General features: G+C 36.4%; 1 protein-coding gene across 1 annotated transcript; it reads left to right on the forward strand.

Annotated features, from left to right (window-relative positions):
• The first annotated feature begins 30,396 nt into the window (after positions 1-30,396).
• LOC131667732 (jerky protein homolog-like) lies at positions 30,397-31,869 on the forward strand. Its single transcript, XM_058941386.1, has one exon. The coding sequence runs from the start codon at positions 30,397-30,399 to the stop codon at positions 31,867-31,869; it is 1,473 nt and encodes a 490-aa protein (XP_058797369.1).
• The last annotated feature ends 40,220 nt before the right edge of the window (positions 31,870-72,089 follow it).

Below are 72,089 nucleotides of genomic sequence, written 5' to 3' on the forward strand. Positions count from 1 at the left end.
GGCCTTGGGATACGTCCAATACTACGATGCAGCTGACGCTAACAGGGCAATAGAAAGGTGTGATCCAATATATGGCGCAGAATTCGCACAGGTACGGAAACGACGTTGGAATCGGGGTCATGAAACCAAACACCACTGATTATGTGATGAACAAATAGAGCTCACGATTTACGAAGACCATGATAGGACTTGCATGTGGAAGCATCAGAAAAGGATAAGGGAGAAAAAGGCTAACGAACGTTATCCAAAATCAAAAGTTAGAAGACCACCGTCACACCTTATAGTCGTAAGCACACCTAAAACCACAATTGACCCTGAACCCAAGGTAAATACACAATTGATCTCTTCAACCAATACCAAACAATTAACCACCTTGATTCAGCAGCTCGCGACAAACGCGAAGTCCATGGACCAAGCTGATACTCCACCTGAAGATGAAATAAGCACAAACATTGACCAAGAGCGAGAATATTTAGAAACTTATGTATAAAACGGGGCAAAAGGGAGAAAGTTGATTACACTAAAACGTTATCTAAAAATAAATATTTTATAGCTTAAGGGGAATTCTTTGAAACTAAGTATGATCATCTTTGTCACTTTTGTTAATCTTAGTTATATTCACGCGCCGACGAATAGATAATATCTTGAATAACTGCATGATTGTAGATACTACCCGTGAAATAATTGTAATACCCCGTCTAACGCTTCTCGTAGTACATTTCGCTTCCGATTTATCTATACTTTATCATTCATCTTTCTAAAGGACCATACTTAAAATTTACAGATGATCTTTAACATGGACCCACGGTTCAGATATGACGTTCAGCCGATGCTTAATGAGAACTATGGGCTTACAATGGTATACATGGACCCAAACAGGATAGCGGAAGCAATGTGGCTCGCTCGCCAATATGGGCCTCTAGAGAAGATGATTGACGTGGCGATTCCCGAGAAATTCAGAGAAAGCCTAGGATGCACGGTCTTCTACTTTGTGAACCCCATTCATGCCCTGGAGGCAATCGAGCAGTTATTCATCGATCGAAAACCGTTTTCCAAGGAAGTTCTAGGACTGGAAGAGGAATTGCCGACTTATTATCAGCTTGAGAAGGCAATATTTGACGACTACGACCTCTCGAAAACCGCCAATGTACCAGACTCATCTGATGACGAGGATGGGCAAAACACCGGCCTGAGTAGTGCCGCTCTGGTCCCCCAAACAAAAAACCTTGGTCCTAAACACGATCGCTTAAATAGGACAAACTTCTTACTACCCTATAATTGGACCGAAGTAATGGCAAATAAGGCCTTACTAAAATTTGGCCCTATGGACTACATAAATTACGTACCAATGCGGAATGGAAAAGGTTCAATGGGATTCGCCGCATTTATTTATACCTCCGACGCAGAAAGGGTGGTCGCGAATAAGCTTGGCCAGTATTTAAAAGCCAGACTTATTCGCCCCATGATCGTAAGGTACGGCGAAAACGCGTTGGACCTCTACGAAAAACACGATCTCTGCGGCCACTGGATCACCTCTAATGAAAGTAGCAAGCACGTGTTACTCTGCGATATGCAGATCGGAGGTAATTTAAGAAAGAATTACTTCTGCGGCAAACATTAATCGACCTCGCTGGACCTACAGAATCAGCGGCAAGGACCAACAACACGGCGCAGGCCATCACGAATGATTTAGCGCAGATAGCAATCTAGGACCGGGTTATTCCCTTATTAAATATATGTACACACCCCCTTCTTTATACGCTATCATCAATGATAATAATGGACTAGGAATAAAGGACCTATATATTTACTAATTTAGTCACTAATTTATTCCTTACCGACCCATTGCAAACCGTGTGGCTCTTGATACATTGCCAAGGACGGCAACGATTCTAAGGGGGGAGGGATGTTACGTGACACTTCATTGTGTTATAATTGTATTTTGTCGAATAATATTTCGGACCCGAGATTTCCGTTCGGACATAGTATAGCTAGCAGTATTCGTGTGCGCGACTCGGTAAGAATGTGCGGCAGAGGCTGATTCACGCTGCGTCAGCATGCTGGGACAGCATGCTGCAGTCAGCGTGCTTAGCTAGGTAAGACGAGCTGCTACGAGAAGCGTAAACGTCTAAAGCATATGCGCGAGAGAGAGAGACGGTATGCAAGGGACAAAGGCTATATAATAAACCGGCGAAAACAGATAGAGAGAATTAGTCAGATAGGAGTGAGCGCTCAACTAAGAAGCCTGCATTTTTTCTACTGAAGTTAAATCCATAATAAGAGTTTGAGAATATAATTGTTCGAGTTGCGATTAAGTATTAGAAGTGTCGAATACAATTGTTTTAATAATTTTGTGTAAACGAAAATCATAGGAATTATCATTTTCTTGGGTGTTGCTACACTATTGGATAAAGAATATATTGGACAACGAAAATCATAGGAATTATCATTTTCTTGCGTGTTGCTAAAGTATTGTATAAAAAATATATTGGACTAGTTGATCTGATTAGATTCAAGGAAAAAGTGATTGGCCACATCACGAAGCGAATAATATTTTGGACCAATTTATATTTACAATATTAATACAAAGTGAGTAATACTTTTTATGTAACCAAAAATAATAGACATCGCGAGGCGAAAATTACGCGTCTGTGAATTTATATATATATATATCTCTATTTTGCTTAACTTATTTATGTTGTGAAAGAGACTAGAATAAATATTATAAATATAAACGCCTATAAGTGTATCCATATGCTTCCCCACTATATTAAAGAAAGTCGCTATTACATTTTTCCTTTTAATAAATAAGCGAAAAACGTTATAAACGTTCAATTATTTATTTTACAAGAACGATATCGAGTGTCGAATTATAATTAACAGGGATTTCATTATTGACGCGCGAACGGGCCGGGGTACCCGAAAGCCTGACTGCCCCCCGAGTCTAAGGCCGCTCGGCTGTTAAAAAGGCCTTTGTACGGGACAAACTCGCCTCACGCGAGTTGTCACCTATCAGGGTCTTAGACACCAACATTTTTTAAATTCGAGTAAGAATTTAAACATTTTCTCTCTTTACTCTCTCACTATCTATTAAAACTTAGTAATTTCTGCGACGCGAATATTTTAGAACAGCACCCTATCGACTTAAGGTTCGAATTGGTATTACTGTTTAACTGGCTCTGAACCAAAGATCTTGGATCAAGTTAAACAAAGAAAATGCATTAACCGAAAAGTCTGTTTTCGATAGAACATCCCAGTAAGTTCTTGGATGGTACTATCTCGCTGCAACTCCCAAAAACGAATCCTATGATCACGACTTAGCTAGTTGTCCTGAGAAAAGTCGAGGTTGAAAGTAAAGTTGTCTCAGCCAAAAGATCTTGGGGCAACGATACGCTAAGACGTGACATAATACAAACTAGCTATTTTGAAATTTTAATTCAATTATCACTTTTAAATATGAGACTTTAATTTTTTTCATTCTGAAGCAAAACAACTTTTAAAGTCCTTACCGATGAATCCATAAATAGATGGCAGTCATTAGTAATATATTCAGTACATTTATATTCATTGCTCAGTTCTAAAACATTATTGCAATAAAACAACAATTTTTTTTCTTTTAATTTTGAAGGTAAGAGTTCGAACATATCTTTTGAAAGACAAAGTTCCTTAGTTCATCATGATTAAAATCATGAGCATTTTTGTGTTGACAATCTTCAAATTTTTTAAGACTTATTCTATTAAACGCTTTACTGATATTCTAATCCTTTAACTAATACTTGGATACCTATGTGATAAGTTTTTATCTTATAAATTTCGTGAACCACCATCTGACTATTTTTTAATTTTATAAAAATAACTAAAACAGATGTATAACATATTGAAAAATCATTTTTTATTTTATCCAGGTGTATTGGTGAAGCAGAAATAGCAGTAAGTAATTTAATCTTCTGACTTACCACATAATAGAAAAAGCAAATATACATATATTCCTACTTTCTATTGATTCACAAAAAGCAAGCAATACGTAATATTTCCGAGGTTTAACAATCATTCACTCCTGAAGTGTCTACAGTAAAACATTTTTTGTATATTTTTTTAATTAATTAATGAACTTTTGCTTTTGATTTTTGAAGATATTATTAAATCTTGTTATTATCTTATTATATCGATATTATAATAGATAGAGAGAATCTACACAGAGAAAAAAATATAACAGATAAATAATTTTACTAAATTCACTCTCCGACATTGAGGCTTAGTATACTACGTATATATCGCTTGTAACTATAACTTTTACAAGATTAGCAATAACATCATAACAATAATACGGTTAGCAAGAAACGTGTGGACAATGAATTAGTGTTAAAATCTAAGTGTACGAGGTGTGTTCAAGAAGTAAGGTGACTTTTCAAATTTCACGGGCAACGTACTTTCGATTATCGATTTTTTTGCTTTGTTATGTTGGTACACTCTTCCCGAATATCTGTACCAAGTTTCAAGTGTATAGCATTTTTTATTTGGTTGTGAGAGGCGTAAAGGTTATAAGTGTTTTGCGTGCTCGGCGATTTCTTGCTATCGAAAAATATGGATCAAAGGATTTGCATCAAATTTTGTGTAAAAAATAAAATAAAGTGCTCCGAAACACTTGAAATGTTGACGGTGGTATACGGTGAAGCTGTTCTGAGTAAAAAAAATATTTACAAGTGGTACAAACTCTTCCAAGATGGCCGGGAAGATGCCAATGACGAGCCTCGCTCTGGACGCCCAAGCACGTCAACAACTAATGAAAGCGTTCAAGCAGTGAAGATAATTGTTCTGGAAAATCGTCGGATCACTATCAGAGAAGTTGCTGAGAATGTTGGTATATCGCTTAGCTCGTGCCATGAAATTTTTTTTAACGTTTTGGGCATGAGACGTGTTGAGAACGCAAAAAAAAAAAAAAAAAAATATCGGGAAACGCGCGCGCTTGTAAATCGATAATAGAAAACCCGATACCGAGGTTAGAGCCTGATGCCGAGACCAGAGTCGTAGCCTATTACAGATGTATACTTCGGAAAATCACGTGTGCGAAAGATTCGGGACATATGTGCGAAATATTCAAAACATATGAGCTAAAAACGCGGCTGTTCTCAAGGACCACCCGTGGACCCGTCCGTAATGCGAGCGAAAATAATTTTAAGGAAACAAGAGAAAGTTGTTATGGTCGAACGATCGATAATGCGAAACTTATGTAAATTGCGTGCGTTCTAGAAATTTAAGTTAATCTACCTCAATTAACCACTGGAATGTGCGCGTTTCCCGAATCTAGAAAAAGGAAAGCGGGACGACGGGACTTGGCGATGAACGTGATGGTGTGTGCCGACTCGAATTTTACTCTTTCTCGTAACTCTATCTCTGCGCATGGACGTGCACGAGCGCATTATAGCGTCATCGTGGCCGTGATACCTATCTTTAGCTTCGAGGAGTCGAATCTTCGAAGGCTTTAGACCTCACGAGGGAGATAATCTCCCGGGCATTGCAGGTAACAAGGAACGGAAGGGTTAGCACATGGCTAACCTGTGGTTCGGTCGGGCAGCAGAGAGGGAGAGAAATGGAGAGAGAGAGAGTGAGAATCGGTCATGGCAAAGAGGGAAAAACCCATCGAAAAGAAAATGGGGACGGGCGAGAGTGCGTCTTATCGGGGTCCGAAGCGGGGCGGGACCTAATAACGATTGGCAGCCGGGGCGCTCGGAAGACCCTTACGTAGTTCCTGCGTAAAGACTTCAAGTCAGTTCTGTTACAGACTGCGACCTGACTGGAGCGACAATAGGGAAGGCAGGTCCGTCTAGCGTAGTGATTAAGTTTTGTGTAAAGATTTGTTCGGCGTCTTTCTCTGTATAAAACGAAATAAAAGAAAAATTTATCTCGAACAAAGTTCAGTTCGTTATTTGAGATCTCACCCTGCTCAACCTCACCCTTAACAAGACGTGTGTCAGCGAAGTTTGTTCCGAAATTGTTAAATTTTGACCAAAAGAACCGTCGCATGAGCATCGCTCAAGAACTGTTGAATGACGTCAACAACGACCCAGATTTACTCAAAAGGGTCATAACTGGTGACGAATCATGGGTATATGGTTATGATATCGAAACCAAAGTCCAATCGTCCCAATGGATGAGCGCAGATGAGCCAAGACCGAAAAAAGCACGCCAAGTTCGATCAAATGTCAAAGTTTTGCTCACTGTTTTCTTCGATTACCATGGCATGGTGCATCAGGAGTTCTTACCATATGGACGTACGGTCAATAAACAGTATTATCTTGAAGTTATGCGCCGTTTGCGAGAAGCAATACGAAGAAAACGCCCAGAATTCTGGAAAAACAATTCATGGCTTTTGCATCATGATAATGCCCCTGCTCACTCATCTTTGCTTGTGGGAGATTTTTTAGCCAAAAACAACACCACAATCACCCCTCAGCCACCATATTCACCGGATTTGGCCTCATGTGACTTTTTCTTGTTCCCAAAACTAAAGAGACCTAAGAATGGACGGAGATTTGCAACGATTGAAGAGATAATGACTGCATCGCTGGAAGAGCTCAAGGCTATACCGAAAAGTGCTTATGAGAAGTGCTTTGAGGATTGGAAAAACCGTTGGCATAAGTGTATTGTATCTGAGGGGGATTACTTTGAAGGGGACAACATAAATATTGATAAATAAATAAATATTTTTTCTTAAAAATTCAAAGTCACCTTACTTTTTGAACACACCTCGTATACCCTCTTCTGCTTGAAGGAAACCAAATTTCCTCTAAGGCGCAAAGCTTTGAAGAAAAGGTAAATGCGTACTTGAATGTGATATTTTCTGTTCTTTCTGAATCTGTGTTCAAAAATACTCATAAGAATCGTTTTTAATGGTCTGAACTTACCTTGAACTAGACGTGCTGCGTTAAATTAGATCCGGGATCGTAATTAGTGACCCCGAAATCATAAAGATCAGAAATGCTCTGCCCTGATTTCTTTTTGTAATTCTGTGTGATGTATTGCAAAATTTATTAGAAATTTGTTGTTTAATCTTAGATTTCATAGAAATAAACATTTATATATCAATTATGTTAGTATTATATTATTATATCTATTCCGTACAACTAAATTAATTTAATTAAACTCAACATTTACAATTGCAGAAAAATTTTGCTCGCAACGAGAATCGAACCCTGAATGCAGGGAATAGCTTGCTTATACTTAACCAAGTAGAAACGCAATATGTGAAATTAGTGGGCACCTTCTAATATTTAAGCTCTAATAAAAATTTATAACGTTGTAGAAGAATTATTTTTTTAAGAATCTTGTGTTATTATTTTTCTTTTTCTTATCATATTTTTTAAGAATTGTCTTGTACTTTATTGCTGTGTTTCGTTCAGAATTTTCTCGAAAATCGCTTTGTTTGGCTTCAACAATTTATATTTGCATCTGAATGTTTCACGAGCTTGAGCTATTTGAACGAATATATTTTTTCTTCTTGAAATTTGTCCACCTTAATAGTTGAATATATCCATTTTTGACTTTATCGTCAAACGAGAAGGAACGTGTGCCCAAATATTTTCAGAATCCGAGTTGGAAAGAAAAATCGAAGGCCACCAGGAAACCCTATATAAAAAAACTTAGCACAAATTTTTCAAACCCTAACTCTCGCCCATTCATCTCTAAATCTGCCGATTTTGTTTGCTGTTTTGGTTCCTTACCCGCAAAAGTTACATCGACCGCCAATACCTCATCTGTTCTATTTGTCACGCTTACTCGCCACACTCCTTCCATTTCTCACTGACTATAAAATACATGGATTCACCTCCACAGCCATCAGTCTTACCGGTTGCGAAGTAACTTTTCACGCTACCTCCCGATTTGTCGCCGGATTTTTCGAGTGCTGCTGAGAGGCCGATCTCTACAAGCTTTCCCCATTGTAGCGCTTGATTTCCCCTACTGCCAATGGTAACCCTCACTTCACGCGTACAGAAAATCCACCCTCACCCTCACTTTGTTTTCAGTCTACCCACAGAACGACCTGTCATTATCTTAAAAACCGACAATCATCAACACCTACCATAGATACTCGAGCCCTCTCCATTGCGCATATAAATATCAACAGTCTCAATGTGCCATCGCACTTCTTGCTACTAGAAGATGAAGTGCACTTAAACAAATACGACCTGATTGCAACCTCTGAGACAAAGCTGAATAACTTGGTCTCAGATAGCAACCTCTCCCTTACAAATTACAATTTTTATAAGCTTGATCATTCTGGCAGGGAGGGTGATGGTATCGGCTTTTATTTTCATTTCAGTTTGAAAATTCAAATATTTATACTGATCTGATTTTTGACAACACTCCGGAATGCATTATAACCGAAGTGCCATCCAAGAATTATGCTAAATTATTATTCGCAGTAGTTTACCTTCGCTCATCTGCCTCGATCCCCTCATTCTTCTTCAACTCCCTTTCTCCTTTACTCCCGCTTTTTAATGATGTAGTTATTATCGACGACTTCAATTTCGACCTTCTGTCTGATCTGTCTCATGTCCTTGTTCTCCGAGATTTATTCGACTTTTTATCTCTTACAGTAGTTCCTTATAAGCCAACATATCATTCTATATCAATAAATGGGAAAATCGCCCATATCACACTCAACCTGTTCATTACAAATCAGTACTTAATTTCACACAGTCTTCCTCTTCCTTCGTTTCATCCCATGAACTAATTTGCTTCTCGATCTCATCTTCATCGCCAAATAATTCAATTAAAACTTTCACCTTTCGGTCTCTTCATCACATGGATTCCACTGCCCTTAATACCCTAAATGGTAACGACCTCTCTGACCGCTTATGCAATCTTCCACAATTCACCCCTCCTTCAGTTTATTTGCTAGAGAGTGCATTGTTGCGACGTATGATGAACTCACTTCCTTACGCAAAATTACTATTCCGGCTGAAAAGAAATCTTGGATTTCTTTTGAACTGCAAGGTAAAATGAGCACTCGTGATGCACTGTTCAAGCGTTTGAAAAAGACTGGCTCCCTCCAAGTATTAAACCAATATCATACCTTAACACCCTTGATACGGCAAAGAACTCTTACAACCATGACAATATCAAACCTACTAAATCGCTCAAACTTAAATGCCGAATGCTTCATGATATTGGAATCTCTGGCCGAACTTTCCCCTCTCACTTACTATTATTCTCTCCTGATGCCTTTAATAATCACTACGCTTTCGTAACAAACCGTCTCCCTGCTTTGACTCAGCAACGATTTGAGTCAATCCTTAGCCTTCTACAGTATGACCTCACGACATCTAAATCCTCCTCTCTCTTTTTTATCTCTAAAGTTTCCCAGCCTGATGCTGAAACTGAGGTAATAGCTCTCTCCTTTAAATGCAAGGGTTGCAACGGTCTGACTGCTGAGATGCTCAGACTCGGACTAAGCTTTCTTGTTTCTCAACTTACGCGCATTATAAATCATTCCATCAATACATCTATTTTCCCCTCATCCTGGAATTTCACTCTCATTCGTCCACTAGCTAGAATCAAAACCTCTCGGTCACTGTCTGACACACGACCGATTGCTCAGCTTTCTGAGCCCTCCAAGGTCATGGAGCGTTTGCTTCATAGACAGTTTCCGGCTTACTTGGAGGGCAATAGTTTTTTGAATGCGAGACAAACTGGTTTCCGCCGAAGTCATTCGATTGAGACCACGTTGGTCGGTTTTCTGGACGATGTCAGGCATGTTATCGAGTTGTGTCAAGTAACCATCCTTGTTATTTTCGATTTCTCGAAGACCTTCAACAACATCCCTCACGACTTGCTCATTTCTATGATTAAAGCCTGTAATGTGGCTGAATTCTCTTTACAATGGTTCTTCAGTTATTTAACTAAGAAAACACAGGCTGAGTTCGACCAGGATGGTTCGGTATCACGTTGGTTACTAGCCCGTGCAGGTGTTCGCCAGGGAAGTGACCTTGGTCCCTTTTTATTTGCGATTTTTGTCAATGATCTTCCTAAAGTATTGTATTTCTGTCGATACGTGATTTATGCTGATGATACACAAATCTACAAGGGTGGGTAAATAAGTCCTTAGAAAATCCAAGAGATGGCGCTTAAAGCATCCCAACTTATATTGCACCAGCAAGCGCCACACTTAAATAGAATGTTGCCGAAGATGCAGCCAGATCCATGAAGTAGTTCCGTTTTTATCGTCGATCAAAGTGAACAACTTTTGTTTCTTGTTAACAATGGAAAAAAGTGAGTTTCGAGCGGTAATAAAACATTTCTATTTAAAAGGCCTTACACTGAAAGAAATCAAAGCTGAGTTAGGTGCAGTTCATAGTGCACCTAATAAAATAAAAATATACATTTGCTCCTATGCTTACAACTATTGACAATTGGGTAAATGAATTTAAACGTGGCCGTACATCGACTGCAGATGAACATCGTTCAGGCTGTCCTGTAGACGTGAGCACTCCGGAAATGATCAATAAAATCCACGACATGATGTTGAGTGTCCAAGGAATAAAATTGCGCGGAATAGTTGAGGCCACAGGGGTTTCACGAGGTACAATAATTTTGATTTTGCATGAGAGATTGGACGTGAGAAAAATTTCGGCGAGATGGGTGCCGCGTTTGCTCTCAGTCAAGATTAGACGCAGTCGAGTGGTGGCTGGTAAGGCCCTCTTGGCGCGCATCTACCGAAATCCGAACGATTTTCTGTGTCTTATAACTGTAGACGAAACGTGGGTACACCACTACACTTATGAGACAAAGGAACAGTTAAAATAGTAGATTGTGAAATATCAACCAGCTCCAAGGAAGGCGAAGACAGTGAAATCGGCCGGCAAGGTTATGGCCACTGTTTTTTGAGATGCACATAGAATTATTTTCGTCGACTATTTAGAAATTGGACAAACAATCACCGGAGAGTATTATGCCTCGTTGATTAACCGGTTAAGCGAGAAAATAAAGAAAACAGTTTTTATTTGAACAAAACGAAAATTCTGTTTCATTAAGACAATGCACGAGTGCACACTTGCTTTGTTTCAATGGCTAAGATTAAGAAATTGAAGTTAGAATTAGTAGACCATCCATCTTATTCACCAGACTCGACTCCTAGGGACTTTTTTTATTCCCAAACCTAAAAAAGTGGCTTGCCAGACGATTCATCTCGAATGAGGAGGTCATAACACAAACAAATGGCTATTTTGAGGAACTTCCAAAGTTTGTTTTTTCTGATGGCTTGAAAAAACTTGAAAGATACCTGGAAAAGTGTATCGAGCTAAAAAGAGATTATGTTGAAAAATGAAAAAAAAGTCTACCAAAAAAAATTGTTTTTCGATCTTCTTCTAAGGACTTATTGACTCACCCTTGTACTATCGTTGCTTTCCTTTGAAAATCTTTACAAGATTCAGCTTGATGCTCAAGCGGTTGCGAACTGGGCCAGAGAAAGAGGCCTGCAGCTCAATCTGGCCAAAACGAAAGTAATCATCCTCGGCAGCGAATCATACATTTTTCTCCTAAATCCTGATCTACTCCCTCAAATCATCATAGATAACACTAACATCCCTTTCTCCGCCGCAGTCAAAAGTCTTGGCCTCACTATTTTATCTATTGTGAACTGGCAGATTCACATTTGAAATACCCCAAAAGAGGTTAATATAAACTTAAATTCTCTCAAATTTTATAGAAAATCCCTAGCCATCTCCACCAGAAAATATCTCGTCCAAACTCTCATATTCCCTTCAAATATAAATATTTGAATAAAATTATATATGATAAGTGACATAAATACTTACGTAGTAGACAAAAACTTTTCTTCTTGTTATGTACTATATTTTCGTGTTCGGGAAATTTGTATGTAAATATAGAAATAATGTTATTTATAAATTCAGCACTATAAAATAACTATAACTTTTTAAATACTTGACTTTTCTTCAACTACTATGAATAATGAAATATGTATTGAATGTCTTATTATCGTAAGGGGCGAAGATTTGATATAACTTATCTTCTTCGAGCCATTGATAAGATAAAATTGTAAATATGATAATGTTAAGTCAATGTTGATTGTTTTTTTCGATTGTGAAGGTGTTGTACATCACGAATATGCACCAACAGATCAGACAATCAATAAAGAATACTACGTTAAAATTTTGAAACGTTTCCGTGATGCAGTAAGAATAAAACGGCCGCACTTTTGGGAAAGTGGTGACTGGCTTCTCCATCACGATAATGCGCCAGCACATTCATTCAATCTTGTGCAGCAGTTTTTGAGCAAACACAATATGGCATTGCTTCGACAACCTCCATACAGTCCCGACATAGCCCCTTGTGACTTGGCTATTTCCAAAACTAAAAAAACCACTCAAAGGACACCGATTCGATGACAAAACAACGGTTGAAAACAATGCGACGAGTATACTTAAGGCTATCCCTAAAAGTGAGTTCCAGGACTGTTTTGAAAAGTGGAAACATCGATGGAACCGTGTTATGCAATCAAGTGGGGATTACATTGAAGGATGCCACCCATCAGATGATAAAGAATAACGCTAGCACAAAAATATAAAGGTAGGCCCGATACTTTCTGGACAGACCTTGTATTCTGGAACGTGGCGGGGATTAGGAGCATGGAGGAAGACGACTGGGAATATGTTAGGGAATTTGATATAATAGGTAGAGAGACTGTAGAAGAGAAGGAAAAAGGGGGAGAGAAATAGAGGGGGAAATAATGGCGGTAAGAGAGAGTAAACGGATGAGTAAGATTGAATGGAAGAAAGAAAAGACAAGTGACGTAATAGCAGGAGAAATAAAGATCGGAGGAGGAAATACGTTATACCGACGGTGTATATGCAACATGAGAAAAAAGAAAACTATGAATACCTAAGGGAAGAGATAGAGGAGAACAGAGGAAAAACAATAATTATAGGAGGTGACTTCAACGCAAGAACAGGAAATGAAGGGAGAGAATGGGAGATGGTTAAAGAGTACAACTACTTGGGATATGTGATGAGCAGAAATAACGGAAATTGAAAGCAGATAAAGAAGGTAGAAGGGAAAATAAATATGGGACTCGTAAGACTAGAGGGGCTAGGAGAAAAGCTATTTAGAGAAAATTGGGAGTTAAGGATGAACCTGTTCGACGCACTGGTGAAAAGCGTGATTATATATGCAGCAGAAATCTGGGAATGGATGAGATATGAAGAAATAGAGAGATTACAACTAAAATACATAAAATGGGTATTGGGATTAGATAGAAACACGCCAAGTTACTTAATACGATGGGAAATAGGAAGACAAGAAATGAAAGAAACAGCATTAGAAAGAGCAATGAGGTATGAAAACAAAATAAGAGAAGAAAGAGATGGCTCAATAAAAAAAGAAGCATGGATAGAACTAATAAAAAGGGAAAGAAATGAAAAAGATAAAAAGGGTAAGAAGGAGGAGAGAGAGGAAAGGCTAGAAAAAAGTAAAATATACATTGAGAGGGAAGAGGGAGACTTTCGAGCAACCTGTTCCAGATAGTGCATCTTCCACGGGGCTAACAAGTGTACGCTGTTTCATGCATAATTATTTGCATTTTGCCTTGGAATTTGCATTGCTTGTGCAACCAGCATCACTTGATCTCTTTCACCTGAATCAAAACCACATACGTCACTCTACTAACTGGATCAATTGCCGTACCACAACTGCATCAGGACATCTCATCATCAACCTGGCCGTCTTAGCTCTACCAACGGCGAATATCATCGCTAGAACAACTATTTTTTCTTGTCGGTTGAGTGAGGAATATTTTGTTTTGCCTACATCTTGTCACTACTTTGTATTGTTCATTTTCTCTATTATTTGTTATTACTGTTGCGAACCTGTAATCGATCATCTTTAATTTTAAGCCTACATCTCACTTCAATTCATGTAACGTAATTCACATTTTCATCTTTATTATCATTTTCATAATTATTCATTTTAATTTTAAGTTGTAACGTACATTTAAGTCAGGTTACGTCATCTTGTGAATTTTCCGCGCCAAATTTCCCCTTAATCTCTATTTTGCGTTCCTCATTATTGCGAGCACCACTTTCGCGCGCATTTTGATCTTGCCGCCACATCCTCTATGATAATTCGCTTTTTCTCGGTAGAAGTCACTTTATCAAGTTTATCATAGCTGGTAAGTTGCGTGCGCCACTGCATCATTTGAATTTGCGTGCGTTCCTGGGTCACTTGAATTTGCGCGCGAACATTCAAATTATTATAGGCATTTCTATTCTTTTCTAAACTTATCTTGCCTATTTATGTCAAGTCGCTAGTGTGCCAAGTGCGGATTAATCGTGCGACGACCTGATCAACTCCTCCTCTGCAACTCCTGTAATTGCCTTTACCATAACCTCTGTATTTCACCTAACTCAAGATCAGTCAATCACAATTCTGCCGAATTTAACTGCTGCATCAATCGCTCGCCGAACGACGATACACCTCTAGCCAATACTGCCTTGGATATTTCGCTGCGCCCACAGAACACTCCCCCTCTATTATTGCATCACTGCTGCCGATCACCAAGGTTTATAGATCTGAGCTGCCTCCAACTACAGGTTGGAACACCGATTACTCGGCAATGTCTGACGCACCTGAGCGGTTCCACAGGGAGTCGCAGCTTGACGCTGAACAGCATGCGAAGGAAGCGCAACTCGATTCTGAGCGCTTTGAGAAGCTTTGTGGACTCTGGACTAAAACGCAGGAGGAATTTTGCGAGCGTGACGTCTACTTTGCCATAGTCGATGAGCCTAAAATCTTGGTCTATGGGTTGCCTGCTGATTTTCAAGGTTCCCTCTTTCAGGCTGATACTTCTGTCCTTATTGCGCTGGGTTTTGACGGATAGTACAACCTGCCTGCGATTATTGCGACGAGCGAGTGGAATCCCACTGCCACTGCTCGCTCTGCTGCGCCCACAAATCAGCCGGAATCATCCTCTCATTTAAGCCAAGGTGCTTGACGGAAATCGTTCACCTTCCTGCTGAATTCACCATCCTCTCATAATAGAATCATCAATTATTTGTCCAGACTAAAGGGGCATACTGCGCAGACGATCTTTGGCTGTGGAGGTGGCTTACGAGTCCTACTGCGTCCAATCTACCCCAAGCCTATTTTTGAGCTTTTATCCAAGGCCAGAAGAGTGTGTAATGATCTCGGATATGCGGGGCCTGTGGTGCAAAACGTGCGGGTCTTTTGCCGCGCCACGCCACAGTCGGAGCTCATTCCCATCGTCTCTGAGGCTGATCTGCGTGGTCTGCCGAGGCTGGCACTTTACCAACTTATCGCACGCTCGGCGGGAGCTCCTGATTCTCTTCACCCTTCGGCCGCACCATTCGCTCCTCTTGACAGTGGCCACCACGATCTCCGATTTCCTCGCTCTGATCTTCATATCTGACCACTTGCAAATACACCAAGCTTCACTTTATCTTCATCTGCCTCCTCTTCACAGTCGCCAACCCTTAACTCAGCTCAAACCTCATGACATTCAACGGTCCATGTGAATAATCCTGATACCGCCTTCATCCCCTCTCGATCTTCCCTCTCCGTTGCGCACATCAACATAAACGGCCTGAACGTGCCCTGGCACTTCTCTCTCCTTGAAGCACAGGCACATACAAGTGCATATGACATTATTGCCATTTCTGAAACCAAACTTTGTAACATCATCTCTGATGACCAACTTGCTCTAGCCGATTATAATTTTTTCCGACTGGATCGCGAAGGCAAGGAGGGTGGTGGAGTTGGCTTCTATTGTCGAAATAGTCTGACAGTATAATTACTCGCTACCTCTGATCCTACATATAAGAACTCACCAGAATTCATGATAGCCGAAATAGCACAATAAAAGCCACTTAAAACTATTATTTGCAGTCGTTTACCGCCGTCCATCCGCCAAAATCCCTCTCTTTAATGACGTTATTATCACTGGCGATTTCAACTCTGATCTTACCTCAGATCTTCCTCACGTCCTGGCATTGCGTGACCTGATCGATTCACATGCACTTAGGGTAGTTTCCACTGAGCCTACACACCATCCTATCACTGAAAGTGGTGTCGCCACACATACAACGCTGGATCTTTTCATAACAAATCCCTCCCACGTCTCGCCGAAAGAGGGAAAAAATGGGAAATACAGGTGGATTGGAAGCGCACTGCTTGCTCTCGTTACAACTTCTTTATTACTAGTCCAACCAGCATTTTGGGCAATTAAACTGTGACTCGAATTAAGTGATAATCAGTTCTTCATAAGAATTTTCAAGCCAACATTTTTTACTTTATCTATTTCAATAGCATTTATCTCGTATCGTATCTCCTCGGATAAATTACATATAGCATTATTAACTAACTTAGTTTTAACTGCTACATTTCCATTTTCCTGTGTTAATCTGCCGCAAATATGAATCATACTGCGAGATGGAAGTATGGATAAATCTTAATGCTGAATTGAGATACGAACTTTATCATTACTATTGAAATGTGATTATGAATAAAGTTGATGCGCATGAACTTCGTAATGAGCTATTGACTCATCGAAAGCGACACCTGAATAAATATTTAGAATTTCGTCCATTTTTACGTAAGCAACGCACTAATATACACGATACTTTCCACCAGCTGATGTATTTTCTATTACTTTTAGTTCTAGACTTTTCAGGAACTGAATGTTCTAATGTGTGAGCGCTGTGGTAGCTCGCTGTCGACTAATCACTGATTAACCTTGCAGTCTATTCGTATATCATCGTCCAAATTTATTATTGTTAAATATGATTTCCATCACGATATTGCTTTAATGTGAACACGTACTGTGATGACTTCTCGAAAATTAACTAGGTTTCTGTTTTGATTAGCAATACGTATTTCTAAGTGATCAATACTTCTCACGGTGATTAGCAAATAAATTCTGTGTGAAGGTACTTCAATGATTCTATATCCAGGTAATACCGCTGGAAAAAATTCATGTATAGTATGTGCTTTATGTTCGTTTACATAAGAACCTGTAGTAATATTACACTCTACGTGTAAAGCGTTCATTTTGAGTATAGTTACAGGTAAATCAGAGCTCTGAGTTTCGTTTGCAGATAGCTCTCGTCTAGTAAAGCCACCATTACCAGAAATAGGTCAAATACGTGGTATAGTTATTTTACTTCTACCGACGACTTTTTTCATAGCTTCTTTGGCTTCTTTTATAGCCGAACAAATGACTACAAGAGATCGATTGTTAGGCAAACTATTTTTCGACGCCGCCTTAATAATTTCAATCAATGTAACTGACGGTTTTTTGCTTTTTCTACATTTCTTTCGTGCTTCGCGTCTTTTGAATCCTCTGTCTCGCTTCTTTCTACCTTTTATCATATCAACACTCATATCAAGCTTACATTTAACTTTCATAATATTGGCTATGGTGAAGGCAGCTACTTTCTTACCAAAACTACTATATTTAGTTAACGCTCTTTTCCAAGTTTTTTAGCTAAAATTTCGTCAGCTTTGTTTTTTGTTGCAATATTCTCTCAATTTCGCGAATAAGTAATATCGTGTTCTTTACAATCAGCGTCCAGTGGATTTTTACCAGGATCTCCACACACCAATCATTTGTTCAATTTTGTACCAGAACTACGATACTAATATCCAGGTAAGTGAGCTTCAATAAGTAAGTTATTTATAATCTTGTTCATTAGACTAGCAGTGTTTCTTTTAAAGTACGCGATCATACTTCTTCAAAAAACAATATGTTAATATAATAAAAGATATATAAGGAGTCATTTTATACCCAACAAACTCTTTCATCGAGATATCGGTGACGAGTAAATAACATATTTCAAAGAACAGTCTCTTAAGCTTTCAGTCGTAAATTTCGATGGGGCGGCAGAGATGGAAAAACAAGAAAAAAGATATGGTGAACTATTGCCTAACAGTATACGTGCCTTTTTCTCTGGACCTAGTAACTATGGAAAAAATAATTGTTTATTAACATTAATCACTCATCCTAATGGTCTGAGATTTGGAAACATATATGTCTACTCAAAGTTTCTTAATCAGCTCAAGTATAAATTTTTGAAAGATTTATTAGAGCCTATTAATGGTATAGAGTATCATGCTTTCAGCGAGTATGAGACAGTTGTTTCACCACATAAAACACGACCAAATTATATCATGATTTTTGAAGATATAGCCACTGAGAAGCAAGATAATGTAAAGGCATTCTTCTGTATGGAAAGACATTAAAAGGCAGATAGTTTCTATCTGTGTTATTCGTACGTTCGCATTGCGAAGCATCTCTTTCGAGATAATGTGAATTTACTAGTTTTGTTTCGACAAGATGACGTGAATATTAAACACATTTACAATGATCACGTTAACTCGGATATGTCTTTTGAGAAGTTTAAAGCAATTTGTTTAAAATGTTGGAGAGATGAAAATCATGGATTTTTGGTTATCAACAGAGACAGAGCAATAAATCATGGCCGATATAGAAAGGGATTTGATTCTCTTGTTATAAATATAGCGGAATGAGTGAATGAAGATTATTTAACGTTAGAAATTACGCGCGTAGACATGGTTGACTTTGAAAGAAAAAAGAAGGTGCTTGAGCAATTATCCGAAGCTCGTGATGCAATAAGACGCAAGTATCAACTAATAAAACGTGGTAAAGCTGATTTAGAAAAGACATTGCACGAAACTTTTAAGCCTATGATTGATCCATTGAAGAAACTTGTGGAGGTAGCTATTGATAAAACTAACGCTACTACTGAATAAGAAACGAACAAGGAGAAGAAAATTACGTTCGATAAAGTTTTCAAATCAAAAGTAACAGCTAACACACCTTATAAATTTCGATTATTCAATAGTACTGTTAATGAATTGAATTGTACATTGCAACCGCTTGATACTATATTTGAGTCTGCTATTTCAATTGATGATGATGATGATGAATTTGATAAGACTGCTGAATAATCACTTGATACAACTGCTATAAATTTGAACAAAATTAGTTCAAATGTAACTACAGAACAGAGACAACAGCTATTGCATGATTCGATTGTAGGAAACTATATTCGACTAATGCATGAACCTCGTTTTTCTTTCTCTTGGAAATATCGTTTGCAGATATGACATTTTTTTGTCGTTATGAATGTTTGTTGATTAATAAATGATAAATTTATTTCTATAGCATTATTATATATTTGTTGTGATTTGATCACTAAAGACTTCAATTGTTTTTTGAACCACGATGCTGATGATTCATCTTCATTTAACTTTTTCTATATGACTTATCATAACAACATTTTACATATAATCTAAAGGCTTAATATTCTTGGAAACTGTATCTCTTAACATCGAGATTTCTATTCTAATCTTCTACAGGTTTTAAGAAACATTCGAAATCAGCATATATAACAAACGGAACCTTCTCTTTATCTTTATAATTTTTAAATTTTAGAGCAGGATCGTCAGGTAAATTAATCCGATACTTATTTCAAATTTTCCTCGATAGTAAAGTAGTGAAGACAACGTTCACAAAGATACATTTTTCCAGTAGGTCGAGTAATTTGACTACAAAAAAAAAAAACGATGGCTTTTTGGAGAAAATTGAGTTTGAAATTTTTTCGAAAAATTGAGTTTTTCCCGCCAATTTTCAATATTTTTTTATTCTGCATGGCGCATTCGAAAGAGTATAAGAAATACAGTAAAATAAGCTATAAATAACATATTAAGTAAAAAAATTAGAAAATATAGAGCATTTTTTTAAATTTTAATATTTGATTTTTAGAAAATTTATTTTTTAACCACTTTTTTAAAATGCTCGTAAAAAATGATGTAGAGGTCTAATCGAAAAAAAAAAAAAAATACGTGTCGGCTTATTTTTGAAGTAGAATAACATACTCCACAGCCGAGTCAATCGGAGATATCATTGCCGTAGGCCTGCCCGATCTGAAATGGATCCGGTCATTTGTATTTAAAAGACCTCACACCGAAAGAAATCAAAGCTGAGTTAGGTGTAGTTCATGGTGCATCTAATAAAATAAAAATATGCATCTGCCCCTGTGTTTACAAATATTTACAATTGGGTAAATGAGTTTAAATGTGGCCGTACATGGACTACAGATGAATATCGTTTAGGCCTCCTGTAGACGTGAGTCTTCCGGAAATGATCAATAAAATCCACGACATGGCGTTGAATAACCGAAGAATCAAATTGCGCAAAATAGTTGAGGCCACAGGGGTTTCACGAGGTACAATAATTTTGATTTTGCATGAGAGTTTGGACATGAGAAAAATTTCGGCGAGATGGGTGCCGCGTTTGCTCTCAGTCAAGAATAGACGCAGTCGAGTGGTGGCCTCTTGGTGCGCATCCACCGTAATTCAGACGACTTTCTGCGTCGATTTATAACTGTAAACAAAACGTGGATATACCACTATACTCCTGAGACGAAGGAACAATCAAAACAGTGAATTGTGAAAGATCAACCAGCTCTAAGGAAGGTAAAGACAGTGAAGTCGGTCGGCAACGTTATGGCCACTATTTTTTGGAATGAACGTAGAATTATTTTTGTCGACTATTTAGAAAAAAGACAAACAATTACCGGAGACTATTATGCGTCGTTGTTAAACCGGTTAAGCAAAAAAATAAAGGAAAAACGTTCTTATTTGAACAAAAAGAAAATTCTGTTTCATCAAGACAACGCACGAGTGCCCATTTGCTTAGTTTCAATGGCTAAAATTAATGAATTGAAGTTAGAATTAGTAGACCATCCACTGTATTCATCAGATTTGGGCTATAGTGACTTTTTTATTCCCAAATATAAAAAAATGGCTTGTCGGACATCGATTCATGTCGAACGAGGAGGTTATAACACAAACAAATGGCTATTTTGAGGAACTTCCAAAGTTAGTTTTTTCTGATGGCTTGAAAAAGCTTGAAGGATATCTGGAAAAGTGTATCGAGCTAAAAGGAGATTATGTTAAAAAATAAAAAAAATCTACCAAAAAAAAAATTGTTTTTCTATCTTCTTCTAAGGACTTATTGACCTACCCTCATATAATGTCTTTAATACTATTTTGAAACCATCTATAAAGATAGTAGTTCTATAAATGCAAACATTTTCTGTATTGAAATAGTTGATTTGAATATCTTCTTCTTGAGTTTTCTTTATGATAAATTGTGCTATCATTTCCATATTTATCTTTAAAGTATTATGAATAGCAATAATTTATGTTCTAGTTCCATTTTCAAATGCTGAGTGAATTGGTCTTCAAACAACTCCATCTCCTGAAATTTCATTCTAAGTAGCCGTTAATGGCTGTATACTTTCGCTAACTCTTATAAATTTACTTAAATTGACTTCAATAGAATTTAAATGAAAAGCACAAGTTTGACATCTTTGTCGAATTGCTCTACTTAAATCAGGCTGTTTCATAAACTCATTAAGTGAAATTATAGCATTAATTACTAGATTTCTCCATATACTCGTAATACAATCATCTATGTCTAAACCTTCGGAGTGATAATAAGCTTTCCACAAATTTTTCATTGAATCATCAAAATAAACGACAGAAGTTATATTGTTGGTTATCTAGTTTATTGTCTTGTAGAGTCATTTGTTAGTAGTAGTTATAAAGGATTATTATTATTATTATGAGAGGATAGGAAAGGTAGCGACTAGCTCTGAAATGAACTTGTTCTCAGGTGGTAATTAATATTGACTCGTTTAACAAATAAATAAGGATTCAACTAACTACTAAGGAACTACTTGTCAGTGGAATAAAGTAAGACAAGTTTAGTTCGCAGGCTGTCTCGAGAGACTGCACCCTTTTGCTAGGCCGAAGCGGCTTATAAAGTTTAAGTGAGAGCGCTGCAGCAAAGTGATGGCGCTGGAAGCTACATTATTAGCTCTGTAGATAGCATATAGAAGATAAAGCTAAAACGAAAGAGTGGGGGTAACCTACTGTAGCACTCTCTAACTTATTAATTTTGTATGAAGGGTTTTTATAGATCTGTAAAATGAAAATATAGTTATTATTGCTTTGAGATGCGATTCAGATTACATATCTCAGAAAATAATTAGATTTATACTTCAAAATGGATATATTCAAGATGGAAATATTCAAGGTTTTCAGAATCCTAAAAATATATTTTTTTGCAAGAATTTTGCTTATTTACCAATATTTTCTAATACTTCACCTACAGTACTACTTTTTAAACCCCCGCATTATTGGCTCAAACTCTCTATCAAATATCAAAGTGTTAATAAATGGCTGGAAATACGAGGGTGGTCTGATAAGTACTTAGCCTACAAATGAAAAACGAAAATTTTAGAAAAATGGCGTTTTCTTTTTCAAAATAGTCTCCTTTTAGTTCGATACATTTGGCCCAGCGATGCTCCAACTGCTTTAACCCGTCTGAAAAATACGTTTCCCCGAGGTCTGAAAAGTAGGCTTCCGTGGCAGCGATTCGACTCAAATTTCTGTCCGGCGAGTGACTTTTTCAAGTTTAGAAACAAAAAGAATTCGCACGGGGCGAAATCTGGAGAATACGATGGATGGGGCAGCAATTCGTAGCCTAATTCGACTAATTTGGCCATGGCGACGGCGGAGGTGTGAGCCGGTGCGTTGTCGTGATGGAAGAGCACTTTTTTCTTCGCCAAATAGGGCCGTTTTTTCTGCAATTCGACGTCGAATCGGCCTAATAATTCGGCATAGTACAGCCCTGTGACCGTTTTGCCCCTCTCCTGGTAGTCGATGTAGATCACACCATGTGAATCCCAGAAAAAGGTGGCCATCACCTTTCCGGCCGATGGAGCAGTCTTCGCACTTCTTCGGAGCACTTTCGCCGGGTAAAGTCCACTGTTTCGACTGTTCCTTGGTCTCTGGTGTATACCAGTGGATCCATGTTTCGTCGACTGTCACGAAACGACGCAGAAACTCCTTTGGATTGCGCTTAAACCGCGTCAGACATTGCTCTGAAGTTGTCTCACGGTTGCGCTTGTTGTCCGTAGTGAGCAAACGCGGCACCCATCACGCCGACAACTTTCTTATGCCCAAAATTTCATGCAGGATATGACCCACGCGATCTTTTGAGATGCCTATGATCTTGGCTATCTCGCGCACCTTCAATCGTCGATCTGCCAATACGAGATCGTGAATTTTTGTCACGTTATCCTCCGTGGTAGCCGTTTTCAGAGCACCTGGACGTGGCTCTTCAAAAATCGACGTGCGACCACGTTGAAACTCGTTAAACCAATTTTTGACGGTCGCCATCGAAGGAGAAGAGTCACCGTACACAGCATCCAAGCGCTTTTTGATTTCGCTGCGCGATTTCCCTTCCAAAAACAAGAATCGAATCACTGACCGATACTGCTCTTTTTCCATTTTTCAAAAATCAACGGACACATTTGCTTTCACACGCTCTCAAAAATAAACTACAACTCCGATCCGGCTGAAATCTTGACAGTAACCATCGAGAAGATTGTACTACGTGATAGAATATTTCTTTTGCGAGAGTGGCGCCATCGGGCGGTGAGGCTAAGTACTTATTAGACCACCCTCGTACATCATCATGGTATTTATTTTTTATTATTGTTAACTAACATTGCTTTTATTTGAAATATTTAATACATTCAATTTTATGTATATTATAGGTATATTATGGAGTTAATATTTATGTGAAAGGATTACGAAAAAAGCATTGACTCAAAAATTATTCCTGAAAAGTAGGTTTAAATAATTTACAGTAGAATGTAATTCTAAATTTGAATTTAATTAATTTTTAATTACAGAAAAATGTTAGATATAGAAACTGAAATGAGATGCTCGCGATTGGGAGATTTAAGTCTTAAATTTAAATCATCATATATCATAGTCAAAATCGAGAGAATATAGTATGTGCTGCGGTAAATACACAAAAGATATAAGATTTGATTAAGGAAAGACAAAAACAAGCAAAATCAAAAGGGGTCGATACAGTCGAAAGATTTACAGACTATAATTCGTATAAAAATTCGACTGAATATTTTAAAATAGCTATGTCGGACACTGAACATGAAAATTATAGACAAAGTGTACTCTACTCAATGTATAATTAAAAATAATAAATATTAAATAAACGATAAAATGTGATCTTATTTAAATAATATTTAACTAATTACATTAATAAAATAATCATGCATGAAAAGGATAGGATACTCTCTTAGTTGAGATATTACATCTCAAGCGACTGCGCTTGCAGTCTCTATCATTCTCACGAAAACAGCTATGGTAGTAAGTGAAGCTCCCTCCTCGCTAAGTCAGAGCGAGAGCTAGAGCAAAAAAAGGGAAAGAACGAGAGATAGACAAAAAATATATGATTGGTTGGAGAAGAAGAAAAGATAAAAACAAATAGAATCGGAAAGGATCGATATAGTCGAAAGATTTATAGAGGATTATAATTTATATAAAAATTCAACTGAATATTTTAAAATAGCTTTGTGGGATACCGAACATAAAGATTATAGACGAAGTTTACTCTACTCAATGTATAACTAAAAATAATAAATACGAAGTAAACAATAAAAATATGAACTTATTTTACTAATATTTAATTAATTACAATAATAAAATAGTCATGCGTGAGTAGGATAGGGTATTTTCTTAATAGAGACATGACATCTCAAGGAGTGAGCAACCAAGCGATATTGCAAGAAAGGATGAACGGATGGGAATAAGGTTCTCTCTTAGTAGAGATATTTAGGAGAAACATTTCAAGGAGGTAACAGTCGAGCGACTGCGCGCGCAGTCTCTAGCATTCTCACGAAAACAGCTATGGTAGAAAGTGAAGCTCTCTCCACGCTGAGTTAGAGCGAGAGCTAGAGTGAAAAGAATTGAGAGAAAGAGCGAGAGAGAGAGAGAAAGAGCACGCGTTTACTACTACCGTAGCGCATCCCCAAGTCAGAACTATACACAGCATGAGCTCTCCTCCTCTGTGCGCCATGGTCCGAAGCCATGCTAACCCACGCTGAACACGCGCTTCCTTCCTCCGCACGTTTGGACCCTATATACCAAATATGCGTAGCTAATATATACATAAGCATTCTCTAAAATACATGTGGCATTGGCCCTAGTGATAGAGCCCCAGTCTGCCAACTTAGAGGATGCCGGTTTGATTTTCCGATCCGTATCTTCATTTTTTTCAATTATTACTTTATATTCATTTTCAATGTAGCAATTAAATTATTAATAATACTCATAACTATTTTAAATACATTTAAATAAATGAAATAGAAAGCACTATGGTCTCTATATCCTGTCCTAGGACCATTCCTCAATAGAAAAATATAAAACCCTTCCTCAAAAAATATAAATAATTATTAATATTAATAATAATTAACATGGAAGGGTTAAGCCAGGGGACCAAAGGGTTAAACCAGGGACCCCTGCAGATAATTATTAACAATAATAATTATTAACATGAAAGGGTTAGACCAGGGGACCATAGGGTTAGGGATACTCCGCAGGGTAGCCGGAAACATACATTCCTATACTACTAAGGAGCAATGCTAAATAACGATGAGATCATAAGTCTGAATTACGTGATTCCTGAGAAACCACGTAAAGTTATGGTAAGATTATAAATTCCAATACCCAGAGCTCCTATATGTTATGGTTTCTATGTATCGTTTTCAATAGAGATTACACTTTTTTTTGTAATTTGTGAAATAATTAAATTGCATCTCTCAATATAAATAAAAACTTGGTGCTCAACTAAAACTTATAGTTATATAGTTTATCTTATCAATTGACAAAATAATGATTAGATTATGTTTTCCCTATAATATTATAATAAAATTAAAAATATCAATATTCTCTACGAGAAAGATATTTTTTAATTATCAGTCATGTTGTATGAAAAACTTTATATAAATTTTCCTTTTAAAAATTATTTTAGCTCAATTTCTAATAAATTTAATAAAATGCATAGATTCTCTATTTTTGCAAAGTGTTTTCCTCTTTTACTTAAGCATCCTAGGCATGTTTGATTATCTAATCATGAACTCTAATAGATAGTTATTGATAAATCACGATCTAATATGAATTAGAAGAATATAATAATTTTTACCTTAGCTACTTTTTACTTTTTTAAAACATCGCAACTAGAGAAGATAGCACATAGAAAATATAAGTAGATAGAACATTTTAATTAAAAATAAACCGCCTTCTGTCTTGCCATCGCACGTACGTATACTTTTACTCACCTTAGCAAATACAGATGTGATCTTGTAACAAAAAGTATGTGCAAAACTGTATCCGTATCTTTTGAACAGTGTAATTCCTAGAAATACAGTAGATAGATAAAGTAAATAAAAAAAGTTATAGATACAGATATCTCTATAGATAGATACAGTAAATAAAAAAAGTAAAAATTACAAAATAATAATATTTAAGCAAATATACATATGAGTGACATATTTACATTGATTGAAGAAAGTGCTAGTACATAATTTTTCTTAAATTTGTAATTATTATTAATAATATCATGCCACTCCATGGAATTCAGCAATTAAGGGTATTTTATTTGAAAAAAGAATTGAATATTGAATGGGAAACTATTAACAATCGAATTTGGGTATGTAACTAGTTTTCAATGAATAGTATATGACATATATACATGGATATTGAATGTTTTTCTAAATATTCCAAAGTAATTATAAGCATTCAACTGAATATTTGCTATTATATTGGAAACCGTACTCTTATTATAAGTTTTAAAAAATCATAAACAATTATTATGTGAACAATTATAAAATCTGTTGAATGTTTATCTCTTTATAAATCTTAATATATGTAAAACTGAGAAGTAATTATATTATTAATTATATTATTTATTATACTGTAAATCTTTGATATTATTATATTCCATTTATTTTTAAATATTCAACAAAAATTTATTATAAATTTCTACGAAAACATTTTTCAAGATATTTGTAACATCAAAATATTGTCTATAGAATAACGCAATTTCATATTACATGGATTTTTGGAAAATAAATATACATTAATATCAAGATGACTTTTTCGAATTAATTAAGTTTTAAAATAATTTTCATCATTTTGAAATCCATAAAACACAGTTTTGCGTTTTATGAAAATTTTATCAACTCACTTTTTGATTTACCTTTACACCATGCATCAGCAAATCCATGAAACTTTTTATTTAAAACATCCAAGTACAAGTTTCAAAAAAATGTCAGTTATTTAATAATGTTATACTCAAATTATTAAGAAGATATCTCATATAATTACTAATTTATTATCTTTATTATTAACTTATTATACAACTTGATAACTTATATGATAAAAATTAAGGTATCCAACTTTTTTTTAATTGTCTTGTTCTTTTAACTTAAGCCATAAAACTGTATCAATTTCAAATCGATAAATCTATAAAATTTCATTATCTCAATACTACACATACATAGTATCCTTAATGTACTACCTTATGAAAACATTTTATTTTTGCTTTGTGTTTGATCTCTCGATTCATTCTTTAGATAGTTCTGATGTAGTGATTTCATGTATTATACTATCGGCTTAAAATTCTGCCAGGCATTATATAGAAAGCTTGAGTTTATATTATTAAAACATCATTTGCAGCATTGTTCAATAGATGAAGTTGAAGAAAACAATTAGAACGAAAAATTGTTTAAATTTTATGAAAATCATTTCATATCACGGAGTAATATCAAAATGCTTCCATATCGATTCCTATGATTTTTATTAACAATTTTTCACTAAAATAGAAAGTTTAGCGAAGATGATTGCAATAATGACGAAACCACTACAAAAACGGGAAAGCTAGACAGAGTAGGAACATTTAACAATATCATATAGGTTGTTCTGGTAGTGGTTGCGCGTAAAAGCAGTCACTTCCACTCTCAGTGACTAACTGTGTCTCTATTGCCGTATACGTAAATAAGTATATATTGGTATGCGATCGACTAAGACTAGTCGAAATAAATGTAAAATGTATAATAAATAACTGTTTATACTTTATCTAAACTTATCATTTTCGAATATCATATGCTATTATATTTCTTGAATACAGAACTAAAAGATAAATACAATTAATTTGCTTGGATTCACTCTATTTTTACTATATCTTTACTATCTTTACTCTATCTTTATTACAAAAGCACTTTCGCAAGTGCTAACCTATACATATTTACAACTTAATCTAACTAAATTCTTAAACTAATAATCGTGCCGCCTCGTAAGAGCCTGGCGCAGCACACCTGTAGATGAGACGATGACTCGGTAGGATGGCTCGAACAACTCATAGATTGACAGGATAGCAGGATGACCCTCAGCTCTCGCACCTTCTGCTGATAAGCCCACAGCGACAAAAGATGTTTTTCTTCCTGTAGTGCGGCCGGTCATTAACAAGTCCACACGACAATTAACGGGTGTCTGAGAACCGGCTTCTCACGCTTTTTTTCCCTACTCTCTTGTCTAATCGGCGACACGCAGCACCGCCGAGCGCGGATAGTGCTGCACGCCTATCCTACCGCTCTCGTTGTGATGCATTCTCTCTTTCTTTCTCTCTCTTGTTCTTGATCATTACCCTGTCTCTCTTTCTTCACTGCTCGTGCTTATTGCTGCGCTCTCTCTCTCTCTTTCTGATGTTGCGGCTAGGTCTCGCTGAAAAATAAAAGCAAACATCAGGCACGTGATGAGGTCTGAGCCTTCGTCTGAGGTTAGAAGAGAAAAGAATACATGGTGCAAGCAATGACCAGCCTATACCGTTACAGAGGTAAGCAGCATTGTATTAAGCGGATCGTAATACATAAGACTATATTAGCAGTATTTTTTATTTTGGATTTCCTGTTTAACCTTTTAATCACCGTGAACAGAAAGAGAACTGAAGGTCAAACAGGGAACGTGCTTGATTTCACCTTGTCGAAATACGTAAAATATATGAGTGTTGTAGAGTTTGTAGCACTTTTATTGATATATCTTGTAATAAAGATTCATGAAGGTGCGCGTGTAGACATAGAAGCAACTGCGACAAAAAATATCGAGTGCGGAAATGATAGAGAGAGACAGACCGAAAATTTGGTAGCAAACCAAGTAGAAGCACGCGGTCGTGAAGTAAAAAGGAAAAAGTGGCACACATCTAGGCAAAAAGTCAATATCACTTCAGCCAAGAAGCGGAAAAGCTGAAAAAAAACACGTCTCCCTCATTACTGCTTTACTTTTTGCTGTTTCTCGCTGGAAAATTTCGGGTGTCAACTGCGTTCGATGACCGATCGATAGGATATGCATCTCTCAAGAGGTGGACGCGTAGATGATAATAAGGAACGCATCGATCGGGCTATTGCTATCCGGTCACTATGAGGAGGGGGGGCTATTTACTAGGATAGTATATCAACACTAATAGCGTTTACGCGCCTGTCGAACCATATTTCTATCGTTGTCCGCAGCAGTGATGCCGGGCACTAGGCAGGCGAAAACTGTTTATTTCGTGACTGTTCTGATATGTTTTTATTTGTTCAATTTGGTTAATTTTATTTTATTTATGATGTTATCCAAAGGCGAAATGGAGCAACATCATTTCTTTTATTTCATGTACGCTCATGTTCGCCCGTTTGACATATACAGTCGAACCTCCGCCACTGCACCCTCCGCAACTGCCCGACCTCTACCACAGCCCGTTACCTAGCCTCTCTCACTGCCCGATTTATAACTCGAGCGCAGTGCCGTACGCTCTCGGTCGCTCACCTGGCACCTGCCGGCGGCGCGCTTTTATGAGTGTGGCGCCGACGCGTCGCTCTTCAAGATGACTCCTTGTAATTTGTGACTTATGATTTACACTCCTTGTAATTTATGACTCTTGTAATTTGTGGGGGGGATATGTACCTAAAGACGCGCTTTGACTTCAGTCTGTATTCGACTTTCGATGCAACACCCTCGTCCTTTTCTCCAGTTTACGTATCTCTCAGTGTCCAAAACAATTTTGTTCATTCGAGTGTATAGTTTCTGTACGTTTTGATTGTGTTTTTAAAATCAACTGGTTTTCAAGAAGTTTTCAAGATCAACTGGTAAGTTTACAAGTCTATTGTTACACTATATTTTTTATATTTAGTCTATAAAATAAAATAAGAAAACAATTTTTAAATAAGAAAAAAACACGCTGCCAATCAATTGTCAGTTAGCTTCTTTTATTATATTTTTCGATTCTTATTAATATTTGCGTCAATTTTTTATATATTTGTTTTATTCATTTGAATTTGTACAATAATTTTTCAGATCATGGCAGCCAAGAGTTAGAACCTGTGTCAAGTAGCTGAAATCAAGCAGAAGCTGTCCAACAATGTCAAGATGGCTCATCTTGCCAAGGAATACAGCGTTTCTCGGCACACTATCAAGAGATTAAGCCAGGGCTTGGACTTGTCTTTGGAGGAACAATCTCCGGGGACCAGAAAATGGCAGGTCAAGTTGACGGTGCAGCAAAAAGCCGCTATTGTCGCAGCTCTGGACGCTGGAAAAATAACGCAGAGTTTGGCCCAGCTCTACGGCGTTGACCCGACGACGATCAGAAGAGTGAAGTCACAGAAGCCGGAAATTATGAAACGCACCCTGGAATTGGATGACAGCCAGCAGAATAAGGAATGCAAGAGGATCCACGTCGAAGAGAATCGTCGCGACATGGCGCTGTACGAGTGGTTCAAGCAGCAACGTTCATCGGGGACTCCAATCTCGGGCGATGTTCTGAAAGCTAAGGCCTTGGAGCTCAACAAGTTCGTTGGGGAAGCGGCCTATTTCAAGGCCAGCAATGGATGGCTAGAGAAATTCAAGAAGCGCTACCAGATTCGGCAGTTATCTATGCAAGGAGATAAGTTGTCATCCGACAACGTAGCAGCAGAGAATTTCAAGGAGACGCTGCATTCTTACTTGAAAGAGAAAGGATACACCGAGGATGAGGTCTACAACGCCGATGAGACGGGCTTATTTTTCAAGTCCTTGCCGAAGAAAACTCTAGCGGCGGGATACGAGCGGCAACTATCGGGATTGAAGGAGCAGAATGAACGAGTGACTGTGATGTGCTGCGCCAAAGCGTCCGGATCGCATAAAATTACTCCTCTACTCATCGGCAAGTCGAAAAATCCCAGATATTTTTCGAAGTGCGAGAGAGAGAAGCTGCCCGTCAAATACACGAACAGCCGTTCAGCTTGGATGGATCGGAACATATACTTGGACTGGTTCGAGAATATTTTCGTCAAGGAGGTCCGTGCGCATCATCCGCCGCAACAGAAAATTCTTCTCCTGTTGGACAATGCACCGTCGCACCCCGCAGCAGCTGAATTGAATTGCATCTCCGAGAACGTTGAAGTGATGTTCCTGCCGCCGAACGTCACCGCTTTAATTCAGCCAATGGATCAGGGCGTCATTGAAAAAATGAAAAAAATGTTCCGGAAAAATTTAGTCAAAGCGCTAGTCTTAGAAGAGGCAACATCGGGAGCAAGCGTCATCGATTTGGCAAAGAAGCAGACGGTGAAAGACTGCTGCTACCGAATTTCTAGTTCGTGGGATGTTATCAACGCCAGAGATCTCCGCAACGCATGGAACAGAATTTTAGGCAAGGACGATTCTCCCTACAAAAAAAGAGCATCGGCTGAAGAAGTTAACTTGTTGTTACAACTTCTTAAGGATAGACCAGCCTTCGCCGACTGCACATTCGAGATGGCCCAAGCATGGATCGAGGAAGATTACACGGATAATGGCTGGCAAAATTTGAACATCCAAGAAATTTTATCAGTTCTGAAATTGATCTTGACAGGTTTAATGATATGAAGTTCTGGTTACGGTCCTTGCTTCATATCATGGAAATATTAAAATGTCACTCCAGAGTCTGCAATAAAAATCACACATCTTCCTCTCTACTTACATTTTTGCCTCACTTAACCCTTCCATTTCATGCCACAACTTTCATCTATAATTCTGATTATCTGCTTGTTCCTGGTCGATACCTAAACTCAAATCTTTTGGTCTCAATTCTACATCCAGCTCACCTTCCTGCCATAATTTGAGACAACTAATTTCCCTCTTTCTCTTCATTCCCCTATCATTTCGTTCCCTTTATATCTTTGAATTTTTATGTAATCATGCTATTTACTACGTTAAATACACCCAAGGTGTAATCATCAAACTGTCAAATTAATTATATTCCATTTAACCTTGGTTAAATTAAGCCTTAATTATAGTCAATTATACTACTATTATTTTGTATTATTTGATTACTTACGCATAATCATTGTAATGAACACTATTATGCGTTTTATATGTTTTATTACTTACTTTTTTTATTATACTGTATAACTTTATTTTGTATTTAGAACTTATATTGTAATTTAACTACTATGTTAAATGTAACTTGAATTTATCTCGTTTCTAGATAGAGTTAGAGTTCATAACAAATCAAATAAAATCTCTCTCTCTCTCTCTTTACATGTTCGTGTGTCGCATTTATGCGTGTGTGGCCGAACAGTTTTACTCGGCTCCCGCATCGGTCGTAATGGTCGGTCGTATGTTCGTCGGTTCATTATTAACTTTCTTAGCAGAATTAGTTCTGCGCAGGATTAATCTACACATCTGGTATATTATTCAGCAAGTGGAACGCTTGCGCCTCTCGAATTCATCTCTTTCTAATAATTTGTGCGGATAGCCAAGGGTGCAACCGTTCGGATTGTTTGTCATATTTCTCCGTTATAACCTATTTTATTTTATTGGTATTTTTTTATATTTCGATCAAATTTGCTACTTCATCAAATATTAAGTCAGTTATTGTATTTGGAACTTGCATTAATAAATTCTCCTGAATAAATTTTGTTTGAATTTTCTTTAATAAATTAAAATTAATACAAATATAGTAAATATTATCCTTTTCTATATAAGCATTATTTGTTTTTAAGCTAATTAGTAATGCATAACAATCAGTGATTATTTTTATTAATTTATGTACCTTAAAATTTACTATATTTAATTTAACAAAAATGTTGCCAATATTAGAATCTGACGGTTCATTATTAGACGATTTTATTATTGTTTATTAACTGAATTGTGGAGAATAAAAGCAAATTTAAAAAATAGGAAGGAATGGAAGTAGCAATTAGTTTAAAAAACAGAGAACTGAAAGATACTAACCGTTTGTTTGATAATATGAACCATCCAAGTGACAAGGGAATTTGATATACGTATAAGAGACAAAGCCTATTACAAAATGAACACAGGAATCATGGACAGTTTACAGCTCAACAGTGCACTGTTTATCAAGATCCATATATACTAATGAGCAATGATCAATGTGCGGAAAAATTAGTGACTCAAACAAGTTTCTTTTTTAAACCAATAAATAATGAATTTTTGTAGAATCTGAGGAAATATAAAGTTTTGAATTAGTTTTCAAATATCAACCTCAATGAAAACGTCATTCATTCATATTTGAGATAAGATAGAAAAACTTGTACAAAGAAATTAAAAAAATTTGTAAAAGAATACTGTCACGTCGATACTAAGAAAACGTGCGTGACGAACCATGATAAGTAATTAAGTGTCGCGAGAACATATATGACGGGTTATGGTAACTAATCGGGTATCGGTAATTTAACTTCCTGTCGTATCAATCCTCCCGGGAACATTTGTAAATCTATCTAGCAAGATAGATTAGGCTAGGTACGTTCTCTATAATATTTCCGCGAATATTACTCACTGCATATTAATTTGGCAAAAACAAGGGAAGGGGCACATTAGCCTATGGTATAAAAAGACTGGATCAAGATCCGCGATAGCTCAAACTCAAGTTAATACTCATACTCGTACTCATACTGATTCTCACTCAAAGAGTAGTAACTCAGTAATTTAGTTATTGTATTATTTCTAAGTTTCGCTACCCAGCTACTCAAAACCGGAATTCTACTCTGCTAAACATTATAAACTTGTCTTTCAACAATAAATCTTAATCAAGTGCAAACATCTGAGACAGTCTCATAAACTCTCTTCTGGAGCCCAGTCTTAACAAGGTAAGAAACTAAATTATCTACAGAAACACACTACATATAATAAAGGCGCTATCCCTTTAATCAACCTCCGCTTAACTCCTGACTAAGATCCAACCTTTACCAACGCGACAGTATTTTAAACATTATTACGTCTAGCCATAACATCTCCTCGTCTAGGCATAACAATACTAAAGCGATTCACATAACAAGAAATAAAACCTTAATATAAAAGATAACGTGATACATAATACACTGTAATACAATGAAATATTTTAGAGTAATTCGTACGAGATTGTTCGAGATATACTCTTTCGAGAAATTTCCAAGATTGCGGACAGTACACGATACACGGGAAACGGTGCATGGTATACGGCGCACGGTATACGGTACACAAAAATCGGCGAATCATATACGGTACATGGTAGAATGCGCATCGTAAGTGTTTGTCTCAAGCAAATTTTTGAATAATAAATTTTTAGTTACGTTTACTAATAAATAAATAAATAAATAAATAGAAATAAATAATTTCTAGACACTTTTGTAAAGTAATACACACTTATTATTTATTATCATATTATTAGTATGTAATGCAACGGTAGTCGATTTAATTAATCGACTCGTTCGCGATTCTGCTTCTCACGCGTTAGTTTGAACTATTGAGAGAGAGAGAGGGGGCGTGCGATCTTTTGAATAGGCACTTACGCCTCAGCTGTGAACGCGAGTTACCGCCGATTTGTTTTTCGCACTTTGTTTTCGCCGAATAAAGTTTTCTTTGGTCAATTACGTGCGTGTGTACAACGAGAGTATTGCAGCAGCAAGCAGCGGTGCAGAAGCAGCAGATTGCAGCAGATAAAATCGAATTGAGGCAGCGCAGCTGATAATAGAGGGGCAGCGGCAGTTGAATTTTTTGCAACAACAATTACGGCTGATCACCGTAATTGCACCGCATGGTAGGTGCACCTTCCGTCATATTAAGCGATACAAAATACATTCGGTATTTTGTTTAATCGTGTTATCGTTAATTTTTTGTATTCGCGTTGAGCGTTAGTTCGCGGTAGAATTCGAATCTACTCTCTCTCTCTCTCTTTCTCACGGAAAATAGTTAATTGTAAAATCCTATTCGCGAGCGTTAGTCTTTCGACCCTACAAAGACTGTAGTGATTTTTTATTAATTAAAGTCTGTTAAATTTATTTGTCGTTTTCGTCATTTAATTTTCCTAGTAGCTTAAGTAATTGAAAAAGGCTTAGGTTTTAATCCGATTACATCTAGGGGATTAAGAAGATTAGGAGTAAAGTCGCTCACACTTAAAACTCAACAAGTGTAACAAGACACGTGACTTAAGGTGAGTTCAACTCCGTTCCATAGAAGACAACTAGGATAAATCATCTGACGTTAAGGCGAATACACGTATTATCATACGTGTTTAACGGAGCGGCGGTTTGCTCTGCATCGTGGGAGTTTGTTCTTAAATAAATTTCCCATTTTCAGATAACCTTCCACGTTACAGTAAATATAATTGAATTTTTGTAATAAAACAAAATTTTACAAAAATAATATAATACTTTCAAAGTAATGAAAATATAATTTAAATAATAAATGGCTGGCGTGAAAAATTGAAAAAAAACTTTGTTTCAGATGTTAGTTTTCACTTTATTTTTGTATTCTTTATCAAAAGAGAAACAATTATTGTCTTTAAAATTTTTTTATTTAATGCATAGCAATCGAGTTATGAGCTGATGATAAAGAACGATTTTTTATAAAAAAAAAAACTATATCTCTGTATAAAAAAATCAGAAATGAGTTCTGTTTCTCTTATTTTAAAGAGGAACATTTCATCATTTAATTTTGCTCGGATTTTTAAGAATCTGCTGATTTGCGTAGCAAATAAATAAATTTGTATATGGGCAAAAAAAAAAGAAATTTTTTATGTTCATTTTTTAAGCATAAAAATTTTTATTTTAGTACAAACAATATTCTTCTTTAAGCTGGCGTCAAGTTTTTTATTCGACGACTCTTTTTCGCTGAGATATAAATCTTAAAAGTTAGGCAAATTTCGCCTCAGAGTGGACAAAAGTACGTGCCGGGCACTGTAAGTCAAAACTTTGAAAAGTGCATCGTAAAAAAATATTTTTACTAATAAAAACAAATAATCTGTGTGTGTCATTTGTAACATCTCTGATTAAGCGTTTAAAATATTCTCCCCATGAGACCACATCTTTAAACATGTTCTGCATTTTGTTAATTACTCTTCATTTTGCCTTATAATGTCTACCCAAAAAACGTATGCAAGTTCGGAATACTTTAAAGTATCATAATTCTAAGGTTCACGAAGATCTATAATTATTTATTTAAATAAGAAAATCTCCTTAATTCCAGCGTAACTTATTACTCGAAGTGTTTTGTCAAGAAATAATTAAGTTTTGTAAGTTAATCAAGATGCATGTGAAAATATACAGAGTTGACCTTCCTTAATTATTGTTGGATATAACTCTTTAAAAACTGTCATAAACTTCGAAGTCGTACGTCTTTTCTTCGCCAATATCTATGCCGTATCACATTTGTTTTTATTTCTAGCCTTGATTTCTGAAGAACAAATGAAACTGTTTATTTATTGCTAACAGAACAGATGTAATTGCAAAAGAAAAATATAAGAGCGTAAAAGGAACATCCTTGGCATTGTTATATGCTACTTCAAAGTTTTTTAGTTGTTAAAAAGCTATATCGATTAATGAAAGGAGCTTCAGCGCTTCATTTTCTTACTTATACCTTGATCAGCTTAAGAAATTTTAATATTTTGTAACGGAGAATCTCGGCTAGGCCGATTTCGTCCGTTTGGCTCTCGCCAATGTCCGCGCGCCAAGCCAATCTAAGAGTGTGTGCGTGTGGCATGCACTCTCATGCTTGGATTTTTGTTTACGAGGTGCTGTACTCGGACTGAGCTGACGGCTGGAGCGATCAAGATGGCGCAGAAGGAGAGAGAAAAAGAGAGAGCTCAGGTTGCGATCTTCGAGGAAAATTTAGAGTCTCTGCTAGGCTTTGGGCAGAGAATGTCGCCCCCGCGTGGATTAAAAACCGAAGTCAACGATTTTCCAGAGTTGGCCCCGCGATCTCGTCGACGTCTTTCGTTTTCGGAGACACACCCGGTGCGCGGACGAGTATTGGAGTGTGTGGCTGGGTCGCGCCCAGCCGTGTCCCAAAGGATACTCGGCACCGGTGCGTGTGGGTAACCGACGAGGTGCGCGGGTGTACGCGTGAACGGACTTCGACGTTGCTGCAGTAGCAAGCAACCGAAGAGCAGCGGAAGCGACAACAACAGTAACGAGTGGAACAACAGTTGAGGCAGCAAGATTGATAGAGTGAACGAGAGGACGAGAAAGAGAACAAATTGCGACGACAATAACATCAGCGAGGCGGTCAGCGAGAAGGAGCACACCAGTGACGTCACACTGCGGAGTGCTCTAGCCGTCAGGGAGGCTGAAAGTCGATGTCGGTGCCGTGTTTTCTCTTGTTTCTCTCTCTTGCATGTTTGGGCGCCAGCTTATGAATGGTAGCACGGCAGATCTGCTGGCTACCTCGTTGATGAATTAACGGCGGAAAGTATTTGTCGGGCATTATTGTAATAATTTGTTTTAAAAACAGAATCGGCAGGCTGACCAGCCACCGATTCATCTTTGCATTCGGGTTTGTTATTGTGCCGCTCGTAGAGTATAGGCGTAAGATCGCCGTCTTGTAATCTATTGTTGACGATTACAGGATTAGTGTGTGAATCCGCTGTTGTGTTTATTCTCTGCTGTATCACTCCTCATCCCGACTTCGAATCTGTGCGTTTAACGTGTTTATGCTCGACGCGTTATTCAGTCGTGGGAACGTCTTTTGCTTCCCAAATCCCTGAATAAATAATTTATGGGGACGGCCACGAGCTACCCAGACGAGAATGGTCGCTATTCTCCGTTACAATTTTTTAACAAAGCATTTCGAGAAATATGCTACAGTAACTTTGACGAGTTTCCGCTAGTTTTTTCGTTATTACGTTATTTTCCGTCCTACCTCTGACCTTGATCTTCCTGTGCACACATATACCTTTTAAAAAGAGTAAAACCCTCATGCGAATAGGCTGTAGAAGACTATGAAGACTAGTTTGAAATTCAATCAATTTTTTAGCTAAATGCTACTGTGACTACACCGTACCAACATTTTGAATTTCGTAAGCACAAGCATTGAAAGCTGTTTGAAGGGCCAGGGTTCTGGATTTATCAATTTTCATGAAGGCTATGGAGGCATAAGTAAAATGGGGAAAGATTAATGGTTGTACCAGGTATTTCCTTGTCTCAATGGTGAGTGACCTTCTATAGAATTTCAGGGAAAGTAGGCCAAGGTGAACTCTCTTAACAGTGTCGGGATGTGAGGTTTCCATTGAAGAGTTGAGGTGATAGTAAGCCCAAGGCTTTTGACCGATGATGATGGTATCTCAACATCATCAACCTTGAGCCTGGACCTTGAGTTTAGGTCAATAGCGAGGACTTGAAGTTCGCTATGATCATGACCTTTGTTTTGGCGACGTTGAGTTGGAGACCGTTCGCTCGCGCCCAATCCGCCACCGTCTGTGCATCCAATTGGACCTTCGCAAGCCCCTCAACAATCTGGGAAGGGACGTAGTGATGGTAAATCTGGATATCATCGGCATAAATTAGGTGCTTGCAGAAAAAAAGCACTTGTGGGAAGTCATTAATGAAGATGGCAAACAGTAGCGGACCAAAGACGCTTCCTTGCGGGACACCCATCCGAGCACGCTCCCACTGAGAAACAGAGTCCTCAAGGTCAATGACAGTCTGCACCCTGTCGACTAGGTAGCTGAAGATCCATCGTAGGACAGAGTCACCAACGTGACAAGCTCTGATCTTATCAATAAGCAAGTCATGAGGAATTCCATCGAAGGCCTTTGAAAAATTAAAAAGGATAAGGATGGTAATTTATCTCCTATCAATGGCAAACCTCATGTCATCAAGGACACCGACCAAGGCGGTCTCAGTAGAGTGTTCCCTACGGAAACCAGCCTGTCTAGGATCCAGAAGATCACTAGTTTCTAAATGATCAGAGAATTGTCGGTGCAATATTCGTTCGAAGATTTTTGAGGGTTCAGACAACTGCGCAATGGACCTAGTATCAGAAGGAGACTGGGGTGATCTGACCTTGGAAAGAGGACGAATAAGGGTGCGCTTCTACGTGGCTGGGAAAGTGGATGTTTCAATGGACTTTTTATATATTTCGGTAAGGTTGCAGGCTACGGTGTCAAGTCCAATGAGAAGCATCCCTCCCGTAAGTCCATCACAACCTTTGCCTCTAGAACGCAACGCCCTGATCTCGCTCTCAACATCAGATTGTATAATTTTTGAAAAGACAAAAGGAGGAAAAGTAAAGGTGATATATAAGCAAATATAAGCAAAGTGTTTGTTGAGTTTGTCAGCTGAGAAAAAGAGCAGTGGTGATGGCAAAAGCCGATTGGTTAAGCCGATATCATGGAGAGTCCTCCACTTGGATTTTGAGCTATTGGCATGCCCAATGTTATTACGAATGTGGGTATTTTTCTCTATATCAAGCTCGTTTGAAATGGCAGTTCTTAGGGAACGATATTGTTGAAGAGCCAAGGATGAGTTGGAGGCTCGGAAGCGTTTGTAGGCTGCATCACGGATCCGCATTTGGGCACGTAGGTTATCAGTCACCCACGGAGATGGTAACCAGACGAGAAGGAGCAAGCTCGTCAATAGCACCACAAACCGCCAGGGTGAAAGTTTGCTCGAATTGATCAACTAAGGGAGTGTCTCGACGAAGAAAATCACCCCGGTGATTCAGGGAGACCGAGAACTTGCTGATGATAAGGGAGTTCAGGACCGCTTTATCAATACGATGGAGAGAGCGGGAGGCAAAGGTTTTTGGTTGTTCTTGAGGCGAGGAAAAGAGTATGGTAAGCTCGATTAGGTTGTGATACGGTACAAATGGGGAGAGAGATTTGGTGAAACTAAGAATATGAGTTGAGGGATTTGTTATGAATAGATCCAGCGTTGTATGTGTGACGACACCACTTTCAGTGATAGGATGGTGTGTAGACTCAGTGGAAACTACCCTAAGTGCGTGTGAATCGATCACGTCACGCAATGCCAGGACGTGAGGAAGATCTGAGGTAAGATCAGAGTTGAAATCGCCAGTGATAATAACGTCATTAAAGAGAGGAAGAAAGAAAGAGATGGTGTTAAAGAAAAATGATGGGATTTTGGCGGATGGACGGCGGTAAATGACTGCAAATAATAGTTTTAAGTGTCTTTTATTGTGTTATTTCGGCTATTATGAATTCTAGTGAGTTGTTATATGTAGGATCAGAGGTAGTGAGTAATTATACTATCAGACTATTTCGACAATAGAAGCCAACTCCACCACCCTCCTTGCCTTCGCGGTCCAGTTGGAAAAAATTATAATCGGCTAGAGCAAGGTGGTCATCAGAGATGATGTTACAAAGTTTGGTTTCAGAAATGGCAATAATGTCATATGCACTTGTATGTGCCTGTGCTTCAAGGAGAGAGAAGTCGCAACGGTGAGGAAAGATCGAGAGGGGATGGAGGCGGTAGCTGGATTATTCACGGGAACCGTTGAATGTCATGAGGTTTGAACTGAGTTAAGGGTTGGCGACTGTGAAGAGGAAGCAGATGCAGATAAAGTGAAGCTCGTAGTATTTGCAAGTGGTCGGATATGAAGATCAGAGCGAGGAGGTCGGAGATCGTGGTGGGCACCGTCAAGAGGTGCGAATGATGCGGCCGAAGGGTGAAGGGGATCAGAAGCTCCCGCCGAGCGTGCGACAGGTTGGCGAGGTACCAGCCTCGACAGACAGCTTCAGCCACGCAGATCAGCTTCAGAGACGATGGCAATGAGCTCCGACTGCGGCGTGGCGCGGCAGAAGACCCGCAAGTTTTGCACCACAGGCCACGCATATCCGAGATCATCGCACACTCTTCTGGCCTTGGATAAAAGCTCAAAAACAGATTTGGGGTAGATTGTGCGCAGTAGGACTCGTAAGCCGCCTCCACAGCCAAAGATCGTCTGCGCAGTATGCCCCTTCAGTCTTGACGAATACTTGATGATCCTATCTCGAGAGGATGGTGAACGATTTCTGTCGAGCACCTTGGCTCAGGTGAGAAGATGATTGCAGCTGATTTGTGGGCGCAGCAAAGCGAGCAGTGGCAGTGGGGTTCCACTCCCTCGTCGCAATAATCGCAGGCAGGTTGTGCTCTTCACCAAAATCCAGCGCAATGAGGACAGAATTAACGGCCTGGAAGAAGGAATCTTGAAATTCAGTAGGCAATCCATGGACCAAGATTTCAGGCTCATCGACTAATTGCAAAGTGGACGTCACGCTCGCGAAATTCCTTCGTTTTAGTCCAGATTCCGCAAAGCTTCTCAAAGCGCTCACAATTGAGTTGCGCTTCCTTCGCATGCCGCTCCGCGTTAAGCTGCGACTCTCTGCGGAACCACTCAGGTGCCTCAGACATTGCCGAGTAATCGATGTTCCGACCTGTAATCGGAGGCAGCTCAGATCTATAAACCTTGGCGATCGGCAGCAGTGATGGTTGAATTGGTGAGGCAAGACGTTACCTGACGAGTGCAATAATAGAGGGGGAGTGTCCTGTGGGCGTAGCGAAGATATCGATGGCAGTATTGGCTAGAGGTGTATCGTCGTTCGGCGAGCGATTGATGCAGCAGTTAAATTCGGCAGAATTGTGATTGACTGGTCTTGAGTTAGGTGAAATACAGAGGTTATGGTAAAGGCAATTACAGGAGTTGCAGAGGAGGAGTTGATCAGGTCGTCGCACGATTAATCCGCACTTGGCACACTAGCGACTTGACATAAATAGGCAAGATAAGTTTAGAAAAGAATAGAAATGCCTATAATAATTTGAATGTTCGCGCGCAAATTCAAGTGACCCAGGAACGCACGCAAATTCAAATGATGCAGTGGCGCACGCAACTTACCAGCTATGATAAACTTGATAAAGTGACTTCTACCGAGAAAAAGCGAATTATCATAGAGGATGTGGCGGCAAGATCAAAATGCGCGCGAAAGTGGTGCTCGCAATAATGAGAAACGCGAAATACAGATTAAGGGAAAATTTGGCGCGGAAAATTCACAAGATGACGTAACCCGACTTAAATGTACGTTACAACTTAAGATTAAAATGAATAATTATGAAAATGATAATAAAGATGAAAATGTGAATTACGCTAAATAAATCGAAGTGAGATGTAGTCTTAAAATTAAAGATGATCGATTACAGGTTCGCAACAATAATAACAAATAATAGAAAAAATGAACAATACAGAGTAGTGACAAGATGTAGACAAGACAAAATATTCCTCACTCAACCGACAAGAAAAAATAGTTGTTCTAGCGATGATATTCGCCATTGGTAGAGCTAAGACGGCCAGGTTGATGATGAGATGTCCTGGTGCAGTTGTGGTACGGCAATTGATCTAGTTAATAGAGTGACGTATGTCGTGTTGATTCAGGTGAAAGAGGTTAAGTGATGCTGGTTGTACAAGTAATGCAAATTCCAGGGCAAAATGTAAATAATTATGCATGAAATAGCGTACACTTGTTAGCCCCGTGGAAGATGCACTACCTGGAATAGTTTGCTCGAAAGTGTGATGCCAAATGGTTAGATAAACTGTATTTATTGACGAGTCGTTGAAAAGATGCTGTGATGCCTACCAGAGAGAGAGAGAGAGAGAGCGAGAGATAGAGAGCGCTCGAATCGCCGACGATTGCAGAAAATTCGAGAGAGTCTCTGCTGGGCTGTGAGCAGAGGAAGTCGCGCGCGCGGATCAAACCGAAGGTTACGGTTTTCCGAAGTTGGCCCCGCGACCTCGTCGACGTCTTTCGTTTTGGGAGACACGCCCGGTGCGTGGACGAGTGTTAGAACGTGAGGCTGGGTCGCGCCCAGCCGTGTCCCGAGGGATACCCGGCACCGGTGCATGTGGGTGCGCGCGCGAGTAGTTTTGACGTGCTGCAGTACCGAGCAATGGAGAGGCTATGAAGACAACGACAACAGCAATTAACGAGCGAAACAACGGATTGAGGCAGCAGTATTGTGGAGCGAGTGAGAGGACGAGCAAGAGAACAAATAGCGACGACAACAAACATCAGCGAGATGGTCAGCGGGGAGCACACCAGTGACGTCACACTGCGGAACGCTTTAGCTGTCAGGGAGGCTGAAGGTCGAGGTTGGTGCCGTGTTTTTCTCTTGTTTCTCTCTCTTGCATGTTTGAGCGTCAGCTTATGGGTGGTAGCACGGCAGACCTGCTGGCTACCCGTTGATAGTTTAACGGCGGAAAGTGTTTGTCGGGCATTTATTGTAATATTTAGTTTTAATAAGGGAATCGGCAGGCTGACCAGCCACCGTTTCACCTTCGCGTTCGCGTTTGTTATTGTGCCGCTCGTCGAGTATAGGCGTAAGATCGCCGTCTTGTAATCTATTGTTGACGATTAAAGGATTAGTTTGTTAATCCGCTGTTGTGTTTTTTCTCTGCTGTATCACTCCTCATCCCGACTTCGAATCTGGGCGTTTAACGTATTTATGCTCAACATGTTATTCAGTCGTGGGAACGTCTTTTGCTTCCCAAATCCCCGAATAAATAATTTGTGCGGACGGCCGCGAGTAACCCAGAAAGGAACGGTCGCTAATTCTCCATTACATCTTAAAAAATATAGAAAAAGTTTAAAGTGTAACCATATTATGTAACTAGTTCAGAAAAGCCAAACATGTTAATCTTTTTTTAATTCAAAAGAGTATATTGATAAATATGACGATAAAAGCCAAAATATTCAGAATGAAGAACAAATTTCCGATGAATTTGACTATGTTTGAATTAAAAATTTGTCTAATCTTGTTAGAAGTCCAATAACTTTACATACTAAAAAAATCTATCTTTGTGAACGCCGTCTCCACTATTTTACTACTAGGGAACAATTGATAGCTCACGATATTGATTGTTCAAAGATTAATAAGTGTAGGATAAATCTGCCTGATGATACAATTCTAAAATTCAAAGATTCGAAACGTAAGTAAGTGGTTCCATATGTCATATATGCTGAGTTAGAATGTTTGTTAAAATCAGTCGACAATAATCGTGCTTTTCAAGAACACGAAGCTTTTATCATTGGATCATATATATAATCTAAATTTGACGATAGTAAGTCAGAGTATAAGTCTTATAGAAACCAAAAATTTGAAGAAGAGACGCCTGCTCAATGGCTTATAAAATAATTTAAAATATTATTAGCTCAGTTAGAAAAAGTATATAAAAATGTTTTAACAATGAATCTTTCCTTTATAGATGAGCATAGATTCAAATGGGTTACGAAGTGTGATATTTGAAATAAAACTTTTAAGAAAGAAGAAAGGAAAGTTAGAGATCATTGTCATTTAACCGATAGATTTAAAGGAGCTGCTTATAATCATTGCAATTTGAATTATAAACTGGCAAATTTCTTTCCAGTAGTATTTAATAATTTTACAGGCTATGAATCTCACTCATTTTATCGTATTAGAAATTGTTACTAATCCAGATTTCGAGAGAAAAATTTCTGTTCCAGCAGAGAACAAAGAGCGTTACATATCTTTTACAAAACAGGTACAGGGTTATGTAATTAGTTTTCGTTTTATTCATTCGTTTCGTTTTATTCCTTCATCTCTAGATAAATTAGCATCATATATTCCTAAGCTAGATTGTAAAAAGAGAATTTATACAAGATAGTTTAACCGCAAGACAAATTGATTTACTTAAAAGGAAAGGTGTCTTCCCATACGAATACGTTAACAGTTTAAATAGTTTGACAGAAAATCAATTACCTTCTATCGAAAGATTTCATAGTCAATTAACAGATGGTGATATATCCATGGCAGATTACATCCACATGCAAAACGTTTGGATTACTTTTTAAATTACAGATTTAGGTCAGTATTCTGATCTTTATCTGAAAACAGACATTTTACTATTGTAACGGTCCTATTTATGAGCTGTTATTAAATCACTGCAACTAGTCTAACGTATTAATCTGTTTAGTCAAAACAATACATTAAGCGGCGCTACCTCACTGTTTACGCGACTGTATACAAATAAGAGTCGAGTCAAAACAAATAGCGCGACGTCACAAATAATATACATAGATATAATAAATCATAACATTGAGAAAAATATGTTAATTATAGATAATTTGAATATAACAAAGTATCAATTATATAGATTTTAACATACAGATTCACAATATCTTATTCAATCATAAATTTATAACGAATATCGATATGTAAAGTTAATTTATTTATTAACATATGAAATATTAGAAAAATATAAATAATTTATATGTAAAATGAATAAGCATAGAACATGAGTAAGAATTGGTTTCATTAATAACAGCTAAATAACAACTGTTATTAATAAATAAACAACTAATAATTTATTTAAACAATAAGCGATATATAGAACGAAAACATTAAGTTAATACTTGATAATGACAATTTTATGATTTAGAAATCTTAGATAATTAACCTAATAATCGCATATTAAGATTAAAAGAAAACCGTTACAAATATGAAAAATTAGTCATAATTCAAATGTTATTAATTAATTTAAATAATTAATTTTGGAAAATACTTCCAAAATTAATTAACTATAAAGTTATATGAAATTTTAATAATTTTCTATTGTAAATAATGTAATATCACGTTAATTAACTTTATTAGTTAATAACTTTTGACGACATTATTGGCGATAATTATATATTGTATAAAATCAACAAATAACTAGTTCTGTAAAATTTACATGTGTAAAAAACTTAATATTAATGGTTATTTACTTGTAAATGAAGAAAAATCATTTCTCAAAATTCGGGAATGTTTCTCGAATTTTCGATGAAATCTCTCCTGCAATAATAAGCGGGAAAATCTGTGTATAAATAGGCCCACCTTTGCACAGGCTAGATTCATTCACTTCTAGCCTTGCAAAGTGAGCGCATGAGTTTGAATAAACTTGGATCAACACCATAGTTCTTTCTCTCATTGTGATTTACTAAGCAAGACTAACCTTTCCTTATAATTTGAGCTCGACTTATAGAACATCTCGCGCTATAAGAAACTTGGGCCGAATTATATCCTATCCAAGAAAGACTTTAGCTCTGCTTATGGGACAACTCGCACCATAAGAAACTAGGGCATTGTCTGACTTTCCTCGATATTTTATCATTACTTATATATATTTGATTTACTTAATTATTGTATTTGTCTCACTTAGCTATTTTCTTGAAATTAGAGTAAAATCATCGGAAACAAATTCTTACTCATTAGCTAAATTACGAGAGTTCGAATTATTTTTATTTATAAGTGATACGAACATCACATTTGGCGACCGTGACAGGACTCTTGTTACATTAGTTATTGTTAAGTATTTGTCATTTATTTTATTAGTTTGTTTATTAGTTTGTAATTTTATTGTAAATTGTTATTATGCCGAAAAGAAACAAACATATGCGAGCAGTACTATGTAAGAATGCGTCATTGGAAAAAGAAATAAATGAACTACGTACATTGTATATGGAACTTGCGGAATCGTTTGTTAATTTAGGCAATAATTACAAAAAGAACATGAAATTGTTTGATACTAGTTTGAGAAATATGAGCTCTGATTTAAATCGTTTGGCTGATACTGTAGAACTTATGTTAGTATCTAGGCCTGCTCCAGGCGCATAAATTGTATTATTATTTATAATAAATTTGATTACTAAGATATATAATTTGAATTTGTTCAATTATTTGTTAAATCCTATATATCATTGTAAGTTGATTGATTAGTATCATCTATATATATTATTTATTATTGGTATTAGATTGATTGTATGTTTTGGATTCTCTTTGTTGATATTACAATGTCAAACGAAAAACGTTCAATGTATAATTCTACTGAATGTGCTCCCGAAACAATTCTTAACGAACTTAGTGAATCACTAATTGGTGAAGAATTGACCGTGCAACAAAAAAGAACGCACGAATGGGAAAAAGCCGTAGTAGATGAATTAAAGACATTTCATACTGATCAATTTAAATTACAAAATGATTTTAAGACAATTTGTGAAACTATTAACAATTTAAGTAATAAAGTTGATAGATTAACGAATAAAATGGTTGAACAAGATCAAATAATTAAAAGTTTAGAATCAAATTTAGAAAAGTCAAATGAAATTATTGCTATTTTAAAAGATAGATGTGAAGATAATTTTAATGATATTGTTCGAGCGAAAAATAATGTTACTATGGAAATGAATGAAACATTTTCAGTACTTCGTGAGAATATTGATAAAATTAAGAATAATGAACAAAATAGATCAATTGTTAATGAAACTATTATTGAAACTATTAAGCAACCTGCTTTAACGTGTCCAGTTTTTGACGATAGTTATAAATATCGACCAGTAAAATATTTAAATGATCTCAAACGTTATTTGCAAGCAAGTAATTATAATACTGCTCAATTGTTATGTTTGTTATCTCAATCTATGACGGGAGTAAATTCTTCTTGGTATGATTTAGTACAGCGGGAAATTAGAAATTTTGAAGATTTTGAAATGTTATTTAAAGAGAAATTTTGGAACGCTGAAATACGTAGAAATATTACTCGCGAAATAGAATTTGGAAAATATTTTGGTGGAAAATTATCACGTTATAATTATGCTATACGTAAGATTAATTTAGCTTTTGATATAAATGAAAATCTAGATGAAGAAGAATTAATAGATAAATTATCTCGACATTTTAATAGAGATGTGCGTTTATTAGTTCAAGCTAGACATATAAAAAAGATATCAGAGTTTATTAAAGTTTTATCTTCTTTGGATAATGATGATTACATCAGTTCACGTCATGCTCAAAAAGATAGCGGCGGAGAACAACAAATTAATAGCATAACAATTGAAAATAGTAAGTCGAATAATAAGAATAATAAAGTAAATAAAAATAAGAATATTGCAAAACCGATTTTACAAGATGTACCTAGTACTTCCTCGGGAAACGAGTAAATGTTGCTTCTCGGAAATCGGATAAATGCAAAAGCTTGCAACGAGCTGCAACAATAAAATCAAGTAACAATTTATTATCAAAAGAATTATTAACTATTTTTGAAGATCCTAGACATGAAATTAACGGTGAATTATCAAATAACGATAATAGTAGTGGGGGCAGAATTTGTCCTGAAATATTTCTTTTATTAGAAAACATTCCAGTAAAAGCTCTACTTGATTCGGGTAGTGAAGTTTCTGCTATTTCAGAAGAATTTTACAATCAAAACTTAAGTAATTTTAAAGATAAACCTACTTTGCCGATTAGTGGACACGTTATTAAGGTAGCTACAGGCCAAAAATCGGTGAGATTGAAAAAACAAATTTATTTGAATGTAAAATGGGGTAGTCAATACATTGATATTATCTTCATAATTATTCCTAGATTAATTAAAGATTGTATTATCGGTTATGATACTATGAAAAATATAAAGCTCAAACTTGACACATTCAAAGTGCAAATTTATTTTGAAATTAATAATACTTTGGAAAACATGAAATATAACGATGCATTTATGGATGAAAGTACATATCAAAGCTTAACTATTCAGTATGATACTGTCTCGGATTTTGGGGATGACATACCATCACTCATTGATCTAACTCGAAATGAAATAGATGCAGGCATTACAAATAATGATTCTGATAATCTAACTCGAGGGGAAATTAATGAGAAAGTTGATGAAAGCTCTAACCTTACCGATGCTCAAAAAAATGAGATAACTTCGCTTGTGTACGAATTTAAAGATGTATTTCGTAAAAAATTAGGTTTATTGAAAGTATATACTCATAAATTGATTTTGAAAGATAAAGAGCCATATTTCTCAAAACAGTATCCTATACCGTTAAATTATCGAGAAAATGTTCGAATTGCAATCAAAGAAATGCTAAGAGATGGCGTTATTCGACGATCAATTAGTAATTATATTAATCCAATTGTTATAAGCATTAAAAAAGACGGATCAGTGCGATTTTGTTTAGATGCTCGAAAATTGAATAAAAAATTAGTTAAAGATTATGAAGCCCCACTACATATTGATGATATTTTTCAACATTGTTTCGGAGTAAAGTTTATTTCTAGTTTTGATTTAACAAGTAGTTTTTGGCAGATTCCTCTCGATGAAGAAAGTAAAAAATATACAGCATTTATAATCGAAGGCAATACCTACGAATTTAATGTAGTTCCTTTCGGTACATGTACTAGTACAGCAGCTTTAGTGAGAGCTTTAAATTTGTCAATTGGCGATTTAAAACAATTCATTATACCATTTGTGGATGATATACTATGTATTTCTAAAACCTTTAATGAACATATTTATCATTTAAGAACATTATTTACATGTTGTCGAAGAGATAATTATACATTGAAATTTTCAAAGTCTAAATTAATTCAAGAAGAAATTGAATTTTTGGGACATATTATAACTCCACAAGGTATAAAAGCTCAAAAAAGCAAATTAGAAATAATTCAAAATTATAAAGCTCCAAAAAATTTGAAAAGCTTGCAAAGCTTTCTAGGTTTCGTTAATTTCTATACAAAATTTGCAAAAAATTATGCTGAAATATGTAGACCTTTAATGAATTTATTGCAACAAAGTAAAGGCTATCAATGGTTACCTGAGCATGAAACAGCTTTTAATAATGTGAAAAAAATATTTATTGAAACAATCACTTTAAAATTTCCTGATCCTAATAAACCTTACATATTAACTACCGATGCCAGTTATCATACTATAGCCGCTGCTTTGTCACAATTAAATAATGAAGGTGATGAAGAAGTTATAACATTTATATCTAGAACTCTAAAAGGAGCAGAATTAAATTATTTTACTACTGAAAAAGAATTATTAGCTGTAGCTTGGTCATGTTTAAAATTAGAAACGTATCTAAGAGGTGCGAAAGAAATAATTATTCGTACAGATCACGAAGCGTTGAAATTTTTAACGACTTGTAAATTTACAAATGCAAGATTAGTGAGGTGGTGCTTGTTTCTTCAAGACTACAACATTACGTATGAGTATCTACCAGGAAATAAGAATAAAGCCGCCGATTTTCTATCTAGACATATCACAGACTGCAGTAATAATTATACAGATGAAATTGAAATTGCTATGTTGATGAAAGAACCTTCACGTAATTTAATAAAATACTTCAAGAATATGGAGTCCCTACAACAAAATGATGGTTATACACAAAATTTAAGAAATAAAGAAAATTTCAACCATAGATATATAATTTATAACAATTTAGTCTATAAAAAAGATAAAATTAACAATAAATTATTACTACCAGAAATAATTATTAAAGAATTGATCCAAGAGATACATGAAATATATGGTCATATTGGATCCAGAAAAATTACGAAAATGTTACAAGAAAATTTCTATATTTACAAGCTTCGCAAAAAAGTAGCTAAAACTATAAATCGCTGCGATCTCTGTCAACGTACAAAATATTATACGAAGAAGGTATCATCCATAATGCAGCCTATATTAGTTGAAAAACCAAATGATTTATTGTCTTTAGATTTTTATGGACCATTGCCTACTTCACGAGGAGGGGTTAAATACATTTTAACCACAATAGATTGCTTTAGTAAATTTGTAGTAATGTATCCTATAAAAAGATCAACTACATATACTACTATTAAAAAAATATTTGAACATTATATACCAAATTATGGTAAACCATCAGCAATCATATGTGACCATGGAACACAGTTTACAGCTAAAGCATGGAAAGAAAAGCTTCTAGCCAATAACATAAAATTAGTATTTTCCAGTATTCGACATCCACAAAGCAATATTGTAGAAAGAATACATAGAGAACTGGGAAGATTTTTAAGAGCATATGCTAACGACAATCATAAAGGTTGGGCTCCACTAATTCCCAAAATACAACAAATAATGAATTGTGTATATCATGAAACAATTGAAACAACTCCTATAGAAGCTCATTTACATATAAAACCAGAGAGATTTTGGCATCGGTGGATACCTGATACCAAAACAAAGGTACCAAAAAATTATAATCAGGTAGAAGATATTAAGAAAAAAATGCACAATAAACTTATAAAACGTGCAAATAATTTCAATAAAAATATACATCATTATCAATATAAAGTTAATGATTATGTATTATTACGGAGTCAAAATATAAGTAATAAAGAAGAAGAAATTATTAAAAAATTCTTAAACTTATACGAAGGCCCGTATATAATTAAATCCATAATCGGTTTAGATACATACTTATTGAAATATAAAAACGGTAAAGATAGAGGTGTATTTCATACTTCTCTATTAAAACCGTACCAAATTTAGCCACTAGAGGATAGATTCTCTCTCTAAGCAAATTTACATATTGATCTAATATATGTAAACACTAGAGAGAGTACACTATCGATCTGGAAAGATGTCTGGAAGAAGTAACAGCACTCAGACCAATGGGTCAGATCTGAAATACTATATCCCAGCACCATTAGCCAGACCTTTTGTACCATCAATGAATATGGTGCCTTGGTCCCTGTGCAAAAGCACACAGACACCATCCAAGCCTACTTGGATGGCAAAGGCAAAAACGCAAAAAGAAACCACGATATCTTTCCTGCCTTCAAATATGCCACGTTCTTCTGCTCCTGTGCCCGCTGCAGTTCTACCAACAACATCAAGGAAGCAAAAGCGCAGGATCCAGAAGAAGATCAAGAAGCTGGCCGCAAAAATTACAAAAACCAAAGAAAAAATCGAGGAAATAAAAAACAAAATAAAATCAAAACAGCCAGAACGACCACCAACACCTGGAAATTTTTTATAATTGTAACAATAAAGAAATAAAGAAAAATTATATAAAGAACAAATTAAAAAATACTAATAAAAGCTCATAAAATAAAAATTCTTGAAACCTTATTCTCACAGATTATTCAGTTTCAAGAGGGGGGCTATGTAACGGTCCTATTTATGAGCTGTTATTAAATCACTGCAACTAGTCTAACGTATTAATCTGTTTAGTCAAAACAATACATTAAGCGGCGCTACCTCACTGTTTACGCGACTGTATACAAATAAGAGTCGAGTCAAAACAAATAGCGCGACGTCACAAATAATATACATAGATATAATAAATCATAACATTGAGAAAAATATGTTAATTATAGATAATTTGAATATAACAAAGTATCAATTATATAGATTTTAACATACAGATTCACAATATCTTATTCAATCATAAATTTATAACGAATATCGATATGTAAAGTTAATTTATTTATTAACATATGAAATATTAGAAAAATATAAATAATTTATATGTAAAATGAATAAGCATAGAACATGAGTAAGAATTGGTTTCATTAATAACAGCTAAATAACAACTGTTATTAATAAATAAACAACTAATAATTTATTTAAACAATAAGCGATATATAGAACGAAAACATTAAGTTAATACTTGATAATGACAATTTTATGATTTAGAAATCTTAGATAATTAACCTAATAATCGCATATTAAGATTAAAAGAAAACCGTTACAAATATGAAAAATTAGTCATAATTCAAATGTTATTAATTAATTTAAATAATTAATTTTGGAAAATACTTCCAAAATTAATTAACTATAAAGTTATATGAAATTTTAATAATTTTCTATTGTAAATAATGTAATATCACGTTAATTAACTTTATTAGTTAATAACTTTTGACGACATTATTGGCGATAATTATATATTGTATAAAATCAACAAATAACTAGTTCTGTAAAATTTACATGTGTAAAAAACTTAATATTAATGGTTATTTACTTGTAAATGAAGAAAAATCATTTCTCAAAATTCGGGAATGTTTCTCGAATTTTCGATGAAATCTCTCCTGCAATAATAAGCGGGAAAATCTGTGTATAAATAGGCCCACCTTTGCACAGGCTAGATTCATTCACTTCTAGCCTTGCAAAGTGAGCGCATGAGTTTGAATAAACTTGGATCAACACCTAAGTTCTTTCTCTCATTGTGATTTACTAAGCAAGACTAACCTTTCCTTATAATTTGAGCTCGACTTATAGAACATCTCGCGCTATAAGAAACTTGGGCCGAATTATATCCTATCCAAGAAAGACTTTAGCTCTGCTTATGGGACAACTCGCACCATAAGAAACTAGGGCATTGTCTGACTTTCCTCGATATTTTATCATTACTTATATATATTTGATTTACTTAATTATTGTATTTGTCTCACTTAGCTATTTTCTTGAAATTAGAGTAAAATCATCGGAAACAAATTCTTACTCATTAGCTAAATTACGAGAGTTCGAATTATTTTTATTTATAAGTGATACGAACATCACACTATTAGCTGATGTTTTCGAAAATTTTCGTACAACCTGTATGAATGTGTATGAACTTGACCCAATACATTATTTCACAACTCCAGAATTAACATGAGATGCTATGTTAAAGTGTACAAATATTGAACTCGAACTGTTAAGTGATATTGGTATGGTCTTATTTATTCAGAAAGGTATTCGTGGATGTATTAGCAAATGTTCTGACAGACATTTAAAAACAAATATTAAGTACATGGGTGCAGATTTCGATGAGAATGAACAAAACAAGATTTTGATGTATTTTAATATAAATAATCTATATGGATGGGCAATGACACAACCTTTACCATATAGCCAATTTGAGTGGATTTTAAATGTTAGCGATTTAAATTTTTTTAATATTTATGATCATAGTGAGAGAGAATATATATTATAAGTAGATCTACAGTATCTGCATGAGTTACATAACAAACATAAGGATCTTCCTCTTTGTCCTGAGCATAGTCAACCACCTTGTTCGACTTATAGTTAGAAAAAACTTTTGACTACGCTTTATGATAAAGAGCGATATGTTATTCATTATAGAGCATTAAAACAGGCTATAAAGTTTGGACTAAAACTCAAATTGATTTAAAGAGCGCTGAAATTTAATCAGAAGCCTTAGTTTAAACCTTATGTGGATTTGAATACAGAAAAAAGGAAGTAATCTACAAACGAGTTTTAAAAATTATTTTATAAACTAATGGTTAACGTTGTTTATGGAAAGACAATGAAGGATGAGAGAAAACGAAAAGACGTTAAATTACTTACTCAATGGCTTAGTCGGTATATTGTCGAAGCGCGGATTGCCCAACCTAATTTTCATAGTAGCTCTATCTTTCATGAAAATTTAGTTGCGATACAATTATCTTCGACGACTATTCACATTAGAAAACCTATTTACATTGGTCTTTGTGTGCTGGACCATTCAAAAACATGTGTCTATGAGTTTTACTATGGATATAGGAAGCATAGAATCGGTGAAAAATGTAAATTACTTTATACTGATACTGACAGTCTCATATATAAAATTCAAGACGTTGACATGTATAGAATCATGAAAAAAGATATTAATAAATTTGACACATCTGACTATTCGATTAACAATCGATTTACTATACCTCGAGCTAACAAAAAAGTTATTGGTATAATGAAAGATGAATGTAATGGTAACATTATGAAGAAATTCATTGGTTTAAGGAGAAAAAGGTATAGTATTGAAGTAGATAATCAACTAACGATGAATAAGACGAAAGGAGTCAAAACAGATATAGTTAAGAAAATAATTTCACATGAAGATTAACTCAGTTGTTTGATCGAATTGAAAATTATAACTCAAGAGCAGTGTAATATTCGAAGTAGATTGCATTAAATAAGAACTGAAAGGGAGCAGAAAATAGCTTTAAGTCCTTTTGATGATAAAAGATGTATACTACTCCATGATAAATCTGATAGAATTCCATGGAGACATTACGAAACGATAGAAATCTCAAAACTGAAAGATAGAGTTGCAGCGCTACGCCGAAAGAGAGGTGGAAAAGAAGTGGAAGATGAAGAAGATGACCATAGAGAGCAGCATCAAAATTCTACTTCAGTAATAGTCAATAGATGTCGCTTAGCAGAAAGTAATAGTAGGAGAAAAGGTAGTAGTGGATAAGAAGGACCTCGTAGGAAAAAGAAACAGTTGGAAGAGGGAAAAACTGTATAGATGTCGCTCAAGACAGAGTAGTGGGCGAAAAGAGAGGGAAGTAGAAAGTGACGAGCTATAAAAGAGGGGATGCTCATTATAAAGTGAAGAACACGCTCCAGTCTAACGCAGTTCTTCAGCATTTGCTTGAAGCAGCAGTCTCTTTCTAATCCTCCTCTTCCTCCACTAGTAGAAGGTCTCCAGTAAATTTATTCAAAGTAAGTTTCTTGTATAGTTCTCTAACTCTAACTCTAATAGTAATGGAAAAGTATATAGTCAATTAAAGATTGATTTTTTTTGTTTTCAGAATGGATTTTTCATCAATCAATAAGATTGCAAAATCAGATTTCTTAGCCAGAAAGACCGCGTCACAGTTAGATAAGAACTGTACATACATGGTAGCTAAATTAAAATGGCTGAACACTCGCTACGGATTTAGCGTTGTAGTAACTATAGATGAAGAATTTGAGGTATGTCTACTGAAGCGAGTAAGCTTGGCGTTAGAAAAAAATGAGGAGATGCTACAGAAATTGTACGAACTCACAGAGATAAACGAATTGTTTTACATCACCGAGAAGTCTCCAACATTGAATTTAAAAATTAATTTAGAATAATGTACAAATACATATAGTAAATAAGTAATAAATTTATATTTAAAATTTTAATCACGTCTTTAATCTTAATTTAATTATTCCTTCAAATTCTTTTTTCTTTTTGGAGAGGTTGAAGTAATTACTTATGTGTTCTTTCCGATGTATTTAGACGTAGTGTAAAGGTCTCATAAGCAATGTTAGTAGTGGAAATACCTCACAGGTGAGAGCGATGGTTGGGGCTCTCACTATTGCCTAACAAAAAAAAATAAATAAGAAAGAGAGAAGGGGGCGTTTTCGGCGGCTCGAAAAGCGCAGTAGTGGGGTTATATTCTTAAATAGCGATAAGACGTTAATAGGGAGCCGATATCGAAGTAGCAGTAAGAAGAAGTAGTAGAAGTTTAGCCATGCCAGCATAAGAGACAACAGATCTCGCTCCTCTTCTAAGCATGTATGGTTTGTGAAGAAAGTTAAAATACATCATCTTCCATACGAAGAAAAAGATTCTAGAAAAGACATTTGGGAGCAGATAGCACGAGATCGTGTGCGCTTCCAAAGACGCATTTCTGAGTTGAATAAAGTTATATCACGAGTATTATTTAAGAAATGTACATTGATGATGAATCGAATGCTTGGTCCTATATTAGAAAATCATCATACTATATATATATGTTAAATAAAATAGATATGTAATTCAAAGTAGAAAGAGGCGGTTGTAGGGACTCGAAAACCAAAGTAGTGCGGATGGGTTTTAAAAGAGCTGCGAGCCTCAAAGAGCTTCATTCTTTCTCAAGAATCGTGTAGTAGCTGTTATAGCAGCAGTAGTAGTAGCAATAGCAGTAGAAGACGTAACATTCTAGATCTCTTTACCTGCAGCAAGGTGAATTTTGAAATGTTCAATAACATTGGAATGAAGCTCTTCGACATACTTTCTGAAAAGAGTCTTCATGAACTGTATGAAGATCAGTATTACCTAAAAACTTACATGAGGTATGATGAATCTCGAATTATTCTTGAACTCGATTGTGAGTTCGAAATTGTTCTACCGGACCGAATTTCAAGAGCAATAATTCATCATTATGATCTTTTTATTGATCTTTCTGACAGAGTTCAAAAATATGCATTATTTATGCAATGTCATGGGTGTGATCTATTTCAGTTTATTATTTAAATGCGTTTTTATATCTTATTATATGTTAATAAAGATTATATTGTATAAATTTATTTTATGGAAAGGTAAATGAGTCATGAGTGTTTCTATTAAAGCAGATTTCGTCATGTTTTAATGGACTCACTTGTGACGAAAATAAAATGGAAGTACCTCACAGGTAAAAGCGAAGGTTAGGACATTTATCGTTCAAAAGAAAAAAAGCAATATAATATTTATCAATGAAAACAACGCTATTTATTTGAAGAAAAGCTAGATACATATAAATTTTTATTTGTAATTCATTGATTTATAGTCTCCTTATTTATCCAAGAATTGTGAGTGTATTGCCAAACCCGAGCCATTTAACGAAGACTTTATTACCCCCTCTTCTTAGAATTTTTCCTACAAGATAGATATCAGGATACATAGATTTCTGTAGTTCTTGCTAGTAAAAACCACCAACAATGGGATTTTCTTGGTAATGTAGCAGGTGATATGTTATAGGTTATTAGTTCTCGAAATACGATGAATAGTAAAAATTTCTATAATCAATTAGATGTATATCCTTTTTCAAAAACGTGTTTAAACTTACTCACTCGCAGTTCTTATTCTACCTGAAATTTCGGTTTTTTGAAAGAACGTTGGTCGTAAGAGAATCATGTCAAGACAAGCATTTCATTTTCTTTTGTCACGTCATTAGGCTTGATATTTATTGTGCGATGTGTTCGATTATTATAAGATACTATTAAACCGGGGAGAAAGTCCATCCACTTATAATTTCCTCTTAAACTGAATTTTTTCCACATAATATATTTAAGTGTTAGATTGAATCGTTCACAAATTGATGCTTAAAGATTGCTATAATTAGAATATATGTTTATTTTATATTTTTTCAATACACTTCAAAAATTTGTATTGTAGAACTCTATCCACTTGGAGGTTTATAGAAATGCGCCCCTTTTTTCATAAAGACTTCATTGCATTAGTGACAATTGTAGCAGTACCCATGACTATTCTCAAAGTAATCGCTTTACGTATAAAGTGTAATATTACTACAGGCTCTTACATAAACGATCGCAAAGTATATGAGGTGTGATCAAAAAGTAAGGTGAATTTTTATTTTTCTCAAAAAATATTTATTTATTCATCAATTTTTATTTTATCTCCTTCAAAGTAATCCCCCTCGGATATAATGCACTTGTGCCAACGCTTTTTCCAATCCTCAAAGCATTTCAAAAAATCATTTTTTGTGATCTTGTTTAGTTCATCCTTCGATGCCGTCTTTATCTCCTCAATCGTTGCAAAACGCCGTCCTTTCATGGGCCTCTTCAGTTTTGAGAACAAGAAGAAGTCACAGGGGGCCAGATCTGGGGAATACGGTACCTGTGGCATCGTTACTGTGTTGGTTTTAGCCAAAAATTCGCGCACAAGCAACGATGTGTGAGCAGGGGCGTTATCATGGTGCAAAAGCCAATTTTAATTTTTCCACAAATTCGGACGTTTCTGGCGGATTGCTTCGCGCAAATTGCGCATAACTTGCAGGTAATATTCCTTATTTACTGTTCTACCCTGTGGCAAGAACTCATGATGCACCACGCCCCTGCAGTCAAAGAAAACTGTAAGCAAAACCTTTACATTTGATCGAACTTGGCGTGCTTTTTTTGGTCTTGGTGATCCAGAATGCCTCCACTGGGACGATTGAGTCTTAGTCTCGACGTCATAACCGTATATCCATGTTTCGTCACCTGCTATAACCCTGTTGAGTAAATCTGGATCATCGTTGACGTCATTCAGTAGCTCTTGGGCGATGCTCATGCGACGTTTCTTTTGGTCGAAATTGAGCAATTTCGGAACAAACTTCGCTGACACACGTCTCATGTCTAAAACACTCGTCAAAATTGATTGGCACGAACCAAATGAGATGCCAATATCATCAGCAATTTCTCTAATGGTAATTCGACGATTTCCCAACACTATTTTCTTCACTTCTTCAACATTCTCATCAGTTGTTGATGTGCTGGGGCGTCCAGAACGAGGTTCGTCGTCGGTGTCTTCTCGGCCTTCTTGGAAGAGTTTATACCACTTGTAAACATTTTTTTGGCTTAAAGTAGACTCATCGTATGCCATTTTCAGCATTTCAAGTGTTTTGGAACATTTGATTCCATTTTTCACACAAAATTTAATGCAAACTCTTTGATCCGTGTTTTTAGACAGCAGCAAATCGTGGAGCACGCAAAACACTTCTAACCTTGATGCCTCTCACAAACAAACCAAACATACTACGAAGCTGAAATTTGAAACGTATGTTCTAGACGAGTGTACCGACATAACCAAATAAAAAAGTCGAAGATCGAACGGACGTAGCCCGCTAAATTTCAAAATTCACCTTACTTTTTTATCACACCTCTTATACTATACATGAATTTTTTCCAGCAGTACCACCTGGATATAAGATTATTGAAGTACCTTCTGACGTCATTTACCTTTCAGTCGCTGTGAGAGGCATTAATCATTTTAAAATTCGTATAATTGATCAAGACGGAAACCTATTTAACTTTCGAGGAGAAGTAATCACAGTGTTAGTACATATAAAAGCCATATAGTAGTGGGTATCATTTATAATATAAAGACCGGTCGAGGCTATACGAGGGTCATTTGAAAAGTCCGTGCAAAAATAAAAACTGTTTGATTTTTTTTAATAAATCATTTTCATTTTTCAACATAGTCTCCTTTTAGGCTTATACACTTCAGCCAACGCTGCTCTAGTTTGTTAATCCCTTCCAAATAATAGAATTTGTCCAAGTCTGTAAAATAGGCATTAGTTTCTGTAATCACCTCCTTGTTTTAATAAAATCTTTTCCCCGCCAGCCATTTTTCCATATTAGGGAACAAATAGTAGTCCGACGACCCTCGTATTAAAAGCCAAAAATGTCAATCAGCGACCTGTCAACAGCGAGCTGTCAGACCGCTCATAGCTCAGAGCATTCAGTTCCTGAAAAGCTTAAGACTAAAAGTCGTAAAAAATCGTGGAAGAAAATATTCTGCATATTAGAATATTGTACACAGTAACAAAATGAACGGAATTCTAAACATTCATTCAGGTGTCGTTTTCGATGAGTCTATAGTTCATTATAAAGTTCATGCGCATCAGCCTTATTCGTTATTATATTTCAATAATAGCGATGAAATCCATATAGCAATTCATCATCAAGATTTATCTCTGCTTTCATCATGATTCAGTATGATTCGTATTTGTGGTCAGTTGATCAAGCCGCACGGTACTACGCCAGTGGAGAACACTTTATTAGTCAACAACACCCTCTGTCATTTGTTCGAGGAAATACGATATGAAATAAATGCTATTGAAATTAATAAAATGAAAAATATGGGCTTAATGAGCCTCATGAAAAATTGTCTTCCACTCAATCCATGTCTATCGCTGAAAATGCCGGTTGGAATGGTAATAACAATGAAGTTTTTATATATAATGCTCTAGGTTATTCTGATGTGACTATCCCACTGAGTATGCTGATGGGCTTTGCTGAAGATTATCGGAAAATTGCAGTCAATATCAAGCATGATCTTATTCTCATAAGATCAAGAGATGATTTGAATGCAATTTCAAGTACTCCAGTAGGGAATCCTACTGCTTCATAAAAATAAAATATTACTTAAACTAAGGTTGAATGGTTGATGCCATATGTTATGGTTGCGGACAAAGAAAAAATCAAATTACTTAATCAGATTGCTCGAGATCATGTAATTACAATGAGTTATTACACATGGGAAATGTATGAGTATCCAAAATTATCTCGTACATTAAAGCATGTTTGGAGTGTTAAGATTTTTAATCAATCGGGAAAACCTCGTTTTGTTATTTTAGCTTTTCAAACTAAACGTAAAAGTTCAGCGAGCGTTAATTCTAATAATTTTGATCATTGTGACATTAGTAATATGAAGTTATTTCTCAATTCATAATGCTATCCATATGGAAATCTCAATTTGAACATCAATCAAAATCAGTATGCTGTTCTCTACAATATGTATACTAATTTTTAAAATGCCTACGATAGTAAAGAAAACGAGCCGTTACTCAATAAAAATGATTTCATTAATAAAATACCGCTGATAGTTATACGAGGTGTGTTCAAAAAGTAACGAGAATTTTTAAATTTCGCGGGTTTGGAGAGTCCGCTTGTATAAAATTTTTTTTTATTATGTTGGTACACATGCCCCTGAAATACGATAAAATTTTCAGCAATATTCATTGCTTACTTTTTAAGTGGCAGCCGCTAACGTTAGACGTGTTTTTCGAGCTCGGCTATTTTCGTTTGTGAAAAAAAATGGATCAAAGAATTTGTATTAAATTTTGCGTAAAAAATGAAATAAAGTGTAGTAAAGTTTGTCAAATGTTAACAAAGGCATATAGTGAGTCTGCTATGAGTAAAGCAAGGATTTATGAGTGGTATAAGCGTTTCCAAGATGGCCACGAAAACGTTGAAGATGACGAACGACCCGGACGCCCAAGCACATCAACAACCGATGAAAACGTGAAAAAAGTGAAAGAAATGGTTATGAATGATCGCCGAATCACAATCAGAGAAGTCGCTGATGATGTTGGCATATCAGTTGGCTCATGCCATCAAATTTTTTCGAATGTTTTGGGTATGAAACGTGTGGCAGCAAAATTCGTTCCCAAATTGTCGAATTTCGAACAAAAACAGCGGCGAATGGAAGTTGCTCAGGAGTTGCTAAATGAAGTCAATAACGATGCAGAACTACTAAAACGTGTTATAACACGAATGTTTCAGGTGACGAAACATGGGTTTACGGATATGATGTCGAAACTAAGGCTCAATCGTCCCAGTGGAGGCATTCTGGATCGCCAAGACCGAAAAAGGCTCGACAAGTGCGGTCGAATGTGAAGGTTATGCTCACTGTGTTCTTCGATTTTAATGGCATAGTGCATTATGAATTCTTGCCACAAGGTCAAACAATCAATAAGCAGTACTACCTACAAGTTCAACGTCGTTTGCGTGAAGCAATCCGAAAAAAACGCCCGGATTTGTGGCAAAACAATTCATGGCTTTTGCACCACGATAATGCGCCTGCTTACACTTCATTGCTTGTTCGTGAATTTTTGGCCAAAAACGAAACTGTAACGATGCCTCAGCCTCCATATTCGCCAGGTATGGCTCCATGTGACTTTTTTCTATTTCCAAAAATAAAGAGAACATTAAAAGGCCGTCGTTTTACAAGCATAGATGACATTAAAAGCGAATCGCTGAAAGAGCTAAAAGCTATTACAAAGATCGAGTTTCAAAAGTGTTTCGAGGATTGGAAAAAGCGTTGGCATAAGTGTATTGTATCCGAAGGGGACTACTTTGAAGGCGACAACATTAATGTAGATGAATAAATAAATATTTTTTTCATAAAACGAAAATTCTCGTTATTTTTTGAACACACCTCGTAGACTGCTCCAAACAAAATGAAACATTAAAAAACGCACCAGTCGATGTTTAAAATTAACAAGACATTATGTAATCAATGTACTCAATGCTTTTCAATAAAAAGATATAAAATATATTCATTGTTGGCATTTAATACAAACTACCAATAATCATACTATATAATTCAGGGCTATGGTGACTATGACGCCTTCTACTTTCGAATGTTGGTAAGGTATGGACCTTATAAAGAACAAATACATGCATGTACTCTCATAATGGCTTTGGTATCTTGCAGAGTTCACGTTAATTTCTTCACCTTTTCAAATTGATTATATAGTAGTTATTCAAGACATTCAAAGCTTCAAACGGGTCTTTTGTATGTAAAGAACTCACCTATTTACCTTTATATATTGATACTTTTCCAACTGTGCTTTTCTTTGAACCACCGCATCATTGGCTTAAACTTCCTATCATATGCCGTAAAGTGAATAAATTGTTAGAAATGTTTCATCATGATATATTATGGAGATCTGGCATTATACTATATATAGTATATATCATTACTATAATCGAGCTAATTTTATATGTGTCGTTACAAATGTGCAAAAATTGTTTACTTAGATTAAAGAGAGGCAGACGCAATTTGAACTCGACAACATCGATGAAGTTGATAGTAATACATATAAAAATTCATCTAAATATTTCGAAATAGCTATGTCAACTAAAATAAAGATTATAGACAGACTGTTCTTTATTCAATGTATAATTGAACAATAAATTAATAATTAAATGAAAATTCTATGAGTTCTACTATTTAATATTCGAATATAATTAACTACAGGGTTGAAAGGATCCCGAAATCGAATGAGACTATTATAGATTGCTTAGATAGATAGAGAGAAAGAGAGAAAGAGAGATAGAGAGAGAAGCATCTTCACCGTTGGGAACGAGTCTAGCCAACATATAGCTTAGTAAGCTAGAGACGCTTCCTCCTCTCTGAGAGCCTACCACACCGAAACCGAGCCAACATATAGCTTAGCCAGTGCACCTCAAGCTAGAAGCGCTACCCCCTCTCGGAGGGCCTGCACCTAGCCAGCATATGCTTACTGAGCGCCCTACTGTCGAAGGAGAGCGAGAGAGTGAGAGAGCAGTGTCCACGCTATACGGCGTACGCACCTAGCAAGGTAGATACGCTACCCCCTGTCCAAGGGCTTACATCTAACCAGCATAGTTTAGCAAGTGCCCTACCAACTTCTACAGCGTCCTACCTTTACAACCTCTATAGGAGGAATCTGCCTTGACAGTCTATATAATAAAATTTATTATTTTATTATTACTGATAGTATTTACCAATAATATTACTTACTAGTATTTCCTACTACGTAATAATTATTTACTAATTTTATTATTTACTAAAATTTTATTTACTAATGCACGCGCTCGCATGCGCAAACCCCTATGTATGTTTCAAGCTACCTGGACCCCTTCGAAGTCGGTTGAAACATACACTGCTTAACTACTGATGAGGTTTTATTTTTCTGATTGATAAGTAGTTTGTTTAATGCCACGAGTAAATGTGTTATTGAATTGAATATGGCTCCTAACAGATATTTAGAAATTCCATATATATAGTGTAGTGTACGAGGTGTGATAAAAAAGTAAGGTGAATTTTGAAATTTAGCGGGCTACGTCCGTTCGATCTTCGACTTTTTTATTTGGTTATGTCGGTACACTCGTCTAGAACATACGTTTCAAATTTCAGCTTCGTAGTATGTTTGGTTTGTTTGTGAGAGGCATCAAGGTTAGAAGTGTTTTGCGTGCTCCACGATTTGCTGCTGTCTAAAAACACGGATCAAAGAGTTTGCATTAAATTTTGTGTGAAAAATGGAATCAAATGTTCCAAAACACTTGAAATGCTGAAAGTGGCATACGGTGAGTCTACTTTAAGCCAAAAAAATGTTTACAAGTGGTATAAACTCTTCCAAGAAGGCCGGGAAGACACCGACGACGAGCCTCGTTCTGGACGCCCCAGCACATCAACAACTGATGAGAATGTTGAAGAAGTAAAGAAAATAGTGTTGGGAAATCGTCGAATTACCATTAGAGAAATTGCTGATGATATTGGCATCTCATTTGGTTCGTGCCAATCAATTTTGACGAGTGTTTTAGACATGAGACGTGTGTCAGCGAAGTTTGTTCCGAAATTGCTCAATTTCGACCAAAAGAAACGTCGCATGAGCATCGCCCAAGAGCTACTAAATGACGTCAACGATGATCCAGATTTACTCAACAGGGTTATAACAGGTGACGAAACATGGGTATACGGTTATGACGTTGAGACTAAGACTCAATCGTCCCAGTGGAGGCATTCTGGATCACCAAGACCAAAAAAAGCACGCCAAGTTCGATCAAATGTAAAGGTTTTGCTTACAGTTTTCTTTGACTGCAGGGGCGTGGTGCATCATGAGTTCTTGCCACAGGGTAGAACAGTAAATAAGGAATATTACCTGCAAGTTATGCGCAATTTGCGCGAAGCAATCCGCCAGAAACGTCCGAATTTGTGGAAAAATTAAAATTGGCTTTTGCACCATGATAACGCCCCTGCTCACACATCGTTGCTTGTGCGCGAATTTTTGGCTAAAACCAACACAGTAACGATGCCACAGGTACCGTATTCCCCAGATCTGGCCCCCTGTGACTTCTTCTTGTTCCCAAAACTGAAGAGGCCCATGAAAGGACGGCGTTTTGCCACGATTGAGGAGATAAAGACGGCATCGAAGGATGAACTAAACAAGATCACAAAAAATGATTTTTTGAAATGCTTTGAGGATTGGAAAAAGCGTTGGCACAAGTGCATTATATCCGAGGGGGATTACTTTGAAGGAGATAAAATAAAAATTGATGAATAAATAAATATTTTTTGAGAAAAAGAAAAATTCACCTTACTTTTTGATCACACCTCGTATAACCTCTGGACATTACATTGATTAAACTTTTACTGCTTTGAAATATAATGACGGTCAAAGTGATGGCAGAACTTAAAGAACCAAATTCTCTGCGAGGTTGGTTAGTTTCTCCATAAATAATAGGTTTGATACTAACCCTCCTTGCATACATCTCGTGATTACGTTGAGAATAATGCTTTCTCCATGAGAAAGAGTATATGATTTGCAATCTTTTTTGGAGTAGATCCCACTGGAATTGCCAATGATTTCAGTTCTATTGGTTGCCATGTTATTTTGGTAGTTAGTTTCACAGTCAGAACTATGTTGGTTGATTTTCTTGGTATTGGTACCAAGTTTATCCATTCCTTTCCTATTTTGTAATGTTGGAAAATAATCGTGTTACAGTTTATTTCTATCCCTGTTTTCATTAAGATGGGTGTTTTTGATGTGAGGAAAAATATTTAGCTTCTTGAACTGACTGGCAGTTGTAAAAAGCATGTATCTATGCGGAATAGTTGAACTTCTGTAGGCGTTAATTGTATAATATGGACAACTTCCCCTGCCCAGCGGACTATATACCCGGGCTTCTGCATAATATTGTATGTAAATTCAATAGGTGAGAGCGATACAAAAGATAGGGAATTATATCGGACTTTCCTTTCTATTTTACATTTTTGTTGTAGAATATCTAGTTAAAGATTTCTTGTTTCGGCCCTGAAATATTTTTCTACATACACAAATTCACTATTGAAATACGTAAATAGATCATAATTAAGTATCCTTTGCTTTGTTTGAATATCATTGTCATAAAAAACGTTGAGTTGAGTTCGTTCTTATATGCAAAGATTTGGCTGTTCGGTTTTGATTTACATTCTATTGCAAAAATTTATGTTTCCTATGGTTGACAATACGAAAAACACTTCATTTGTACTTATACTAAAAATAGTTTTGTAATTGAATGTACTTACTTTAGTGACTGCTCTTCTATACAGTATATTGTATTATCCGCTTATATACTTATCCGTCTACGAAACACTTTTTTTCACTGCTTATGTCGGTGCATTGAAAGCACTTTTGATTTCCTTACTAAATTATTAGATATCAATGTTTTCACTTTTTTTATAGCAATATCTCGTAATTTGTGTGGTAAGGGTAATAGTTTAACATAGTTTATTATCTGTTAGATTGATCTCACGTTGTTCTTTAATACATGTGCTTAATTTTTCGCCTTCGGCCTAAAATATATTTTCATCTTCCTCAATAAGTTTTTTCATTTTTATATAGTTATTTCCTTACAAATCTTTCAAATTTTATATTTCAACCACTTTCCTTTTGTGTTTTAATTGATTTTCCTGAGACTTATCATGTTCTTTCCCCAAAAAATTTATATTACTCGTATGAACAATTTCATTGACAATTTTCATTGACAAAGAAATCTTCATTTTCCATAACTCAATACCATATAACGAATTTTCTAAATCAAAAGATAAATTTGAATTATTATTATTATTTGATATATTTGAGTTTTTTCTGAAATATTATTTCCCAAAGGGAACTTTATTCCAGTATTTTCTTTTATAACAGATACGAATTGTTTATAGACCATCTTAATAATAATCTCACCTTGTTCCATAGACCTTCTGGGACAAGAAAAAAATAATGATTTTCAATTTTAAGCGTTTGATTCAATACTTCATGAATTGAAGAAAGTAGATATGCAATGTATGTTCTGGAACAAAAAAGAGGCCGCCCGATGAAGGTATCGCGGTATCACACTACCGCGACTCCTTTCTGTGTTATCGCGATAAGGTGAGACCCTATGCTGAGTGTCTAAAACGTATTTGATGTACCTTTGACACCTCCCGTTGAGTGTCTAAAAGGTAATCGATGTACCTTTTGCATTGAAGATGCGTCGCCAATGCATAAGGGATATGTGTATGTCTTGGGACAGAAAGAGGCCGCCCGATGAAGGTGTTGAGTTTTCGCGATAATTTGACACCTGTTTGTCTGCCAGTAGGCCCTTCGACAGAGTGCACCCCACCCACCTACCCACCCATCCACAGAGGTTGTTAAGGTAGGATGCTGTAGAAGTTGGCAGGGTGTTTGGTAAGCTATATGATGATCTCTCTCTCTCTCCCTCCCACCCTTCCTCTCTCTCTAGTAGGGTGCTTAGTAAGCTTATGCTGGCTGAGTGTGGGCCCTCGGAGAGGAGATAGCGTCTCTAGCTTGCTAGGCGCGTACACCGTATAGTGTGGATGCTGCTCTCTCTCTCTCTCTCATTCTCTCTCTCTCTCTATCCCTCTCTCTCGCTCACCTTCGACAGTAGGGTGCTTAGTAAGCTTTGATTTTGGGAACCTTTCAACCACTCTCTGATAACACTACATCTCATGCTGAGAGTCTAAAGCACAATCGATGTTCCTTTTTAAATGAAGATGCGTTCTAGCAGCGTGCACTATCCTTTTTCAGGGCCACATTTAATTTTAGGAAACTTTCTACCACTCGTACCACTTTGCACTCTCTCCGATAACACTTTACCTCATGCTGAGGGTTAAAAATGTAATAGATGTTCCTTTTTCAATGAAGATGCGTTCGAAAGTATGCATTACGCAGCGGATGATTGGAGAGAGGGTGATCTTAATGACGAATCGTCTCTTAGTTATCTTGATGCTTTTTTACTTAGAGATAAGATTTTTAAGTTAGTCTTGTTTAATTGCGTTAACAATCCCCGACATGCTGAGCGTCTAAAGTGAAATCAATGTTCTTCTTTCTTTAAAGATTTTTTTACAATTTAACTAGAGTTTCTTTTGGAGAGTAGGAATCATCCTGATTTATCCGAAAATCTTTTCCGGAGTCAATTGTAGTGCTCAAGAAGAATACATTGACGAAGCATTTTCAATTTTTTAGTAACTGTTTATTTTTAATCATTTTATTTTTTCTTTTCAGCTTAATATAATCGTGCTGGATCCGTCACATAGACGACATATTCAGCATGTACTAGAAATAGTTATCGAGGTATGTTCATATATACATATATTGTGACGGTAAACGTTCGGTTTGCGCTACCGTCTCGATCGCGTGGCTACCTGCGAGGGCAGCACCTACCGGCCGGGGGAAGTAAAAAAGAAAGTCGATTCGAAATGGGGTGGAACCTGTGCGAAGAGAAAAGGACGAGTGAGAGAGTACCTCTAGCATCGGCAACAGTAAGTGCGTGCGAGAGCTATATCCAGAAACTAAGAAGCGTAGATACAAAATTCGTGGATCGCCAATAGTTTGTTGTTGCTGCTGTCACATTAGGACAGTTAATACGCCATTGTAGGCCGGTCACGAAGTCCGACGAATTGGTCCAGCGGAAGCGGTGAGGCGATTAAGGAGGCCTTGTTTTCGTCACGAAAGGCGACGTCGATTGCTCCCCCTGATAGGTAACGACGGATTTCTCTCCCTGATAAAGCGATGAATCGTTTAAGGTAAGCTGGCCAGCTTCGCGTCACGATATTATCGAACAGCCGTGCGTAATCCGTTAACCTTTCTTTCACAAAGCCAAGTGCGAGCATTTTGAACGAGCAACTGCGAATAAAATGGCGGTGCGCAACGCTGTCGCACACGTTGAATAAACGTTTATGCCCGGGCGAAATGCGTTGTAAATAAATATCGTAAATAAACTAATCTATGTGTCATCGAAAGAATAATTCACTTTCGTCTCTTGTTATTATTTAGTTGGTTGACTGTTACCCGTCCTTCCCCGTTCCTCGATTAGTTAAATATCGCTTATTTCATTCTCATCGCACGCATTCCAGTACGACTGCGCACTAGGTGATACATAGGTATTAATACACGGAATTCATACCCCGTTACAATATATACATAATTATGATAAAATATGTATATATTTTTTTGTTCTTAGTTACAGCGCGGAGAGAATTGAAAGATTAATGTGACAACCACCAACGCAAGAAAGGCCTGCGGCCGAAAGAGCTACGCTGGAAAGGGCCGCGACCGAAAGGATCGCAAAGACCACAAAATATATGGCTGAAAGGGCTGCTAAAACTGCGGCCGAGAAGACGGCGAGGGCTGCAAAGTTTGCAGCAGAAAAGGCTGCGAGGGCTGTGGCCGAAACGACACACAATGGAACTTTTTAAGAAAATTTTGTTCAAAAACGGATATCTCATGAAGGAATATATATAGCGAGACAAACTCAACGGGATTTTATAGCTTAACTAATGTAGAATAGGAGAATCCCGGAATCAATCATTTGACACTTTCACCCTTAAATTCAAGGTCAAATTTATACTTTTTCCGAAAAATTGCAGTTTTTTCTATTTCTTCACTTCAAATATTCAATTTTTTGACAATGACGTAACGTATTTTTGTAGTATTTAGAACGAGGAATCCAAATCCATCATTAGAATTTCGGTAAAGTATATTGGGTTATTGGGTCCCCAATCAGATCTTCATGATCCTTTTGATCATGGTCATCGACAATAATGTAAATCTGTTTGCTTACAATAATAACATCAAACGATTTATAATTAACCCAAATGACCCTCGATCCAAATAAAACAGAATAGTTGTAAGTCAAGTATTAATTTCTTCAAGTGAAACAGAACAGAAGACATGTAAGTGAAATGAAGCAGAGACAAATTAGATGATTATGTGTAGAGACTAGTAGGGAGATTGCCAGCGCCCATAAGTCGGACTGTGTCGACGATTCGACACTGGTCCGAGCGCCGCGCGTGGCAAAACGGTCGAACTATGCGCACAATTTCAGAGAGAGCACGGAAGGGGTAGCGAATGTGCACATAGAGGAACGAAGGGGAAGGCAGAATGTGCACATCGGCGAGAGTAGGGGAAGCGAACGTGCGCGTACGCTTTTTCCCAATAAGTTTTGCCGTCGCGGGTTCGAGATCTAAATGAAATTTATTATTTTTTTTTTCGTTACTTTTATTCAAATAATTTAAAGCAAACACCTGTTAAAAATAACAGTAATTCCTTGATAAATTGTTTAGTTAAGCTTAACCAAATAATATAGGGCCAAGCCTCCTAGGCATCAAGTTTATCAACTGTATATATACTTTTTTTATAATGATCAATAATATATATTTTTCTTATAATATATATATTTTTATAATATATACTATATATAAAAAAATAATATATATATTTTTTATAATATATACCATATATAAAAAAATAATATATATATTTTTTATAATATATACTTTTTTTATAATGATCAAATTATAAAGCATCGATTGCTTATTAACGATTCATCAATATTGTGAAAAACAAATTTGTTTCCAGTATATTAAACCATTTGCAATGTAATCTATTGCTATAAAAAACTTTTTGATTAAAAAAATTATTACAAAATAAGCGTAGTAATAACAAAAAAAAATTTATTATTATAACGAAAAAAAAAAGTTGCCCTACTCGGGACTCGAACCCGAGATCACAACCATGAAGGCTGCGGAGCGCGCCTTAGCCAGCCAATTTAATTGTCGGCTTTGCGTTTCGAAGCGTGTCGCGGTCACCCTTCGCGCTCTGGCAACGTCGCACTCTCTCTCTTTCTCTACTCGCCTGCGACTCTCTGCGCCTCAATAGGCGAGCGGCAACGGCCCCAAAATTGACATGGTAGTGACCAGATCATTTCTAATCGCTAATGATGACTTATCTTCAAAATGTTATGGAAATCTGAAAAAAATACTTAAAAAAAATATTTTAATCCAGTCTTTGCTGAATTGAAAATGGCATAATCAATAACGCTGCATTTCTTCAATGCAGATTGATTAATTTTGGAAGTTAAGATGGTTGATAATGTACGTACTTTGATAAATGGAAAATGAAAGTTGCATTGACTTTGAAGCCAATTATTCATATATTAAAGAAATATTCCTTCATTGGCGCAAATTGAATGAGAGGAGCGAAGATAGAAAATGTAATATCTCGCTCGAATGAACTGAAACTTTAGTTTTTGTGTGTTGCAGCAGGAAATTAAATTTGGAAGCGAATACCGCACTTCCTCACAAAATAAGTAGGTCAATTGAAAATATGTATTCTTTGAAAGAACTTAGAGGATATAAAGAGAATTTGAAAGGCGCAAATCGAAAGAAAAAATTAAAAAATGGGAAAAGTAATATAGCAAAAGAAAAGTAAAGCGAGAGCGAAAGAAGTTCGTGTTAAGATTAATAAGAGCGCAAAATAATATGGCTGAAATTGTCGCCGGGCTACAGAGAGTTTAAGTAGCCGTTGATATAGCTCTTCCACGATGAAAGCCTCTTTGGCTGTACTGCTCCATCGGTTCTCGTTGTCGTGCTCTTAGTGCCTCTTGCGCTTCTGTGTGCCGGCTAACGCAATATTACTTATTGCGAATACGTGTAACGCGAGAGCGCGCCGATTGTTGGTTCTCTGATGGAGTAGAACAGGGGACTTCAATTTTCATTGGATTTGATTAGGGATCAGGTGAACGTGCGCTCAGACAAAAAAAAACGAAGGATAAAATACATGATCTAGCGATGCTTTTTTTGCTCCCTCTCTCTTTCGACGACGAGTGGACAATTTTTGCTGTACTATTACACTCGTCGTTGATCGATACTCGATCGAGCCTCGCCGTCGTACAAAGGAAACTCTTTCGCGACAAAAAAGGACTCGGTCTTGTTCGCCGTAAAACCCGAGAACGCTTTAACCTGCGCCTCTCCG

Source organism: Phymastichus coffea, unplaced genomic scaffold (assembly GCF_024137745.1).
Source record: "Phymastichus coffea isolate CEN01 unplaced genomic scaffold, Cenicafe_Pcof_1.1 PCOF00005, whole genome shotgun sequence".
In the NCBI taxonomy this organism is placed as follows: Eukaryota; Metazoa; Arthropoda; class Insecta; order Hymenoptera; family Eulophidae; genus Phymastichus; species Phymastichus coffea.

What these genes read in the sequence shown, in the direction of transcription:
- LOC131667732 (XM_058941386.1), top strand. Translation starts at nt 30,397, where the DNA reads ATGGCTCATCTTGCCAAGGAATACAGCGTTTCTCGGCACACTATCAAG.